This window comes from Coturnix japonica, chromosome 10, assembly GCF_054131305.1.
Source record: "Coturnix japonica strain WE chromosome 10, WE-NBRP24, whole genome shotgun sequence".
NCBI classification, from domain to species: Eukaryota; Metazoa; Chordata; class Aves; order Galliformes; family Phasianidae; genus Coturnix; species Coturnix japonica.
In genome coordinates, this window is record NC_140672.1 from 7097970 (window position 1) to 7169359 (window position 71390).

At 46.4% G+C, this 71390-nt stretch overlaps 2 protein-coding genes and 1 long non-coding RNA gene across 3 annotated transcripts; all 3 read right to left on the reverse strand.

Moving 5' to 3' along the window:
- Positions 1-2896: 2896 nt before the first annotated feature.
- On the reverse strand, positions 2897-20104 carry LOC146759203 (kinesin-like protein KIF20B). Its single transcript, XM_085510165.1, has 7 exons — positions 19893-20104; positions 19142-19264; positions 8859-9126; positions 8303-8364; positions 7980-8099; positions 6565-6760; positions 2897-4298 (listed from the first exon to the last, which is right to left on the reverse strand). The coding sequence occupies exons 3-7, from the start codon at positions 9049-9051 to the stop codon at positions 3544-3546; spliced, it is 1326 nt and encodes a 441-aa protein (XP_085366291.1). The 5' UTR covers positions 9052-9126; positions 19142-19264; positions 19893-20104; the 3' UTR covers positions 2897-3543.
- Positions 20105-24170: 4066 nt separating this feature from the next.
- LOC146759204 (obscurin-like) lies at positions 24171-28605 on the reverse strand. The gene is made up of 4 exons (XM_085510166.1): positions 28338-28605; positions 26318-26489; positions 25594-25698; positions 24171-24695 (listed from the first exon to the last, which is right to left on the reverse strand). The coding sequence occupies exons 2-4, from the start codon at positions 26328-26330 to the stop codon at positions 24544-24546; spliced, it is 270 nt and encodes an 89-aa protein (XP_085366292.1). The 5' UTR covers positions 26331-26489; positions 28338-28605; the 3' UTR covers positions 24171-24543.
- Positions 28606-29615: 1010 nt separating this feature from the next.
- On the reverse strand, positions 29616-32031 carry LOC146759205 (uncharacterized). Its single transcript, XR_014932237.1, has 3 exons — positions 31976-32031; positions 31280-31396; positions 29616-29879 (listed from the first exon to the last, which is right to left on the reverse strand). It is a non-coding gene; the product is annotated as an uncharacterized LOC146759205 (long non-coding RNA).
- Positions 32032-71390: the final 39359 nt, after the last annotated feature.

The window sequence follows — 71390 nt, forward strand, 5'->3', positions numbered from 1 at the left end:
TCAGCTCTCCTGCCATGGAGAATATCCAGCAGTGTTTCAGGGGCAGCAATATAGCAGTTTGAAGCAGTTATACCCTAAACTCCAGAGGCAGAGAGACTTATCTAGGCTTTCTCCTGCACAAACTCTGAAGGACAGCACAAATCTGTAGCGGATCTAAAAGGAACTGGAATAGGAACATTCTGATCTGGCTGAGTTCTTTCCATGTAGTAAGTTCTCAGTGCTGTGTTTTCTGCAGAGCAGTAAATTGGTGTCATGTCAGAGAGTGGCTTAGAAAAATAAAACTGATTACAGAATACAGTGTAACCCTTTCCCATCTGAAGGTAATGCTTTTCTAGCAGACCAGTGGAAAAATATAGAAATCTATACAAGGAAAGAAGAGCAGAAGCTGGATGGTGGCCTCTGTAGGTGAATGGAGGCAGGCATGATGGGTATGGAAAGAGAAGATATGGGGTGAGAAGAACCAGTAGGTTGTTAGGATTGTGAGAGTGTGTGTTCCTGACAGCTCCCTCAATAGGTTGTTTCTGTTTTCCTCTGCCCCAAACCAATCCTGATCACAGCTGTAATGGTTGGAGTGTGTTAGGCTGGTTGCCCCCCCACACCCTGTTCTCTGGTATGAAGGACAAACCTTGCACTGAGGATTGTCTCTATGTTGGAGGGATGCTATTCCATGTAACGTGTTGCTAGTTCCTGGAAGAATGGGAAGAAAGAGCAGCTCGCTGTGTCTGTCACAGCCCCTGCCAGGCCTCCATCTGAATCTGTAGGAACAGCAGCTGGGAAGTGGGTCGTTTTCCTTCATTTCAAGCTTTGGGCTGTTCATGTGTGCTGTATTTGTGTATGTTTGTGCCTTTGAGGGTTGTGTGGTCCTGTGTCTGCACAGCTGCGTGTGGGTGAACACCAGCACTTGTGAGTTGGTACACTGATGTGTTTTGGGGGGGATATGGGTGTAATCTCTCAATGTCTTCCTACATGTTTGTGAGTGCATTTGGTTACCTTCACCTGTGGATGTGCTTGGGTGTGTTTTATATGGTAGACTGTGTAAATACATATTTGCATAAGGCTGTAAATGCACCAAGGGTGCTTCCTTGTCACTTGAGAGAAGATGGTGCAAGAACTGCTGAGGGGTGTGTGTGTCTGCTGCCATCTGAGGAGGGGAATGGGTACAGTGCACACCTCCAAGTAGTATGAATAAAAGTGCATGCATTCGCTGTCTCTGATAGGGCTGCATGTTTGCATGACCTTCATTCTCTAATAGTTGTTGTTGTGTTTTTTGTTGGTTTTTTTTTTGTCTTGCTTTTTGTGCAATTGCTGCTCTGTTTTGGCTGTTACGTTTGTCGCTGCAGTCATCGCCAGTCATGGAGGAAAAGGTAAATCCTACTGCTATTTGTTAATCATAGTTCTGGAGGTTGCTGTTGGGTGGTCGTGGTGTGATGCTGAAAGGTTCTGTGCTGGCCTATTTGCCCTCTTTGTGTACTGACATCTGCATTAGATTCACTCACATGGCACACTTCCCTTGGCTGGTGCAGAGGGAGCCAGCAAGCTGCTACATCAGGAAGGAGCTCATGCACCCAAAGCAGAAGGGGCAGAGGCTGGATTCCAAACTGGGATCATCCCTGTGTGATTGGACATTTGCACTTCACCTTCCAGATTACTTTAAAAAGTTGTCTTTTCTCCTTTAAATTAGAATCATCAAATCACCAAGGTTGGAAAAGATCCCCAATGATCCAAGTGTCCATCTACCACCAATATTTCCCTTCTAAACCATGCCCTGCCTACTGCATCTACACGTTTCTTGAGCACTTCCTATATGAGCACAAAATACACCTCTTTTCTAAGCAGGGCAGGAAATGCGTGTCACCAGTAACTGTCAGAATGCACATCTGACTTTGGCTGAGGCAGTGAGTTCTGCACCCTCAGCCTACAAAGAGGGCTGTTGCCACCTTGCAATGATGGCAAACCTAGTAGTTCTGTTACATTTTCTAAGCTTTAAGGTCTTACAGGAGGAGCATTCTGATCCAGGTTTTGGCTACTGCAAGCCCTTATAGAGGCTTTTGCTGTTTTCCTCACAACATGAGGTGGAACTAACCAAGTGCTCAGAGTCCCCCTGGACCAGAAGGACGTGGGTGTATGAAAGTCACTCCAAAGGGCTGTAGTCAGCACTGAAAATTTATAGCAACCCTGAGGATATTCTGAACTACTCTGGGGACTGGTAACACCAACGTCAGGACTGTGAAACTGAAGTTATCTTTCCTGCAGTTTTTCCTTGATGGGGCACAGAAAGCAGCCATTCCAAGCAGGAGCCATGCTGGCACAGCGGTGCAGTGCGCCATGTCAGCTGGACAGTGCTCAGAATGGAAAGGCTGAGCATTGGTCTCTTCCGTTAGACATTTTGCTTTCACTTTGTAAATGAACTCTTTTCTGCCCCTGCCATGTCAGTGTGTTTGAGTCAGTCCTGGGGCAGCCTCAGATGCAGCTGCAGTTGTTTTTCACCCGTGGTCACAGATCACAGGATCACAGAACAGGTTGGGTTGAAGGGACTGCTGGAGGCTGCCGGTCCCACTGTGTGATGGTGGTAGCTGAGCTGAGTCTTGGTGAAATGATTGCTGTGTCCAGGAGCAGTGCTGTACTGGGCTGGCATGGAGCCTGATGGAGCAGGGAAGCAGATCGGTGTCTTGCAAGGAGGTGTTGACTGCTGCCCTGTTTCTGGAGTGTTCATGCTGACAAGCTACTTTCTTTTTTGAGTTTCCACCTCCACTGCTTGCTCTACATTTTCTCCCACTGGAACTTGGTCCCCAAATCTGTGCCAGCTTCCATATTGAGAATCAAATCCACAGCTTGCTGGTCACCTGCACTTGCCAGAAAGGAGAGTGATAAAGAAAAAGTAATACAGACATCTGGCTTTATGAGTGATGCATTTATTTATAAGTTTGTATAAATTCTGAATTTTGAGAAGACTGTAGTTGGATATGGAGGAGGAATCACAGAATGCAAGTATTACTTCTCTTGCTTAGTATTAGAAGTGATCCAAAACCCACTGATTTCTGCTGTTGGTGCAAACCAGGTTTGGGGTGGAATGTGCAGAAGTGGCGTGTAGGTGACTCACTTCAGCCTCTTTCTTCGTTCAATGATGCCCATTCTGTTGTGGGATTGTCTGCTGTGGCGTTTTCCCACGGTGCACCCATTTCTCAAAGGACACATTGGTTTGAATTTGCTCGGTTTCTTTGCACTTTTGCTTTTCCTTCAAACACTGCATGGGGGTGCTGATGTCAGTTGTGCCTGTCCTGGTCACTTGACCCCCTTTGACTTTCTAGGCAGATGGTTGGCTCTACCTGTAGACACTCTGGGTCTGAACAAACAGCACCATGGAGCTGTGGGTTTGGGAATCCACACAACTGCTAAGCTGGGGCAAGGAGTGCTGTTCAGTTTCTAATGACTAACATTTTGCATGAGCTAGTGTGCTGTTTCTTTTGTGTATGAAGCTCGTAAACAGCTAACAGATTGGCTTTCCCTCTCTCTCTGTTTCTCTGTTTAGCAGGAAGGAGCGTCCTAACTCTCTGAATGACGATTATGATTTTCAGCATTATTCAGTCCCGCCTTTAGGTTTTCATTGTCTTGAAGCAGTGCTTTGATGTGCTGACTTTTTTGTGAGGAAACATCAACAATACTTCTGCATACCTCCCAAATCCTTTCAAGACTATAGTTAAAGGAGAGGTCCTGCACAAGATCTGAGATGGAAGAAGTCTGTGACTGAGTGCATGCAGAACTAATTTGAGATGTCCCTGGCTCATCTTTTTCACAGTCTGAGGAATCCTTTACACTGACAAAGTCAGTACCGATGGCGTGAAACTCTAAGTGACATTTGTATAATTCATCTAATTTGGTCCGCATTTCTTTTACTTGTGACACTTTATCAATTATATATTCTTTGGCAACTTCTATGTTGTTAGTTAGTTGGGCATTTTTGTTTTCAAGTGTCATATTTATAGATTTCTGTTCATCCAGTTCAGAAGCAATTTCCCGATAGTCAGCTTGACCCTGCAGAATTTGTTCACGGAGGGCATCAGCTGTTTCTTCAGAAAAAGAAAGCTCAATACGCAGGCTTGTTACCTGCTTACTGAAATCTTCTTTTTTATTTTTTTCTCTTCTGCATTGTTCTTCAAGCACAGCTAAATGATGTTCCAAGATTTCAGTTCTTTCCCTCAGTGCTAGTACTTCCTTTCGGTACGTGGAGCACTTTTGTTTCATGTGTTCAATTTTCTTTTGCTCTACAGTGTTCTTTTTCTTTCTCTCATTTACAACTACTGTAAAACAAACAAACAAACAAACAAAAAAAAGGGAAAAGGAATGTAGCTCAGATTGATTAAAATCATTATTACATAGCAGTTCACAACACCAAGTAGCAACTTCTAAGTGAAAAACTGTCGTAATATGCAAGCCATGCCCTCACATCACATAGTATTTGATACTAGTGAAGGAATTAAAGTTCTCTGAACACGTAATCAGGTGCCTCAGATTTCTATACAGAATTAACAGCAAAAGGTTTTCAGTCTGGAAGAACACTTTTACCATGGCACTACTCAAACCTTCCACTCCACACCAGTAGAAAATCTAATTAGATTTAAGAAACATGGGAACGAGATAGATAATTCACAGCTATATTCTTCCTATCTTCCGTGCTTCAGCAATCCCTATAAGGCAGCCAGGAATCACTCCATCTACATCTAAATGGTAGATAAACAGTTCTCTAAGAAATTTCATTCCAACTCACAGTCCTCTTACTTTCAAAAGAAAGATAAAACCCTGGACAAGTTGATCACTTAAGTGTTGATATCTGTCTCTCTTATTCAGTTGATCTCTAAACAAAATATGAGGATTCCTACTTCTGTCCACACTTACTCTTTTGCATATAAAGTTCATTCATAAAGTTGTACAAATTTGCAGATTCAAGTTTCCATAAATATTCCATTAGCTTGGGGCTGTTTTTTTCTTTAACTGGTGAGCAATTAGCTAAAATCACATGCATTTTCTTTCTATCAAAAGCGACTTCTGCTGTAGCGCCCACGTGCAGCCTGCATTACATACAGATTCACATGTACTGCATGGAAACAGCCTCTTAACTCATCTAAGGAGTTTTATATATAGCCCTCAACTGATTTAAAAGTCATACTGAAGAAACAGCAGTGGCATATTCCACCCTAAACCAGGTTTGGGTTTTGATTGCTGCTCCCAGCATCACTAGTGAGGGGAATATGATTTATAAGTAATCTAAACACTTTATGCTGAAAACAACAAGCAAGCACTAAAGCAAGATAAATAAGACTAGGGAGAAGATGTGTAATGTTCAGTTTAGAAGCTCCTTACACAGGAAGTAGGGAAAAAGCATTATTACAGAGCATAGGAAACAAGACCTAAAAGCTCAGAGAATGGTGTAAATACCCTGAACTTGAAGCTGAGATAACCTAGCATCTCCTAAAACACTTTTGCTCGTGCTACTTATATAACTAATTCTACAAAAGAACCAGCACAACATACCTGTGCTCATTGTTCTACTGTGTATATTTAACATAGCTAAAGAATATATATTAAGCAGTTTTTGAAATTGGATGCTATTAATACTCACAAATAGAAGAAAATTTTAACATGATTGAATACTCAGTACTTCTTAACAGAAAACTTCATGATGGCATTGTGACTATCAGCTACCCATTTTAATTCCTATGTGGAGCATTGCTGTCATTAATTTTTAAATGAGAGCTTTGGTCATATGATTATAACAAACCCACTACTATTTGGAGTATGGAGGAGTCCACATCCCTCCCTCAGTCTCTGGTAAGATGCTTATATGTGATGCCATTCAGTGGTCACATTAGGATTCAATATTTATGCCAAATAAAGGCAGCAGGGACAAATCATCCAAGAACAGCATCTCATCCAAAGAAGGCCTTGACTTTCTCCCTTGCACATATTTTGCAAGAGGAATACAAGAAAGGAAGGGACTACAGCTAAGTTTTAGATTTTCCCTTCTACATTGTATATGCCTTCCGTAATTCTAGGAACACTGATGCTCAGCTGTGCCCAGAAGTGAAGTTAAATGCATCAGAGCTTATCCAAACCATTTTGCTCAAATATTGCCCATGAGCGAGCAATTAGCAGGTCGTCAACAATTTTGATAGTTGCTTCAGGAAAAACAAAACAAACAAACAAAAAAAAGCACTTGAACAGCTGACGCTACTCAGAAGATCAGCAACAGCAGTTGAAACAATCCTAAAGAAACTGCTTTAAAACTATTACCAAATCTGCAAGTGCATTAACAGATGAGGAAAAAGCAGCAAAAAGGAAAAAAATAGTGCAAAAAACTTTTATTCTTAAGCATTCAAAAATGAACAGCATAGGACCTTCTGAAAAAGGGATATTTACATAACAGTTACTTCTATTTACAGTTTAACACAGTGGCTTTTCTCCTTATACCATAAGGTACGCGCTTCACAGCCTTTTGCTTCCTATCCAGAATAGGAAGCAATTTATTGTTTTGGAAGACACCCTGTTCAACGATGGAAGAAACTGTACCTTTCTTTGGAGGTGGCTCTTCCACAGTAGGCTTATCTTCATCATTACTGTGCTTTCTTCCCACTTCCAACTCAGTTTTCTCTTGTTTCAGTGCTTTAACTGAAAGCACTGAAAATTGGCTGCTTTCAGTTCCTTTATTAGTGTTCTCTTCTGCCGGTTCTGCTTTAATGGTAGTTAAATGGTAGGTAGTCTTTTCCTGTATTGATATAAGATCAGTTACATTGAAGCTTAACAAAAGGAGCACTTAAGTCTCAGTAATCTTCTGTAGGCAAATATTTACACAAAACCATACAGCTAAAATATTTACCCGGTGACTCTATAGACATCAGTTACAAATCTCAATAGAAGACAGAACAAGTACACCTTCAGATAATGACAAGTGCAATACTCGGTAGAGTATACAAGGGAAAGCAAGAGCCTAGCAGGTTACAAAGTAAAAGACTTGCACACAATCAAGAGTTTACCAGTTTATCAAAGAATTTCCTGTTTCCGAGAAGTCAACAAAATTACGAACATGGTCAAAGAGCAAATGGTCAGCTCTCATACAAGTTCATCACATCACACTTCTGCTAAGCTGCTAAAATCACTTTCATCGTGACAGATATAATCCAACCTTAAAGCTTAGTCAGCTCTGTCACGCATATTTTAGATTGTGTCCTTGACCACAAGTGAAGCTTCCTTACTTACAAGATGACGATTGTTAAGCCATGCTGGCACTGCCAAGGACTGATTATTCACCTTTAGTAACTTATGAAAAGAAAAGCCTCAGAAGTGTTCAGGCCACACAATCTCACAGATAGAGTTGGAGCCTTGTTCTTGGAAGAAGTAATAGGTGAGGACATGACTACTCATCACAGTCAGCTTTAATACCATGGAAATACTAAGTTGCAGTGATGCAGACAGTCAAAGACTAAGAAGGGTCAAGTTGCTAAGCTTACAAGGTTAGAGATCTGAGTGACAGAATTAACTATAAATGTTTTCAGAGCTACTTCAGGCTACCAAACATCAAAAAATGAACAAAAACCACCAGAAGTGGTATGCACACATACTTAATCAAGCTAGTCTTCACATATTCAGTAGCTGGCAGTACATTAGTCAGGATAAAGTTTTATGGACTGCATAGAACGTGGAGATATCCTGACCATTCCTACTCGTACTTCCAACTCTACTCAACATACTTTTACTGTTGCTCTTCCTCTGATGTAGGAGTGTGAGGCAGGAGTTAGTGGAACACACTGATATTTTTGTTGTTTGTGTTAACAACAACTACCTTCAGATAAATTTGAATTGTTTACAATTTCAAGCGAGTACCAGCTACATACAGAAAATCACTTTTCCAAAAATGTGTTGATTACAAGCATAGAATTAGTGTTTTTCTTTTTTTGTATAAGGATACGGAGATGTGTAAAACTCACATAATCTTTTACTTTTTCTTCTAAATGAGATTTTAAGTCTTGTAGCTCTGTAATAATGTCATCTTTCTGCACCACGATGTCCATTAGCTCTTGAATCCTTTCATTTTGTGTATTCATTTTCTTGGAAATAAAAAATAAAAAAAAATCAGTCATCAGTTTCTAATGTAGTGTTAAGTAGCTGAATTACACAATGCATTAAAGGCAAATTCAGTTAATCTAAGCTCGGTAAGAAATCTATTAATGGAGCCTACTGGAATAGCATTTTAAGCTACCACAAGTTGGTATTAAAACAATTTTACACAACATCTTCTTGATAAAGTTACCTCAGTTGCTTCTTTAAGTTGCTCAACAGACTCATCCAATTTAATCACCTGCATTTCAAAGTCTGTAACACACAGAAAAGGTTGTATTACATAAGTAGCCAATAGATAGTTTATTAAGTAATCATTTTTTCCAGATATTCTAACGTTTAGGTAGCTTTTGAACAGATTAATTAATTTGCATGTGGTCTTCACTTATTGGGAGTGATTCAAAAGTTTTCTATATTTCTTGGAACGAAAACATTGCATCAACAAGACATAAAGAAGAGTAGAGATTACAATATAAAAGTAAAAATCAAGATATAGACATTTAACCCCATACTTACGAAAGCGTAAAGCTGCTCGTTGCAGTTTAAAGGAGAGGGGGAAAAAAGAAAAGAAATAACCAAAAACCGTGGAATTGCTGAACCTGAATATACACAAGGAACAAACTATCACTTATCTACAGGCTATGGTTCCAAAGGTAGAACATCTCCTCTAATTCCTACTCAAACTGGTTATTTCTCTTTTAGATTAATGAACTATTTCTGTCTTCTACCTTTCACATCGCATAACTCACCTTTGTTCTTCTGCATCAGCTCTTCTTCAGTTTTAAGTAGTTTGGTGTTTCTCTCTGTTAGCTCTTCTTTGGTCTCCATCAGTTCAAAGTTAGTTTTCTCCAGCTGCTTTTCAAACCAGCCAGTATCTTCCTTCGGGTCCCCCAGGGATACAATGGAACTATGTGCTGCCTCAGCTTGCTCTTTAATTTCCATGACATCATAATGCACAGAATCAAGAATGCCCTCAGGATCAACACAGGTGTCAGGCACTATGCTATGTTCTCCACCCTGAAACGTAATTTATAATCAGTTAAAACTGGTGAATAGCTGACTACATAATAGCTGTTATTTCTACAGATGGTCTGGATAGCCACTATGAAGACAGCCATACAAGAAGTTTTTAATTTCAGCTTCAAAACCCACCTCACAAATTTACATACAACATGACAGTGATTCGTATGGGGGGAAGATAAGTGGCATTCTAGTAGTAAAAGCTAATATATTTTATAGTATTTGATGACCACACTCCCCCTTTTTTTTTTTTTTTTTTTTTTTTTAAATATTACCCCAGATTGATCTCCTTCAAATTTAACGTACAAGTTCGGACTCCCCTTTTCTTTGTATACAGCGTAAATTTTCATTTTGTGTTGCAGAAACAAGGAAAACGCCCAAATTCCCAAAGCTTTCTGAAACTGTTCTTAAGGCTCAGCAACTATTCTAGCTAGATGAAGAATAGATGTATCTTGCTCATCATACAGCAACACAGCATGCACTTCTTTGTAAACAGCCTTGTGTTTCTACAAGATGTGCCCATAACATTTAAATAGTAAAAAGGAAAATATTTAAGAAAAAAAAAAGAAAAATACCAGGGTGTCATGGTTTAATAATTTCGTAATTTTGCTATCAGTATTCCACATCATAACGTCATATAAAGCATAAATACTTTTACTGCTCCCGAACACTTGCAGTATATTGTTGATATTGTCGTGTGGGGCCATACAGCAGCAGAGATTTTCAAGAAAAGAAAACAGATAATCCAAATTCTTTTGCAAGCTGGTTTTGCCATTAAGCGCAGCAAGGTGAAGGGGTCTGCCCAGGAAATCCAGTTCTTAGGTGTAAAATGGCAAGATGGGCATCGACACATCCCAGCAGATGTGACTGACAAAATCACTGCTATGTCTCCTCCCACCAACAAGACAGAGACCCAATCTTTTCTGGAAGTAGTGGGCTTTTGGAGAATGCATGTCCCAAACTACAGCCACATAGTGAGCCCCCTCTATCAGGTAACACGGAAGAAGAATAATTTCTCATGGGGTCCTGAGCAGCAGCAGGCTTTTGAGCAGAGAAAACAAGAGATAGCCCGTGCCGTGGCCTTGGGGCCAGTACGGACGGGACAGGATGTAAAGAACATCCTCTACACTTGTCACGGTTTGAACTAAAAATCCACCTGCGCCCGTGACAGGGGGCCGTGGGCCCCGGAGGGGCCCTAGGCCGAAAGGAAAAAGTTAATTAGGAAAAGAAAACAGCGGCAACGATCTAAGGAGGCACACTTATTTACTAAATACTATATCGAAATACAGGATAACACAATATAATAAAATATAATTGAAAATTGAGCTAACGAATCAAGCAAAATAGGAGAGAGAATGAGTCCCGTAACCGAGAGGCCTACTGTGAATCTAGGCGAACGGCTGAAGGCTCCCACACACTCCCCTGAACGCCAGAACTCGAAAGAACGTCAGTCTGTTCTGCGACAGAGTTAATATAGAGTCCAGGTCCCGTGACCTATCGTGTTGTTCCCTGGGAGATGTAGTCTTCTTCTGTAAGTTGCAGATTCAGTAAAATTATTCATGCTTTATATGATGTTATGATGTGGAATACTGATAGCAAAATTACAACATTATTAAACCATGACATTCCACCCCTTATTCTACATCATTACATTATGTTTATACATACATACACACTCATATGTATAATTGTGAATAATCAGCAACCTTATTTTTTCTCAACAATTTATATTTATTCCATACAAATCCCTAAGTTGAGAACAAAACTCTATAACCTAATCTACTATTTATTAATTTTGAGAAAATGGCAAAACTGCCAGAAAAAGGAAAACATGTCAGCGGTAGAGGGGAAAGGCAGCGCTAGTAGGGCGTCCCCCACATCAAGGTGCACTCATCCTTTCCCAGCCACCACGGCAGATTTCCTTTTGACTTATACTTCTTTCCATGTGTGCTCTACACATGCATGGCCAGTGCAGGATATAGAGTCCAGATGGAAAACTTGCTTACAGAATGCCTAATTAAGGTATATAGAGAAAAAGTGTTTCCTTAATATTAACCCACTCTATCTTAAGTCCTATACCTAATTGAACTATTCTGTATCTAATGGAAATATTTTCTGAGACTCTACCTATATATTTACAGGAAAATCATTGGCTGCACTCCCCCAACATCAAATTCCCTTGTGGTACACATTGAACATTCCCATTTTTGTCCATCACCCACCATGTGCACCCAGGTCCCTGGGCAAAAACAGTACCCTGGAGAGGTTTGCCCTTTCCAGACGCTGGAAGGACCCAAACCGTCTTTCCCAACACGCTCTTTATGTGTACTACAGGAACCTTATCTCCCTCCACGGTACGTAGGGAGCTGGATTGGTTAGGACCATTGCGATTACTAGATCCTCGAGTGTTGACCAACCAGGTGGCTTCTGCTAAATGGTTCTCCCAATTTTTATACGTTCCGCCACCCATTGCTTTCAACATAGTTTTCAACAACCCATTGAATCGTTCAATCTTACCAGAAGCTGGTGCATGATAGGGAATATGGTAAATCCACTCAATGCCATGATTTTTGGCCCAAGTGGTTACAAGGGAATTTTTAAAATGGGTCCCATTATCTGATTCAATTCTTTCTGGAGTGCCATGCCGCCACAAGATTTGCTTTTCCAACCCTAATATGGTGTTTCGGGCGGTAGCATGGGGTACTGCGTATGTTTCGAGCCACCCAGTGGTTGCCTCCACCATGGTGAGTACATAACGCTTACCATTGCGAGATCGTGGCAAGGTGATATAATCAACCTGCCATGCCTCTCCATATTTATACTTTTGCCATCGCCTTTCCCCCCAAAGAGGTTTCATCCTCTTGGCTTGTTTAATTATGGCGCATGTTTCACAATCATGAATAACCTGAGCAATAGCGTCCATAGTTAAGTCCACCCCTCGGTCTCTGGCCCACTTATATGTTGCATCCCTTCCTTGATGACCTGAAGTCTCATGGGCCCACCGAGCTAGGAATAATTCACCCTTGTTCTGCCAGTCCAAGTCTATTTGAGCCACCTCAATTTTGGCAGCTCGATCAACCTGATGGTTATTTTTATGTTCTTCAGTAGCCTTACTTTTAGGCACATGAGCATCTACATGGCGCACCTTTACAACAATGTTCCTTATTCGGGCAGCAATGTCTTTCCACAGTTCAGCAGCCCAAACAGGTTTACCCTTTCGTTGCCAATTATCATTTTCCCACTGTTGCAACCACCCCCATAAGGCATTTGCCACCATCCATGAATCAGTATAAAGATGAAGCATTGGCCACCTCTCCCGTTCAGCCACATCTAAAGCCAGCTGAACAGCCTTTACCTCTGCAAATTGACTTGATTCTCCTTTACCTTCAGTGGCCTCTGCAACTTGTCGTGTGGGGCTCCATACAGCAGCTTTCCATCTGCGATGCTTCCCTACAATACGACATGATCCGTCTGTGAATAGGGCAAATTTCTTTTCGTTTTCTGGTAGCTCATTGTATGGTGGTGCCTCTTTAGCACGTGATACCTCTTCTGTAGGTGGTGTTTCAATTTTTTTACTCTCAGGCCAGTCCATGATCACTTCTAGAATTCCAGGACGGCTGAGTTTTCCCATTCGAGCTCGTTGAGTAATTAATGAAATCCACTTACTCCAAGTGGCATCAGTAGCATGATGGGTGGAGGGAACCTGTCCTTTAAACATCCAGTTTATTACTGGCAAGCGAGGTGCTAGAAGAAGCTGAACCTCTGTCCCAACTACTTCAGAAGCAGCCCGAACCCCCTCATACACGGCTAAGATCTCCTTCTCAGTCGGAGTGTAGCGCTCCTCAGACCCTTTATATGCTCGACTCCAAAATCCTAGGGGTCGGCCTCGGGTCTCTCCTGAGGCTCTTTGCCACAAACTCCAGGTGGGACCTTTCTCTCCAGCAGCAGTGTAGAGGATGTTCTTCACATCCTGTCCCGTCCGTACTGGCCCCAAGGCCACGGCACGGGCTATTTCTTGTTTTATCTGCTCAAAAGCCTGCTGCTGCTCAGGACCCCATGAGAAATTATTCTTCTTCCGTGTTACCTGATAGAGAGGGCTCACTATGTGGCTGTAGTTTGGGACATGCATTCTCCAAAAGCCCACTACTCCCAGAAAAGATTGGGTCTCTGTTTTATTTGTGGGCGGAGACATAGCAGTGATTTTGTCAATCACATCTGCTGGGATGTGACGACGTCCATCTTGCCATTTTATGCCTAAGAACTGGATTTCCTGGGCAGGCCCCTTCACCTTGCTGCGCTTAATGGCAAAACCAGCTTTCAAAAGAATTTGGATTATCTGTTTCCCTTTCTTGGAAACCTCTGCTGCTGTATGGCCCCACACTACAATATCATCAATATACTGCAAGTGTTCAGGAGCATTACCCTGTTCCAAAACAGCTTGGATTAATCCATGGCAAATTGTTGGGCTGTGCTTCCACCCCTGGGGTAAACGGTTCCAGGTATACTGAATACCTCTCCAGGTAAAAGCAAACTGTGGCCTACATTTTGCAGCCAATGGGATGGAAAAGAAGGCATTAGCAATATCAATGGTGGCATACCACCTAGCTTCTTTTGACTCCAATTCATACTGGAGTTCTAGCATGTCTGGTACAGCAGCACTTAATGGAGGTGTGACTTCATTCAGGCCACGGTAATCTACCGTCAGCCTCCATTCCCCACTGGTTTTACGCACTGGCCATATAGGGCTGTTAAAAGGCGAGTGAGTTTTGCTAATCACTCCCTGATTTTCTAATTGGCGAATTAGCTTTTGAATGGGGAGCAATGAGTCCCTATTGGTGCGGTACTGCCGTCTGTGAACCACTTTGGTGGCAATTGGTACCTCTTGGTCTTTTACCTGGAGCAACCCCACAGCAGAAGGATCATCTGACAGACCAGGTAAAGTCGACAGCTGCTTAACACCATTTGTGTTTACAGCAGCTATCCCAAAGGCCCATCGATACCCCTTGGGATCCTTGAAATATCCCATCCTAAGGTAATCGATTCCCAGTATACATGGAGCCTCTGGACCAGTCACAATAGGGTGCCTTCGCCAGTTTTTACCAGTGAGGCTTATTTCGGCCTCCAACATAGTCAATTCTTGGGAACCCCCAGTCACTCCATGGATATATATTGGTTGTGTCCCTTGGTGACTTGAGGGCATTAGGGTGCATTGTGCACCGGTGTCCACCAAGGCTTTATATTTCTGTGGTTGAGATGTGCCAGGCCACTTAATCCACACAGTCCAGTATACTCTGTTGTCCCTTTCCCCCCCCTGGCTGGGGGCAGGGCCCCTCTATTGTTTACCTCGTTGACTTGCAGCAACTGGAACTCTCCCCTTCTTGGAAGAGTTCACCTTGGTAGTTGTTTCACCTTGTAATTCTTTCACTCGTGCCTGAAGTGCAGAAGTGGATGAATTACACCACTTCTTCATGTCCTCCCCATGACTACAGAGGAAAAGCAACAAGGCAAGACGTGTAGTCTCATTGTTGATTCGAGGTGACTTATCATCGTCATTTGCTTGAATACGAGGACGTCTCTTTTTAATGGTTGAGATTTTCGATGATACAGGTCGAGAGGAACTCATGTTGTTTAGCTTCCTCAATAGGCGATTGTGGAAATCCTGGTTTCCATCATCTTGTACCACCGTGGATTCATCTACATCAGGCACATTAGCCAATTTGTCAATAATATCATTTTGTGTTCCCTCCACTTCGTTTAACCTTTCCACAATTTTGACAATGGCTGAAGTATACAGATTAACTTCTGTGGCGCTTATAAATAATTCAAGTTCCTGAAGTCTGCCAATTAGTTCATTCACAAAGGGTTTCCTGTCCCCTTTGCCATATACTAATGCAAGTGCACTGGCATGCTTTTCTGGAGCTGCTTTTGTAAAGTCACGCCACATTTGTCGTGGAACGCGGACTGCTTCAGGATCATGTAATTGGTCTGGATCGTTACGATTGAACTCGCGGCTGTATAGCATTTCCACCAGAGCATTTTCTCTCAAAAATTGGATACCTTTCTCAATATCAGTCCATTTCTTTCTCTCAGGCTCCAAGTCCCTTTTAAAGGGGAATCTATCTCTTACCGCTATCAACATCCGCTTCCAGAGGGTGTAGGACCGATTTTGGCATGTGCCAATACCTCTGTCCACACGTGGGTCCCTGGAAATGCTACCCAGTTGGCGAGCTTCACTGCCATCGAGCCATGCACTGTTGGCACCATTGTCCCAGCAGCGAAGTAACCAAGTGACCATATTTTCTTTTGGCTGACGTGTGTAATCCTTTCTTAGATCTCGAATTTCACTCAGTTTAAAAGATCGATCAATAATGGTCGTAATACTTTGCTCACCTTTTGCTCTATCAAGAGTCCCAGGTGTTGATGGTGGCAACTGTGTTGATGAGGCTGCCCCATCTACAAGTTTGGACTTGAGAAATTCTCGTAAAGAAAAAGTAGCTTTTGGCTCCTCTTCTGACTCTGACCCTGACCCTGATGCTTGTGTTATTTCCTCCAGGTAACCCTCCTTCTTTTTCCTCTCTCCTAACTTTCTCTGCTCCTCTAACTTCTTCTGCTCCTCTATCATCTTCTGCTCCTCTATCATCTTCTGCTCCTCTATCATCTTCTTATACCCCTCTAACATCCTCTGCTCCTCCAACTTCTTCTGGTCTTCTGACTCCCCCTGCTCCCCTGAGTCTCCTGAGTCCTGCTCTCCTAACTCCCTCCGCTCTTCTAACTCCTTCTGCATTTTCTCTAACTGAGTTGAAACTTGTTTTGTCTTTCGCCCTCTTACAGGGGCAACCAACATTGTATCTGGTGTCCCAGATGGTTGGTCCAATTGGACTACCTGTGCCCCTGGTGGCTGGTCAGATTGGACTACATGTGCCCCCAATGGCTGGCCAAATTGGACTACATGTGCCCCTGGTAGTTGGTTAAATACATTCAACTCACCCTGGAGGGCACATAGCTGGTCTCGGAGAGCGTTCCGCTCAAACTGGACAGCACCAAGCTCAGTCTGGAGGCTGTTGTAGTTGGACTGGATAGTGTTGTACCTGAACCGGAGGACGTTATGCTCGGCCTGGAGGGCAGTGTGCTCAGTCTGGAGAGTGTTGAGCTTGGTCTGGAGGGCATTGTGCTCGGTCTGAAGAGCGTTATGCTCGGACTGGAGGGCATTATGCTCGGACTGAAGAGTGTTGTGCTCGGTCCGAAGGGTATTGTGCTCAGTCTGAAGAGCGTTATGCTCGGACCGGAGGGCATTATGCACAGACTGAAGAGTGTTGTGCTCGGACTGGAGGGTGTCACAGTTGGATTGGAAGGCATCATGCTTGGCCTGGAGGGTGCCGCACTCAGACTGGACGGCGTCATACTTGGACTGGAGAGTGCTGTGCTCGGTCTGGAGGGCATTGTGCTCGGTCCGGAGGGCATCGCGCTCAGTCTGGAGAGTGTTGTACTCGGACCGGAGGGCGCTGTGCTCGGACTGGAGAGTGTCGTGCTCGGACCGGAGGGCGCTGTGCTCGGACTGGAGAGTGTCGTGCTCGGACCGGAGGGCGCTGTGCTCGGACTGGAGAGTGTCGTGCTCGGACCGGAGGGCATCGCGCTCAGTCTGGAGAGTGTCATGCTCGGACTGGAGGGCGCCGTGCTCGGACTGGAGAGTGTCGTGCTCGGACTGGAGGGCGCCGTGCTCGGACTGGAGAGTGTCGTGCTCGGACCGGAGGGCGCTGTGCTCGGACTGGAGAGTGTTGAGTTGGGATTGCAGGGAGCTTTTCTCATCCCAAAGTTTTTCTGCGTCAGCTCTAAGATTCTCTTTCTCGTACCAGATTGAGTCTCGTTGGTACAGGAGATCTTTTCTCTCAGCTTCAAAAACTTTTTCTCTCTCTACCTTCTCATCCCAAAGTTTTTCTGCGTCAGCTCTAAGACTCTCTTTCTCGTACCAGATTGAGTCTCGTTGGTACAGGAGATCTTTTCTCTCAGCTTCAAAAGCTTTTTCTCTCTCTACCTTCTCAGTCCAAAGTTTTTCTGCCTCAGCTCTAAGACTCTCCTTCTCGGCCCTGAGACTCTCTCTCTCAGCTTCAAAAACTTCCCTCTCAGGAATGGTATTGACTAAGGCCCGATAAGCATTAGCTAGGCCCAAAATCATTTGTGCCTCCTGAGATCTGCCTGAGCCACAACATTCCTGCCTCAAATATGCAATCAAACTCTCAGGATTCTTCAAGTGTTCAGGAGTGAAGCTCCATAACACTGAAGATGTCTGTCCTTTGAGAATCTCTTCAATTCCCTGCCACTCAGTATTCTCTGGTTCTAGGGAAGACTTCCTCCGGATGTTATAAATCCAGATACTGAGTGAGATTATTACAATAATCAACAGTAAGATCAGGGAGATTAAGAGTGTGGCCCACTGATCATTCAAAAACTGCATAAAGGATTCATAGAAAGAAAGAGGAGCACGCTTAAAAATCACCATTTCTGTATAATTAGTTGCATTAGTTGCTCCCTCTGGAGCTGTATACAGATACGAAGTGAGCATTGCTAACCATGCTTTCAATCCATTATACAATTGTATAGCTCCATAAGAAAAAGTGGCCAGCTTAAACATGACCCAATATGTTCGGAGCGTCTCAAAAAAGGAACCAATGGCACACAGTCCCTGGTAAAACAAATTTAGTAGAGGAAACATTTTTTTTTTTTTTTTCCTCCAATAGAGAGAAAAAAGTAAAAGAAAACAAAGCTCAGCAGTGTTTATAAAATATACTGGAGTATTGGCAGTCCGCCTGGACTTTCAAGGTCAAGTTCGCAGGTGCAGAACCGCAAACACGAGATAGCTCCTTAACAGGGAAAAAAACTCGTAGCTCTGTTAAAAGCTAAAAGAGCAACAGAAGAAAACACAGAAAAACAGCAACTCAATTTGCCCGCATTCTCCACCAAAATCTGTCACGGTTTGAACTAAAAATCCACCTGCGCCCGTGACAGGGGGCCGTGGGCCCCGGAGGGGCCCTAGGCCGAAAGGAAAAAGTTAATTAGGAAAAGAAAACAGCGGCAACGATCTAAGGAGGCACACTTATTTACTAAATACTATATCGAAATACAGGATAACACAATATAATAAAATATAATTGAAAATTGAGCTAACGAATCAAGCAAAATAGGAGAGAGAATGAGTCCCGTAACCGAGAGGCCTACTGTGAATCTAGGCGAACGGCTGAAGGCTCCCACACACTCCCCTGAACGCCAGAACTCAAAAGAACGTCAGTCTGTTCTGCGACAGAGTTAATATAGAGTCCAGGTCCCGTGACCTATCGTGTTGTTCCCTGGGAGATGTAGTCTTCTTCTGTAAGTTGCAGATTCAGTAAAATTATTCATGCTTTATATGATGTTATGATGTGGAATACTGATAGCAAAATTACAACATTATTAAACCATGACAACACTGCTGCTGGAGAGAAAGGTCCCACTTGGAGTTTGTGGCAAAGAGCTTTAGGAGAAACCCAAGGCCAACCCCCGGGACTTTGGAGTCGAGCATATAAAGGGTCAGAGGAGTGCTACACTCCAACTGAGAAGGAGATCTTAGCCATGTACGAGGGGGTTTGGGCTGCTTCTGAAGTAGTTGGGACAGAGGTTCAGCTCCTTCTAGCACCTCGCTTGCCTGCGGCCCCCCTGTCACGGACACAGGTAGATTTTTGTCTAAACCGTGACAACTACCCAGAATGCAGCATAAGGGAATTTTTGCCTAGAACTCTGGAGGACTATTTGTAACTCAGAAAGGTCAGAGATAGAAAGTTCACACTGATTTCTGGGTCACCAGCCTCACCGTACATCAGCATTTTTGGTTTTTAAATGATACATAAAGTTCTCAATAGCACTGCTCTAGTCGGTAGTTCTTTCCCTTTCTGTGCAGCTTGCTCTGTGCATGGCTTGTGAACCGCTATTCAGGCCAGACAGCTGCAGCCCCAAAGACCTGCCATAAATGTACAAATTCTACCAGGATAATGTCTTGATAATATGACGAAGGATGCGGCTTTCTCGCTCTGACATGTAAAAAGTGCACTTCCACTTTCTTCAATTTTCACATCTGAAAGTTCCTTGATAAAGTAATTAGGTTTTTCTGGAAGGAAAAAAAAAAGGATGAGGGTGTAGGACAAAGGGATTTGTTACCCCAACAAGTCCCAAGCATACAGAGGTGTCCTGAATCTCCTTTGCCCTCATTTCAGAATATCACATAGAGATGCAAAGAGTCTAAGAAGACCACAGAGTCCACCCATTTACATAGGTTTGATAATTCCAGTAGATATCTGGAAAGTTCAATACCATTATACATGCGCTGGTAGGATCTCATCTGATAAACTGCATATAGTTTGGATTACACATATTCAATATAGACTAATTCAGATTGCCATCTTTTCTTGGCTCACTAACACCCAAGATCATAGAATCATAGAATGATCACAGAATCATAGAGTGGCCTGAGTAGAAAAGGACCTCAAAGATCATCTAGTTTCAAACCCCCTCCAAGGGGTCACCAACCACCAGACCAGGCTGCCCAGATCCACATCACACTGGAGAATCATTCAGTTTCCAGATTATTTTAAGGAAAAGATTTTAATCCATCATATTTTCTGAAAACTAAGAATTGATCCTGCTCAAGGAAACAGAAGAGAAAAACATCACCCACAGGCTGCAGATATTTACCTCGACTTCTCTACATGCCATCCCCAGTGTGCTTTTCAACTCACCTTGCACAGTGACCCTGGCTTTTGTTTCAGAGTCCTCTGTCTCACAGGGGTACTCCCCACTGTCCTTGGCAGTAGAGTCATGGATGATCAGAATGGCCACACTTCCCTCCTGCTGCAAGTCGTACTTCTGGCTTTTTCTGATTGCTTTGCCATCCTTGTACCACCTGATGTTCAAATCCGGTTTTGACAGCTCACAGCTCAGGCTGATGTCCTGCCCTGCTGCTGCTGTCTTATCCTCCAGCTGTTTTGAAACCTCAGTAGGTTTTCCTGGAAGAAAACATTGCTTTTTGAGTAACATACACTTAGGGTAGGATGCCTCTCTCAAAATACACGCATCTACATGCTGGAGATAAGTTAGAGAGGCACTTGCAACAGAGGCCATCCTACAGCCAGCAGTAATCTGCAAAGTACAGACAATAGAATTCCAGGCAGCATTTATTTTCTCTTAAATCTACCCAATTGAGGATGATGAACCATGTCTGAAAACTGCCTCTCTCTTCTCTCCACTCATCACACTGGGAGCCTCGGATGATGCTCTCAGATGCACATGCTCTAGATAGGAATTTGTTGTACAGCTAGATGATGTGAAGGCCATCCCTTCAGCTTATACTTAGAGGATATTTGGTCCCACAGTTCCCTCAACAGATCATTCCTGATTTACTGTTAATGGAACAAGCTGTAGTGAGATGCCCATTTCCAACACTACCCCAGTGCTTTGGGTAGTTCTCACATTTGTGTAAAATGTTTCCTCCTTTTACTTATTTTTAAGAGAAATTCTCAGTGCTTTGAGGTTCAAGTAGAAGGTTGCTATTCACTTTAACCATATTATGAGTTAGCTCTCACGACAATCTTATCAGAAGACAGTTGAAGGAATCAGGCCCCAGAATCTCTCCCATCTCATCACCTTTCACAGACAGAGAGGCTTTGGAGGTTAGACCACGGGCAGTAAAAACGACTTCCTCAGTGTCCGTAGGAGTCACACTTTTGATAATGAGAGTATATTTCCGACTCACGTTAGAAGCTTTAAATCGCCCATCACTTTCCACTCTGCTTCCAGTCAGTGTCCACTTGAACTCATCAATGCTTTCATGGGACAGAATGCATTCAAAAGTACAATCTTCTCCCTCCTGGATTTCAGTGTTTTTCAGCCATTTGGTAATGCCACTATTCAGCTCTGGAAGGTAAGAGATAGGTTAGTATGAGGTTTATATGGAGAAAAGGCATTTGTGACTGACATGAGTAGCAGTACTGGTGTTTTAACTCAGGATTTGCAGAACATGGCTGCATTCCTTACTGATGTATTCTCTAAGACATTCTCCACTCAGAATTACCAGAAAGCTATAAAAAAAAAGAGACGTAAATCTCTTGTCTTTGCTCTGGAAGAACTACAATTAGAGCAGCTCAGTCCATGGAGCAGAATGAAGATTCAATGAGCTACAGAGGGAACAACCTAACAGAGAGGACAACTCTAGGATGCTGCGTGAGAAAAAGGGTTTTGCCTATGACAAGAAATTAACTGTTTCTATTAGCTAATTTGTTACCATCCTACCCCTACTGGTGTTCAAACGATTTCTCCATTTTAGGGATGTTTAGAAAGGAAATATTTCCAGGACATTCTTGACATGTTTGGTGATTTTCATGGCAAAATGAGATACATTTACATCAAAAGCAATGGGAATTTTCCAGACATCACTGTGCTAAATTGCAGTAATACACTTCTATTGTAGAAACTAGTAAGGCTCGTGGGGGAATAGGTGTAAGACATAGTGACCATACTGAATGTGCTTTTAGCACTCCTTTACTTTCCACAGTACTTACCCTGAATGCCGACCTTTGATTTGGCAACATCACTGCCAATATCACAGGTATAGAAACCTGCATCTGACTTCTCAAGGTCATGGATAAGGGGACATAGGGTCTTCCCAGACTGTACCAGCTCATACTTGTTGCCAGAAGTGAGCACAACACCGTCCTTCTTCCACACTGGTTTGACCTTCTCTTTAGAGACTTCGCATTCCAATTTAATCACACCCTGCTCCTCACCAAAAACATCATCCAAGGACTTTACGAAGACAGCAGGCTTCTCTGCAATTAAAAGGGCAAAACAGAACAATGTGATACAGAAGTTGAGACATTTCCAGTTGCTTTCAGATTTTTAAAGAGGGATAAATAAATCTTTACCAGTACTGATGACATCAATATAGAACCTAAAGTGGTTTCATGTCTGTTGACTGAATGCACTTTATGGAATTCTGAACTAATCAGTAGGAGAATACAGGGAACAGGAGGGACAGCCTGCATTACTGTGGGTGGGACTGATATCATATGAAATTATTGGGATGCAGCTCTTCTAAAGCTGGAGAGCTGGCATTGCCCTCACGTGGAGCAGAGCTCATACAGCAGGCCACAGGATTAAGAGGATTAGCTGCTGAACACTTTTGATTTTCCTGTTTTATTGACTCCTTTTATCTATCTTCTATTTCACACATCAGATGTTTATACTGGGGAAAAAACTTCCACCAAATGCAAAAGAAAGGAGAAAGAGGAAATCCTTCAAACTCTGAGCGCATAGAGTAAAAGAGCTTAATTGCTGGGGAGAGCAGATTAGAATCACAGTACCCTTAGAATTGGAGGAGACCCTTAAAGGCCATCTAGCCCAGATCCCCTGCAATAAAAAGGGACATTCACAGCTAGATCAGGTTGCTCACAGCCTGGTCATTAGTCATCCCAGAGGCAAAACACACATTGAATGATCTCTCCTTCAGTCATAAATCCTTGGAGACAACAGCATTGACACTGCATGTTACTGAAGCAGTAAAAGAAACTGCTCTTGTAACTCTCCTTGTGCTAAATAAAATGATGATAAAAAGCAATGGAATGCTTTGGCAGGACACCAAAACCATCCTCCTTCCTTGATATCTGCTGCAATGGAACCTTCCACTGGAAGAAAGCCTCTGATGACTTGTCACCCCAGAGAGGTCAGCTTTAGAAGCAGGACTGCTGCACAATAGAATGAACTGGAGCTCCTTAGCATCTCTTACATCCAGGAGGGGTGTGATCAGACCCACCTATCACCTTCAGGCGCGCTTTCTGACACTTTGTCTGACTTCACTGTCACTGTGCCAGCATCCTCAGGCTTAACCTGCTTCATTGTCAGTGTGCAGCAATTGCCAACGTTCTTGATGTCATTGTAATTGTTGGTGTAAAGGAGGTTGCCATTCAGGAACCATTCCACGTCCTCGTCATCATGGGACAGCTCACAGGAGAAGACAGCAGAGCTCTCTTCTTCAATTTCCACATCCTGCAGGTGCTTCGTTACTTCTACATTGCGGGCTGTGGGGAAACAAGGTGAACTGTTACCACTGTTACTATAAATCATACTGGGATGTGGTAGAATGGTAGGACTAGATGATCTTTGTGTAATCTTCTCAGTGAACATTATACGTTTATAAATTTAGCAGGAGAGAATGGCAGAAATCAACCCCAAGAAGAGAAATCTGAGGTGAAATAGGACATGGAAGAGGTCACCCTCCCTGCTCATACCTTCAGCTGTCAGCGTGGCCTCAGTCTCTGCAATTCCTGCCTTGCACTTGTACACACCAGCATCATCGGGCTTCAGCTTCAGAATCTTGAGCTCTGCTGAATGCTTATCCCTCTTGATCTTGTACTTCTCAGAGGGCTTGATGAGTGTGTGGCCCTTGAACCATTTCACAATTTTTGGAGAAGGCCTGAAGTCACAGGACAGGATGACAGAATGACGTTCCAAAGCTGTCTTGTCCTCCAACTTCCTGGTGATTTCTATATGGTAATCTGCAAAGCAGGGGTGGAAGAGAAGAAAGGATGAGGACAATTGGAAGAAGAGGAAAGTCTCTTGCGTGTATTCCATTCCAATTAATGTCATGTTCACAATGGTTCTTTGAACCACTCTAAAGATAAAACAAACGATTGTCTATAGGGAATGCCATTGACTACATTTCTATAAAGTAATACTGTATATTATCTACCAAATGCAAGGTCCAGCTCTTGTTCTGTGCTCCCACAAAACAAATTGCTCCCAATTGTTGAGGCTTTTATTCAAATAAGAGTGAGTTGAGTTGAATAAGAGTGAGTTGAAAATATAACAAGTACTTTAGGATGTGAATGGAGACTCTTACGCTGGGGACAACAGCAGATAAAAAGCCTGCAAGTTTCTTTCAGATGAAATCAATGACAAACTGCTTCAAATTTAGGTGCTACCAAACTTAAACTTGTCTAGTTCAGAAATACAATTAATTTCACCTGATCTGACTTCTTTGGTATAGCCAAGGACAAAACCTCAGCTCTGTAGATCTGAATAGTAAGCACATCACAGCTATTCAAACAGATCTTTTACTGAGATGCAGCTGTCTCATTGATTGTCCAACGGCTTTGAACTGGAAATGGAGCAGACCCTCCAGACACACACACAATATTTCAAAGACCCCAGTGAAGGAAGGCTGTACGTTAATTAATTCTTCATCTTCATGATGTAAACCAAGCCTGGATATGTTACCTCTGACAAGCAGATTGGCTGTGGATTTTGATTTGCCAATTGAGAACTGAATGGTGCTTGTCATATCAGTGGTGGTTTTTGGTATGGTCAGCCGGTGGATGGTGCCTTCTTGCTGCATAATCAAGTTTCTGCCAGCCTGTAAGACTTCCCCACGTAGGAATACCACTTGGGAGGTTTCACAGAAGGAATGGATATCTCGCATTCAAATTTGGCTTCTTCAGGCTCAGTCACATCCTCATCACACAGCTCCTTCACTAGATTAATGGATTGCTCTTTAAGAAGGATGGAACAAGAGAAAGCAGAGATTTAGAAGGAATGTAAAAAACCCTTACATTATCACCCCACTTACTCACGTCAGCATTACTGCACATGAACACTACACCTATCAGCTCAGAATGCCTTAAAACATCATTAAAAAATAATAGAAAGAAAAGAATGTTGTTAAGAAGTCAGAGAATAAGACTGACAACCTGAAAAGAGCCCAGATCTTCTGATTCCCAGTCCAACATCCAAATCAAACCATGACCTTCCCATCCCGATATCAAACTCCTCGCATTACGAAATGGAAAAGAGGTTCAATGAAACACGGACATTGATAATTACTTTGGTTAAATACAGCAACTTAGCTCTGAACAACAAGTTTTCACCTAGTAAAGGTCTCTGTAGCTCAAATGTAATGACTCTACTTAGGAGAAATTCATTTTCCAGGAAGTTCTTGCCCTTATAATGTTAACAGTGGCAAAGGTGGGGACTGAACTCTTGAGTAGTGTGCTAACTCAAATGTCTCCGTTTTCTTTATCACACTTAACATCATATATATACCCTAACATTGTATATATTAAAAAAAAAAAAACCAACCCTGTGCTCTTTTCAAACAGCAAGAGAAAATGAAGAAAAAGTCAAGCTATGTTTTTTATCCCTCAACGTTCAAACACAAATCTGAAGTCTAAACGTAGAAAATCAACCTCCTAAGAAAATAATCTGTTTTACTTAGCGAAAGTAAATTGCAAAAGAGAAGCTGGATATTTTGTGGGCAGAAAGGTAGGTAGGTAGAAGTTTTTATTTCTGTGAAAGGTCCTGGTGGTGTTTAACTTCCTTGAAATTAAAGCAAAGGATGTTAGCTCATTTATAACATAATTTAATCAAAATTGTCATGAGAAGCATAATTACCTTTAACTGAAAGATGGGCACGAGATTCTGCCTTTTCTGCTAGAGATTTTATTTCTGCTGCATCCTTGACTTGGACACGTGTGTAAGTCAGCGAGTAGCTCTTTCCTGAAGCAGAGAACCACAGAGTCACTAAGGCTGGAAAAGACCACTAAGGTCATCTAGTCCAACCGCCAGCTCATCCCTACCAAACTGTGCTCTTGAGAGCAAACCCACAACTACACTTGGCTTCCTTGAGCAAAGAGCTCTGAGGCACGTGGCCAGGCTGAGCATCATCCATCTGGTTTCACAGCATCACTGCCTGTTCTCTCATGTCAATGAAACCACACATTCCTCCACGTCCACATCCCCACCAAAGCGTAATCTAAACATGGCTTCTACAAGGACTGACCAAATGTGGCCACCGTCACCTTCAAAGTACCTGATACAGAAGGATCACACTCACTGTCAGACAAAACCTCTTTGGAGAGGTGAACTGACTGCGCTGTTCACCCCCACTTTGGAAATAACTGCACTCATTTCCTACCTGCTCCCGGCAGTGTGGGATGGTGGGATAGCATCACACTTCCCACACTAAGCATCCCACCATGTCACTTGTTCCACCCTAACCTCAGTCCCAAAACAAAAGGGGAACTCCCTTCTGAACCTTCTTCATTTCAGATGTCTTATATGCTTGATCTCCAACCCACCCCCCACTCAGGAGAAAGATCCCCCTCTTACACCCTACCATCTTGCCGCATACTGATGTTGTCATCAGCCTTCAGCTTGTTGTCATCTTTGTACCACTGGCTCTGAACCTCATCGTGTGAAATCTCACAGACAAAAGATGCACTCCCATATTCATTCACTTCCACATCTTCCAGTGCTTTAACAATCTTGATATCTCCAGCTGTGAAACACTAGAGATATATTTGTCAGGGTATTTCCAGAACTGAGTGCAGCATCTTTTCCTTACACATATTTGCATAGAAAATAAGTAGGATTATGTTTTATTCTAAACCATCATCCATTCCTGAGTCATTTCTCTCTTCAACACAGTCAATGCATTATTGCCATTGAACTAAAAGATAGACTTACTAGCTACAATGGAGCTCCCTGCAAACAGTTTTCATGGAAACCAGAATCTCATTTATTCTAAAACCTTTCAAGCAAAATTAAGGGTAGAAAAACAATAGAACTGAATGAATCTTTAAGGTCATTTAGTTCCAGTCCCCCTGCTATAGGCAGGGACACCTCCCTCCAGACCAACTCTTCTCCTCAGGGTCAAGGCTTCTCTCAAATCATTCTCCTCTAAGCCTGTGCCTGTGCTTGGGATTGCCCTGACCCAGGTGCAGGGCCTTGTACTTGGCCACACTCAAGTTCATGAGGCTGCCAAGGGCCCACCTCTCCAGCCTGTCCAGGTCCCTCTGAGTAGCATCCCTTCCCTCTAGCACATCAACAGCAAGTGCCTCAGCTTGGTGTCATCTGCAAACTTGCTGAGGCTGCATTTGATTCCACTGTCCTTGTTGCCTACAAAAATGTTAAATAACACTGGTCCCAACACCACCCTCCACCTGGACACTGAACTATTGACTGCAGCTCTCTAAGTCTGACCATCCAGACAGTTCCCTATCCTGCAACTGGTCCATCCATCAAAACCATTTTTCTCCAGTTTGGTGACCAGGATGTCATGCAGGACAGGATCAAATGCTCTGCACAGGTCCAAGTAGATGATGTCAGTTGCTCTCCCATTATCCACTGATGCTGTTACTCCATCATGAAAGGCCACCAAGTTTGTCAGGCATGGCTTGACTTTGAGGAACCCATATTGGTTACCACCAATCTCCTCATCTTCATTTTCCAAACTATGCCAAGGAGAACTAGACAGAACTCTACAATGTCGTGTCACTACAAACCTGTCTGAATCATTGGCTTCTCTGCATGCTCATCACTAGTCTCTCCTTAGCTTGTGTGCCCACAGTGTATAGGGAATGTCAGCCACAAATCTTACCTAGGGGACATCTTTGCTTCAAAGTCCCTTGAACATCACACAATCCCTTTTAACTCTCCAGGTCTGCACTTATTTGTGTCAGAATCAGACCATATTTCTGTGCTGCTATTTCCCTTTCCTTCTGAAGGGCCTGGATACAACTTGGATTAACCAGAGGAGCAGAGTTCCTGCATAAAACAGCCTGTACTGAAACAGCAACCCAACCTGGTTGCAGACTGAGAGAGAAAATGAGAGTTCACCACCTGTGAATAATGAGACTTCTCTTATTTCCCTGGGAAGTAATGCCCACTTTTTTACTTTGACGGAGCTCCTTCCCATCATAGAAGGGAAAATATCAAGTCAAATCTACATTAGTCCTTCCATCTCTGCACTCAGCAAAGGGAGCCTTCAGATCTATGCTTAATTCACCCAATTCCCTAGAATTAATGGAACTGTACTTACTGGAACATATGCTGAAGCTTAAGCACAGTGCAGTGTTTTCAACATGTAGGAATGGCTATAGAACATGCATAAATTCTGGCTGACCTATGACAGCTTAAAGCACTGCGGAGGACTGTTAACAAGCCCGTTTGGACATCACCTTGAATAAATGACGTTATCCCCAAGTAAGGGAAGGAACAGCTGAGCACCGGGGAGGTACACAAAGGGCCAGAGCAAATTCTCACACTGTCAGGTGCAAAGAAAACTGAGATTTCACCCTAAAACCCAGTTCACAACAAGGCTACAAAATCCTGGCTGAGAATTTCTGAATGCTCACCAGTTGTTTCCAGCTCGAAGGTCATCTTCTGGCCAGCAGCCTCGCAGATGTATTCTCCAGCATCTTTCTTCTCCAGCTGCTCCACAACCAGACGCCGTGTTTTGCCCACACATTCCAGTTTGAACCTTCTGGAGGAGGCAAGCAGTCTTCCATCCTTGTACCATTTTACTTTGGTTGTATCCTGTGCTACTTCACAGCTGAGGGAGGCACTTGCTGCCAGGGCAGCACTCACCTCTTTCTGCACCTGCTCCTGGTTTATAAACACAGGTTTTGGCTCTGAGGGAAGAAAAGAAAAACAGAAGGACTGAAATGAGACCATCTTGCAGGTTTGTATGTACAGGTTGGAACAGGTTTAGGTTACCACTTGTGCCCAAACTAATAGCCTTCACTAGAGAATATCAGCTCTTCTGTTGAAACAAAGTGTCAAATCTAGGCAAGAAAGAACCTAGGAACTGAAGGAACCAAGAGGGTCCTTGAACACCATCCCATGGTTGCAAGTCACTATGCAAACATATTGAACCCAAAAGAACATCTGTCCTGCAGGCAACCAAAACCTGAGTTCCTTTTACTTAAGACCCACTGTGAAACATCAAAACACATAAACATGTGATAGTCAAACCACTGGCTGCCTTTTCATGACCCAGAACAGTACTCCTGGCTTCCTGAACAGACTCCTCATGGCCTCTACCACTGCCACAACTGTGACTGTCAAAGGCACAAAGGAAATATGCTCACCAACGCAGTCCTTTGTTCTTTGTGTGTGATTTGCAGATATCTATTTTACTTTGAGCTCTGGGAATAGTCAGCTCTACCAGGTCTCTTACTGTGAGTAGCAGACTCACCTATCCAGATGCAGCCTCCAACATAAAGGCATAGTAAAAAGGCAGTGTACTACTAGGAGAAGTTCCTGCTTCTCCTGCCATGAAAGGCTGCACGTAGAACATGCACTCCAGCCTCACTGCACATACTTATCTTAGTCAAATGTTTCGGTGAACAAGAATTACAGTTTGGGATCTCAGGCACAGGAGAGATTTGAATAATATCTTGAACACTGCTTCCATTGTACATATATCAGTAATTATTATTCTACAGACAGACTGAAACAGGTCTTTGTGCCATACTAAAACCAAATACTTGCTACAAACCCAGGCAATCAAGTATAGGGGAAAAACCTCAGCACAGACTACTGCACCTGGATCACTGTATAATAGAAACTAGATTTTACTTTACTGTTCTCTGCTGTATTTCAGACAACACCTGTCTTACCTGTGACACGAATCTTGAAGGTGAGTTTCTGGCCAGCAGCCTCGCAGCTGTACTCCCCTGCATCTTTCTTCTCCACCTGGCTCACCACCAGCCGACGCTGTTTGCCCTCTGACTCCACCCTGAACTTCTTGCACCAGGTGATCAGTTTCCCCTCCTTGTACCACTTCACCTCCGTCTTCTCCTGGGCCACCTCGCAGCTCAGCGTGGCATTTTCTGTTGGTGCAGCCTTCACCTCCTTCTGCACCTTCTCCTTGTTGATAAAAGCATCTTCTGCTTCTGGAATTTAAGGCAAACGGGCACATTTAAGACATGAATCTTTTCTACACAGCCTTCCCCAAATGCCCAAATTAGTCTTTGGACTGTACCGTTGAGGACAGCTTTCCCACTCACATTTCCTGACAGTGCTATGAACTGAATGCCAACATCTGAACTATATCAATTGCCAGTGAAGAACTTCCTCCCTGCCAGACCAAAACAGCTTAGATAGCCCTAAACTTGTTTTCATTTCCACCAGTATCATGTTCCAAAATCTTCAAAAATTAAAAAACACCCCTTTCCCCACTGTCCAGCAGCACACCAGCATACGCAGTCATTGAAAAGTCTGTTTCATACAAGGGGACAGGCATTAAATTGTCCAAACAAGCTGACAGCTGTAAGTTGCTTTGCCAGCAAAAGCCAGGTGAGGGTCAAGGTTAAATTCTGTTTGTAATTAAGTCATAGTGAGGAAATGTATTTTTCTCACCTACATATTTCTGAAAACAATTCTAATATCTCCTGAGTTTTCAGAGGCAGTAATAAAATGGTTTCCCCTATGGAATCATAGAACGATTTGGGTATAGAAGGAAGCTTTAAAGATCATCCAGTCCAACCTCTTGCCGTGGTCAGGGACATCATTCACTAAATGAGGCTGCCCAGGGTCCCCATCCAGCCTGGCCTTGGACACTCCAATGATGAGTCACCCACAACCTTCACCGGACAATCTGTTCCAGTGTATCACCACCCTCATCATAAAGAACTTTTCTCATGTCCAAACTGAGTCTACCCTCTTCACTTTTGAAACTATTGCCCTTTGTTATGTTGCTACAGACCCTGGTAAAAAGCCTTTTTCCACTTTCCTATCAGACTCTCCTAATAAATAGAACGCCTGTCTTCCTCCATTTTGGAAAGAAAAGCACCAGCTTGAAGCCTTTCTATTTTTAAGCATTTCTTTTGTACCTGCTATAGAGAAGAAAACAAAAGAAAATACAGGAAAACCTTTTTAGTTGCAGGTTTCTTTAATTTAATAGAAACCACCAGTGCCGCCTTCTAGCATTGTGACCAAATGCTGTCTCTGAGACTATTTAGGAAGAAGCATTTGCAGGGGTGTGCTTGTGCCCTGAAGATATCTTTAATATTCTTTAATTTCCCCTGAAATTATTGACTTCTCATTTTGCTATCATTGCATCTACTTGAGATCCCCAGGGAAATTCCCCAGTTATTTCCAGTCTGTCTTAAGCTGAGGCTACCCAAGTCCTAAGTGTTCATAGCTTCAGAAGGCAAACAAAACAGTGCATGAAATAAACAGAATTTAAGCACCGTCTACATCACTGAATGCTGGGGCTGAATGTGTCAAACCACTTAACTTTCCCCTCCTTCTTTGTTGGGGGATTCAATACAGTCGAAACAATTTCTCTCACCTGTGACATGAATCTTGGTGAGTCTTCTCCTGGGCAAGCTCAGCGTGGTATTTTGAGTCAGTACAGCCTTCACTTCCTTTTGTACCTTGTCCTTGCTTGTAAACACGTCTTCTTTCTCTGCAGGGACATCAGAACAGTCAAACCGTTTTGCTGTAGTCTGCTGTAGAGCTTACTCCAGTTCCCCGTTTTCACTATACTTGCCCTTCACAGGGAGCATCGTGATGCCTCATTAAGACAGGAAAACACTTTCCTCTCTATTTTGCCTTCATGCGGGGGGGGCACAGTGTAAGGCAGCGGCTTTGAGGGGGGTGTTGGGGCTGTTTGGCACTGGGGGGGGGTTATTGGGTTATTGGGTGCCCCACCCCCACACACAATGGGGTGTTAATGTGGGGGGGGGGCTTAAATCAGTTGCGTTCCCTATAGCGCCGCCCCCCCCCCCCATTAACCCCCCCCTTTATCCTCACGGCTGAGCCCCCCCCCCCTCAGCGCCCCATTCATCTTGATGGAGGGGGGGGGGGGTTTGGCACACGACCCCGGCGCGGCTTAAGGCACATCGTCGACAACACCACCCCACCAACCCCACCCGGGGGGGGGAGGGGGGCGATGTGGGGAGGGGGGGGGGTTGCGGGGTTGGGGGAGGGGGTGGGCAAAGCGCAATATGGGGGGGGGGGTCACAAATTGGGGCGTGGTCTTTACCTGGAGGGCAGCGGCTGCACAAAGAGCCCGCGGGGGTCGGAGAGCAGCACTTTGGCTGGGGGGGGGGGTCCACGGGGTCCGGGGGTAATGCTGCCCCACCCCCTCCCCTACCCCACCCCCCACTGCCGACCCCCCCCCGCGTTGCCCCCCCGCCCCAACGTCAGCTCCTGCGGCAGCTCCTCGTCGCTCTCCTCCTCCTCTTCCTCGTCTGGGGGGTCAATATGTGGGGGGGGGGGTCCCATCGGGCAGCGGCAGCTCCGCCGGCTCCGATTGGCTGAGCCGCAGTGCGCGGGAGCGGCTGTTGTGTGCCGGTCGGTGGAGGGGCGGCTCTTCATGGAGCTGCCCCGCAGCCAACAACAGCCTGAATGAGATCCTGGAGTCCCAGACGCTGGAGGATGAGCTGGGAAAGAGCAGAGGCTCCCCACAGAAGGGCAAATCACGTCTGATAACGTGAGTGTGGAGCACAGCCAGCCCCTTCCTCACATGTGTGGGGCTTCCACGTTCCTCTGTGCCCATTGCAGTGTGCCACCCCAATCCTGCTGCCCAGCCAGGAGTGGATGGGATGAGCAGGTTGGGATGCACAGAGCAGTGCTCAGACATTGCTGGGACATTTGTGCACTGCTGTTGAGCTTCCCTTTGTGCAGCAGGGGAGAGGATGGAGGTTTACAGGTGGATGGTTGTTCTTTCTATGGCATTGCACAGGTGGTAGAACCTTGTCCATTCCCAAACTTATTCCAGGGCATGCAGGAATTTGTGCAGTTGTAGTTCCTGAATTGTGCTATTTAAAACCCTCCTGTAAATGGGGATGTTTTGTAATGCCTGCTGGGGCTGCAGGCAGCATTGCCTTCCTCCTTAGGGGGCAGGTTTAATCACAAACCTCCCTATTTCCTATCACAAACGTCCTACAAACCATGTCTGGGCATTGCTGTCTCGGCCTGGATCTCAGCTCCTGAGACTGTCAGATGTGAAGCAGCAGCAGCTGGGACAGGGCTGGCTCTGTGTGCCCTCTGTGGGTCTGTGGGCACAGAGTGGGGCAGAGGGATGACTGTGAGAGGGAGGAATTGCCCAGCCACTAGAAAGAGGAAATCAGCTGAAAAGGGGAGATTTGAGAAGCACTGAGGCTGTGGCTGCTTTGACATTAAGAAGAAACCAAGCTGTCACTGTGCAGATGGGAACTCCAGTAGGAGAGCTGTGGTGGCTTTACAGATGGCAGACAGCAGCTGGAGTGTAGAGCCAAGGGTAGGGGGGGGATCTTCCTCTTAGCAATGCCATGCAAAGAATGATGCAGACTCCTGCAGGGTCGGCTTTGCTGTGTGACCCTGGGTGGAAGCAGCTGGAAGGTCTCAGCCCTTCTGCGTTATCCCAGGAGCTGGGGCAGTGCTCGGTCTCATCCCACCTCTGCTAATAGCAAATGCAGAATCCCTTATCTGAGTGCCCTTTTCTCTCATGTAGAGTCACCGACCCTGGGAAGTTCACAAAAAGTTTGGGTGTTGTGTTGAGGGATGTGATTTAACTGGGAAGTATTGGTGATGGTTGGACTGGATGATCATAAGATCATCCAGATCATAAGATCTGAGATCATAAGATCATAAGATCATCCAGGTCTTTTCCAACCTTGAAAATTCTATGGAGTTGTAGCAGATTGTGGGGGTGTAGGTGTGGTATATATATGTACACAGATGGGAATATCCGTATGGAAAAGATAGATCCATGTGTGTTCTGGGCTGCACTGAAAAAGGGGTGGCCAGCAGGAGAGGGAGGTGATTGTCCCCTCCTGCTCAGCTCTTGTGAGGCCCTATTTGCAGCACTGTGTCCAGGCCTGGGAAGGATGTGGAGCTGTTGGGGGGGGTCCAGAGGAGGGCCACTGTGATGATCAGAGGGCTGGAGCAGCTCTCCTATGAGGGAAGGTGGAGGGATCTGGGCTTGTTTAGCCTGGAGAATGGAAGGCTGTGGGGAGACCTCATTGTGGCCTTTGAGTACTTGATTGGAGCGTATAAACAGGAGGGGGAATGGCTGTTTATGAGGGTGGACAGTGATAGAACAAGGGGGAATGGTTTTAAACTGAGACAGGGGAGGTTTAGGTTGGATCGTAGGAAGATGTTTTTCGCTCAGAGGGTGGTGACGCACTGGAACAGGTTGCCCAAGGAGGCTGTGGATGCCCCATCCCTGCAGGCATTCAAGGCCAGGCTGGATGTGGCTCTGGGCAGCCTGGTCTGGTGGTTGGCATCCCTGCACATAGCAGGGGGTTGGAACTGGATGATTTTTGGGATCCTTGTCAACCCAGGCCATTCTATGACTGTACAGTTCCATAGTGGAACAAATATAATATGCTAACTATGTAAAACATGGAGTCAGACCTGTGTGATTTGTCCACACCAGGAGGTGATTAGAAAACAATTTGTAAGCTACAAAGCTGCTTGCTGGAAAGGAAAAGAAAATAAAACTACAAGAATAAGGGAAAACATTTCTTCCTGAAAATAGGAAGAATAATGGACCTGACATGAAATTTGGGTGAAGCTGCCTGATTTTATGAAGCTATTCCCATTGTTTTCTTGGTGCTGTGTTTCCCAGATGAGTGGTTTCTGGCTGTGCTGCAGCACCAGTCTGCATGTGAACATCAACTCTATTCACCATCTGGGAAGATTAGGACTTCCCTTCTCCCACCAGCACCACTGAATTACAGTTACTCAGTGGTTAAACAAAGGAATCCTTAAAGAAGGGTTTACAGCTGTCGTGTTATCTGAAGTGCTTGGGGCATTCTGATGCTATTAAGCTCTATGTATTAACAAGTTCAAAAAGAAAAGGTAGGCATCTGATTGTTGTGACAGTTTCTAAGTGATTTGGAAAGCTGTACCACCCAACCACTCCTTCTATTTGATGGAGGTGACAAAGCTCAGTTTAATTTCTGACTGCTGTTTAAATTCTGAAGCTGGAGCTGGTTCCTGGAGCAGAAAAAGCTCGGAAGCTGTCCCTCCTACAAGCAGGCACCTCTGAGCAAAATATGACATCTCGATTTCTGATGGTAAGGTCAGGAGATCTGATTCCAGCGTCTAGCTTTCGGCTTCATGCTGTGTTAGTGGGACCTTTGGCATCTAGCACTGACTAACAGCAACTGACAGGCTGGTAACAGTGCACCCCAAAGCAGTTATGTGTCTGTTTATGTTATGAGGGAAAATGGTATCGCATTGAGATTTCATGTTTTTACACTTTGCAGATCTAACTAGCTGCTGGAAGAATCCTGTACGCCATGTTCACACCATTTTCAATGAGCTGGATGAGTCTGTTGTTGGCATTTTAATGCCATTTACCAGGCAGGCACTATGTATGGAGTATTTGGCTCTCTCTACAGTCATGAATATTTGAGTATCTTCAACATGTGGCTCATTGCTTCCATTTCAGGCTGCCCAGAGAAGCTGTGGATGCCTGTCCTTGGTGTTGAAGGCGAGGTTGGATGGGTGATGGGCAGCCTGAGCTGGTTAGTGGGCAGCCAGCCCATGGCAGGGTGTTTAGAACTGAATGATCTTGATGTTTTCTTCCAACCCAAGCCCTCCTGTGATCCTATGATTCTGTGATTTCATTCAGGTTTATTGAGATGAGTTCTCCTAAATGCGCTGTTCTCCATATGATTATAATTGGAGTCTAGATGGCTGACTGAAACCAGACACCAAACTTTCTGATGGCCAAAATGAAATGAAATCAATCCTTGACTGTGTCAGTAGTCTGAAACTAGAGCCCATCAGGTAATTCCCAGCCTCCTGCCTGTATCAGTGGCTGCACACAGTGAAAAAGTCTGATGGGATTTTAACCTCTAAAATGTTCCAAAGCAACCAGAGGGTGAATATATTCACTATGCAAATACGTGCAGGAATAAGCTTGTCATGTATGTCCTCAGGTACCACAGTAGTTAATGGTGGGACTCAGTAGGTCATGCTGAAAGTTGAGTCTGCTGATCTTGAAGGTCTTTTCCAGCCTAAATGACCTTATGCTAATATTTCTGTATTTATTTCTGTTCAGCTCCCAGAAAACCTCCCACCCAGCCCCCAGCTGACCCCGTGGTGAAAAATAAAACAGAAAGCTCAGTGACGCTGGCATGGTCCCCTCCGAAGATGCACCTCCCCATTCCAATCCATGGCTACATTGTGGAACCCAATAAACTAACTGGCTTCACGTGGGTGAGTGCCACAAGTCTCATGTCCCCGTCCCAGAGTTCACGGTGAGCAATCTGTCTGAAGAGGCTGATGATCAGTTCCGAGTGTCTGCAGTCAATGCGCATGGACAGAGCCCGTCTCTGGAATTCCCAGGGAGCGTGCACCTTGGTAAGCACAAAAACCCCAATGGAAATGGGTCAGTGTGTGCTGAGCAGCTGTGTTGGTTCCCTAAAGATGCTTCCTTTGACTTTAAGGACAGTAGTGCATTAACACACCAAAGGATTTCCTTTATTCCCAGTTCTCCTATCTCCTATCAACCTCCAGATACCACTAAAGTGATACGAGTTATGTTTCTGTGACAGAGACATGAATATCCTTATCTTTTGATATGTCAGATGTGCAAGAGGCAGAACTTTCTGTAGCAGATCTTAAGCATAGAAGTGCTTCTTCAAGCACTCATGCAAAGGGAGAAGTAGAAATGTACCTATGATTTAATCTTCCATCTCTAAATGAGATACCAGACTTGCATCTAAAGAGCATTAAGACAAACGTTGTTCTTCCTCAGACCCAGTCCTGGCTGTGAAATCCCCCCTAACAACTGGTGAAGCTGTACCTGGAGGGGATGCCATGTTTACTATTGACCTTACAACAACGTGTTGCGGCACTTGATGCCTCAATGGTAAAGTCTTACAGGAAAGCGAGACCTGCATCATCAAGAGAACCCAAACTACTCCCAGCCTAATCATGGAGAACGTCCCCAAGAACGATGATGGAGCAGAAGTGAAATTTGTTGCCAAAAATGTTGATGTCAGCACCAAGATGAGAGTGAGAGGTATTTGCTTTGATCCTTCTCCTTTCCTCTTACAGTCAAGGCATAGTTGCTGTGATCTGATGATTAGAACTGGGGCTGCAGGCATTCACTGACTGTACCAAATACCTGAAATTGCATCACATGGACTGATGTGAGTCCTGGTAATGACCTAAACATGATAGCACTGAGTGTAGGGTAAGCCAATCTACCCAGCTGCTTGGTATCTGAACCAGATTGCTTCATGCCGGCTGATGAATGTCTGCAGTTCACAGCTCTTGGCCAGTGCATTCAGTCACCATGTTTACCACTGCATCACCATAGAGCAGTACTTTCAGCTCCAGGTTCAGACAGCCTTTCTGATTGCGCTGGAATAGTTTAGAAGTAGGGGAGCAATCATTCCAATAATATCTCTATCAATCAGCTTAGCATGACAAAGTAGAACAAATAAAGATTCATTATGGGAGGAGCTGTTTGTCATTGGGTGGAAACCTCTGCAGAAGCATGTTTAGAGCATTCTTAATCAGTAGAAGGAGATGTTTGGTTGATTTTTACTTAGTAAATCCTGTAAGAAGACCAAATGAAATATCTTGAATTGCTCAGCACTGACACAATGATGAGTGCAGGAACAAAAGGTGATACTTTTTCAGAGATGTTGCAGCAAACATTGACCACGTTAGCCTGATATCAATTGAAATAACGAGGCCTTTGCTCCTGACAGGTGCTGCAGTGAGATTTACCAATAAGAGCAAAGATGTAGAAAAGATCTGCGCTCGGCTGCGTGAGGAAGCCAAACTGCAGGCTGAGCTTTCAGACACAGGCGCTACTGTGGAGTGGATGAAGGATGGGAAGGAGCTCAAGGCCAGTGAAAATTATGAACTGCACATTGAGGGGAAGAAACACACCCTGAAAATTCACAGCGTCTCTATGGATGATGCTGGAAGTTGTCAGTGCATCTGTGAGGGGGATAAAATGCTCTATCAGCTTTCAGTGAAAGGTATGTGACAGTCTGGGCTGTCCTCTTCCTGCCCAGGGCCAGCAGACTGCATTCACCTGACTCCCCGACAGTCCAGCTGTTGTAAGACAGCATCTGGGGTGTTTTCAGTGGCTGTTTTGACTTGAACTGGCCAATCTGCTTTGTAGAGCCATTTGATTTCTGTGTTCTGTCCTGTGATTCGTCCCTAAGATATAGAGGAAGTCAAGGGAAAGAGAGGAAAAAGAGCATCCCAGCCTTCCTGCTCTTCTCTCAGGGTGGCCACGAGAGATGATGTAAAATGCTCTTTTTGTAGCAGTGATCCCAAATGTAGAAGAGACCTGTGAAGAATCACAGGGATGTTTACTTAGCTGTCATTCCATGGTGGGCTTTTTCTTGCACAGATGTAGAGAGAAACTGAACTTTCCCACGCAGGTCTCTGTTTTGCTGCAGGGTGTAGGTCTGATCTCTGAGATCCACATGCTGGGCCTTGATTGCAATAAATGAGAGCCCTTTGTTTGCTCCAGTGGAAGACTTTCCATTTCTGCAGTACCCTCTGCAGATGACACAGATGCAAATGCACCTTCTTCCCAGCAACAATTGCCTTTTTTTTTTTCACACTGAGTATGCATGAGGCTCTTCATCATCTTCTGCTGGCTTGTAACCCTTGTTGGTCCATGGAGAAACAACAAAGCCCTAGAGCAGTGTATGCACTTTGGCATTGGAGAGCTTACTTAATTGCTTCTTCTCAAAGAACGAACTGCAGAGAGGCATGGAGACAGCTCCAAACAGAATTGAATAATGGGACTAAATTTATGGAGAAAAGAACTTCCTGCCAAGGCTTGTCAGCTAGTCTTAATTTTGCTTTTCTTCTCTCTCTTTGTCATGTTAGCATAATATTTTGTACTGGCAGGTCTGCCCCCAGAATTAATTGAATTAGCTGATGGACTTTTCCATGTGCTTTGCACTGTAATGTGACTATCAAATGAGTAATCAATGCTGTTATTTTAAAACCTGTGTTGGCAAGCTGTAAGACAAACAACTGCTGTTGGTAGCTTGGTTACTGCAGAATCAGCTTTCGTGTATCTCATAGATAGGGAAGAGACCCTTAAGGGTCAGCTAGTTGGACTCCCCCCGCAATGAACAGGGGCACCGCAGCTCCATCAGGTGCTCTGAGCCCTGTCCAGCCTGACTTTGAACATCCTCAGGCTCACCAATCTTATACCCATGCCACACACTCGCAGTATTTCACCATTCAGCATCGCCACTTGTATCTTCTCTTGCTGTAAACCAGAGCTAGCTGGTAAATCGTCTGCTGTGCGGGTCAGCTGTGTCTCTCCCATGGGCATCACGTGGCTGCTGGGAGGCTCTGAAGAGCTGCAGCCAGAGGTGTGTCACCCGCTGGGCCTCGTGCCCAAAGGAGCCCACAGGAAAGTGTTGTTGCAGTTTGTCATGCACTGCACTGCCATGAGACTTGACGTGCCAGACATCCTCTGACACGTGACCTCCTGCATCCAGCCAGGACATCTGAGACGTCTCCTTCAGCCTGACGTGGCTGCAGTTTCACACTGGTTTTACTAAGGAAGGAGAAGGCACGTGGATGAAACTCTTTTCCTGCTCTTCCTGGCATTAGCTCATAGTACAAGTAAAGCACTGTCAGGTCAAGCCTGGAGGAGTAATGCTTGTCACTGACATGTTCCTGTTCAGGGTGGAGCTGGAGGGTAAAATAACACAAGAAATTGTCATTGAAATTCAATATCTGTGAAATTCAGCTGGCTGCATTCACAGAACCTGGCGTTAAGATCTGTTTTCTGGTTTCTATCTTGAGCCTATTTTCCATAACCCAGTCCTCAGTTATGAACTGAAGCTCTACTGAAAGCCTTTCGCTGTGTATGCTCATGCTGCAGTGCAGCGCTTGTGACCTTTAACAGCACATTCACGTTCCTCTGATCACAGGATCCTTAAGGTTGATTAAGACCCTCTAGTCCGACTGCTCACCCATCACCACCATGATGCTCACCATCAGCTAGCTAAAAACTCAGCAGAGATGATAGATCAAGCACAACACTGGATTTGGGATGGCTAGAGATTCCTAAGATATTGAAAGATTGCTTGCAGGTGATGTTGGCTCAGGTATTCATCCTGCATCCCACCTGCTGTTCTGTTTGGTTGAGAATCATGCATTCTGCAATTTCACTTTGTAATTCAAAGACTCTGGCTTTATCTGTTGAAAAACTGATCTAAAACAAGCCAAGAAGACTCCGTTGGAACTGGTTGATGCAGAACAAAGGCATCCCCAAAGGACAAGTTGCACTGTTTGATGAACATTATTGGATGAGAGCTAAGCTAAGATTTAAAAAGTTCTGGGGCTGTCTCTGAGCATCAAATACAGAGGAAGCCTGCATGATTCCCTGAGAATGGATACCTCCTACTTTGGTGTTGGGTTAAGGGAACACTAGCAGTAACTCCTATCACAAAATGTCACATGGCTCAGACAAAATGCCATCAAGAGGGCTTAATTAGGAGCACCAAATGGTCACAAGATGGTTTAGGGCAGGGAAGTAATCTATCTATGTGATATTGGTTGGTGCTATTAGTTCTTCACAGCTTGACTCTAGAGGGACTGTTCTTCTTTGGTCACCTAGTTTTAAAAGAATAGATGGCTCCTGTCTATTACAATTTTTAAGGCATTATTTGTTCACTGATGCCATAAATGTGCCTGGCATAGCAATTGGCCTTGGTGTATTCAGTGACTGAAAGCAACAGTTGTTGCTCTAAGAAATGCAGTACTAAGCTAGGTCTGCCTGTAGCTGACAGCCATCAGCTTGCTCCTCAGGCAGGTTCTGTGTGGATGGAATGAAGGGCATGAAATACTGATGTGCTCATCAAACTCTGCTTGTTAGCTTAGAGATAAAGTGTTGAATAGGTTTGTTCATGTATTGCAAACACGTTACTTAGCTGCCTTCATTTTAGCTTCAGAAGAACATGTGCAGAATACAGAATTGATTAAAAGAAATAAGAACTGTCTGCATAGAACTTACTCTTTCCTTACACAGGAGAATCAAACAGACGTTTGTATGTAAGTACCCCCAGAGGTGAAACTCGATCACCCAAATGTAATGAGCAGAGACATTACAATCAGTTCTAACTGTATCTTCTTGCTGTGCTGAATAAGCCTGAGTCAGGATGTAAACCACTTTCTCTTTTTTTCTTCAGATGAAGCCATTAATTCTGTCAACAAGCCCAAAACGACTCCAGAAATATCAGTCAGTCCTTCTGAAGACCTGGAGCTGGTGTGTGAGGTGTCAGCTGCAAGCGGAGCTGTCGTATGGAAGAAAGATCAAACAGAGGTGAAGCAGGACCAGAGGACAACCATCATCTCCCAGGGGATGCATCGCAAGCTCATGGTCAAAAATGTGACCCTGAAAGACCAAGGGAGCTACAGCTGTGAAACAAAAGATGACAAACCAAGATTCCAAGTGAAAGTCAGAGGTGAGAAAATGCTTGGAAACCCAGAGATAAAGGAACGCTTCATTTTGTGTGTCTTGCATTTGGAGGATCAACTGAATGCCTCTCTGATGCAAAACACTTTGGCTATAGGACTTTCTTTGTCATCTAGTGTCATAGCAACACTTTTCTACATGTGCTTTTCCATCCAGGAATGAATTACTGCAACAAACCATAGGCAAGGAGGGTAACTTGTGCAGCTCTTGTAGTCAGCTGGTGTCTGCAGGGTTACAGTGCAAGCGCACACCGGGCATGCAAGGAGTGAGAAAAGGGGAGGTGTTTGAAGAGATCTGGTTACAAAATTGGAAGGACACAATGAGGTGGAAAATGCCAATAATCAGACTCATAAATGGCCTGGGTTGCAAAGGCCCACGGTGCTCATCCAGTTCCAACCCCCTTCTTCCTATGTGCAGGGTTGCCAAGCAGCAGCCCAGGCTCCCAGAACCACATCCAGCCTGGCCTTGAATGCCTGCAGGGATGGAGCATCCACAGTCTCCTTGGGCAACCTGTTCTAGAGGGCCGTTCCCTTCCGATTTACTGGAAATGTAGAGAGACATCAGAAGAAAAAAAGAGAAGGGAGGAGGTTCAGCAGTGCATGCAGGTGTTCTAAATCTCATGTCCAAATCTGCTATCAGACTGCGAAATGTTTAGCTTTCTGATATGATATGATGTGATATGATAGGATATGATATGATATGAACTGATATGCCTATAATTTCCCAAGGCAAAATAGAGGGGAAAGTATTTTCCTGTCTTAATGAGGCATCACAATGCTCAATGTGAAGGGCAAGTATAGTGAAAACGGGGAACTGGACTTAGCTCTGCAGCAGACTACAGCAAAACGGTGTGACTGTTGTGATGTCCCTGCAGAGAAAGAAGACGTGTTTACAAACAAGGACAAGGTACAAAAGGAGGTGAAGGCTGTACTGACTCAAAATGCCACGCTGAGCTGCGAGGTGGCCCAGGAGAAGACGGAGGTGAAGTGGTACAAGGAGGGGAAACTGATCACCTCGAGCAAGAAGTTCAAGGTGGAGTCAGAGGGCAAACAGCGTCGGCTGGTGGTGAGCCAGGTGGAGAAGAAAGATGCAGGGGAGTACAGCTGCGAGGCTGCTGGCCAGAAACTCACCTTCAAGATTCATGTAACTGGTAGGAAACACATTTTGGTTGATATTCTTTGATTATTCCATAGTCTGGCTGTGGAAACGTCTGTGTGAACGTGTCCTCTTTATTCTGACATGAAACTGTTTTGGGGAGGATGAAAAGAAATGCTTACAAACATGCAGCTAAAATGATTATTTGTTTTTAACAGTGTTTCATCCAGCTCTTCCCCTAGGACTACTTTTATCATCAGCTGTCCATGGATGTCCAACTGTGATTTGTACAATGTGCAACACTGCTCTACCAGTTGATATTTCAACAGTAGTAGTTACAGATCTCTACTGTGGCTGCACTGAGAAGGTTTGGTTGTTGGTAAAAGTAAGAACTTTTAGTCAGAGGCATTGCACTTGCCTTTGGTTTGTTGAATCCCATGTTGACGACCATTCGTTCCATGTTCTGTAAATGTAATGACCAGTCATGAATCCATTGATACCTTTCTAATTGTACATTTCTCATTAGTCTGAGAGTTTAGCACGGAGGTAGATCTCTCACTCCAGCTGCAGTAGAGATTGCTCTGGTGTCAGTATATTTTGCACAAGATCCGGTAAATTTTAACTTAGACTCCAGATAGCCATGGGCACATCAGCTGCATTCGGAGTGACCATTAGTGAGCTGGCTGATGACGAGGGTTTGTCTTCTGTTTTATTTGTAGCTGCACTCTACAGGTTTTTGCTCATAAGTCAGCTTGTTCTCTGTTAACTTTACAGTTCTCGTCTTGTATTCTGAGCTGATTAGGACAGGGAATCTGTTTTCTCCTCTTCTTTCTTATGGCAGTGAACACATTGGAGCTTAATCCTGGTCAAGGTTTGGCATTTGATCAGCTATGTGGAGGAGCAACTGTACTGGGAGTCTACTGCCTTTCTGCTCACACAGACCTGGTGTCCTTGCAGGGCATAGCTTGCGTTCTGTTCCCTTGTAAAGGTTGCAGTCTTTGCTCTCTCCATCTTGGGGCATTCTGCTCCTTCAGTCCCTGGTGTGCAATATATCTCTGCTCCTGTAGTAGACAGTTTTGCTGCTGCCTGTGGTGTAGACTCTAAACCATCAGCTCTTACTATTCCCACACCACGTGGATGTGATTCTGGGGCCTTTGGATCTGTTCCGTGAGTTGTGTCGCTCATGCTTTTGGCTCAGGAAACTGGCAGTTTCAGCAAATAGTGGTTTACAGACAGGGTAGATTTGGGAGGTATCTGTCAGAGCAAATGAAACATGAACGTTGACAGAAAGACTATGGCAACAGCTGGAATCAACCAAGTTAATCCTCAGCAGCCAAAGCCAGCCCACGTCTTATTGCAGAGGTGTAGGGAGAAAACCCAGAAATGTAGTGCTTTTACACTTGAATTTTGCTAGCTGAGGGCTATTATTAGCTGTTTGCCTCAGAAACCAAAGGTTTTCTGTTCTCTTTCAGACCGGATGAGCTCATGGCTGCACAGGGTAATGTAATACCTCCTCCTCTGCCATACGTGGAGAGTGCTTGCTTAGCTACCGTTTCTCATGTGTACCACCGTAACATGACGTGCAAGTCCAGCCCTCACTGCAAAATGATGTGGTGTGAAAGTCAGGAGGGATTATGAGTACTCTTGGAGTGGTTGGCTCTTTCACTACAGAAATCCTCATCTTACTAGCTTCTCCCAAAGTGCAATGGCTTTCTGAGTCTTAATTTCTCCTCTAACCATTGCACTCAGAAAGCTTTTCAGGGTTCCTCTACCCCAGGGTTCCACTGGTAGCACAGAACAATCCCATTTTAAGGACATGTTGAATGTTAGGTGCTCAGTGTTGAGCATTATGGGACGCAGATTAGACCTTCTTGCTTAAAAGAAACAAGTGCTGCACACCTTGGAAGCCTATAGAAAACAAGAGTAAAAAGGGCTGATTCTGCCATCTCATTATCTCAGTATTTGTGGTGCATGCTGAAATCCTTATTTGAAGTGGGCCAAAGCTCCATTGCATTTGTGAGAAGTTTTGCATCACCTGGTTGGTCTAGGCCATGTTTGTTGTCTTGCTAATAAGCAACCCTTCTGATCTTCATCAAATCATTGTGGTTGGAAAAGACCACAAAGATCCCCACATCCAGCCTCAACCCATCCCACCATGCACACTGCCCACGTCCCTCAGTGCCACATCTCCATGGTTATTGAACACTTCCAGGGATGGTGACCCCACCACCTCCCTGCAAAGCTGTGCCACCACATCACCATTCCTCTTCAGAAGAAGTTTTTCTTAACATCCAACTTGAACCTTCTCTGAAAATCATCAGTCAAAACAGGGGCTGTTGAAGATGGGCGGAGAGAATGATGCTTCTACAGTCAGTACAAGCAGGGAGATCAAATGTAGAGTGTATCAACTACATTCTTGCATTGGCTTGCTGCCCTGCTCCCTCGCCTTCAGTGGACTGCAGTGCTGGTGGTAGAGCTGTGGTGTGAATCCTGGGATTGCACATACTGCAACGGTCAGCAGCACAGGAACTTGAGCTGAACTTACCCTCCTGGGCAGCTGCTGCCACTCAGAATTCAGACAGCATGCAGAGGAGAAAGTCATGAAGGAAGGGAAAGGGATGGCAGCAGAAGGCTTCACAGAGTGACAGCGGGGAGGAAGGAGATAGGGGACAGGTCATGGAAGGGTTTGCCATGACTGCTGGGGAGCAGGAGCCTTCCCGGTCACCTGAGCTGGGTATGCCTGAATATGCTTGCATGAATGATCTGAATGAGTGGTCTTCCATGTCTCCACTGCAAATAAAAGACAATGTCAATCCCCCTCACACCTGCTAGTCCTGCATTCATGCTTGGAGCCTCTGTCTTGGTATCAACATCAGGACCCTGGGATCTTTCCTGGGACCCAAACAAGCATAGGAAGCTTATTCAAAATTGCTCTGCTGTTAGAAGCTGGCTAGCACTAGAGAAGTCCATGATGTAAGTGCGTCAGAAATATTCTGCACTTCTACAGCCTTTTGTAGGGCAAACCATGGAATAGAAATGGAAGCCCATTTATTTAGGGTTTATCTGTTCTCCCACTCCTCAAATAGGAACTAGCATGAACGCTCTCAGCGACCAGTTGTTGGTAAAAGGAGAATCAGATAAAACAGTCATTAAAGTAATCAATAAAAGATTCAATGTATCAATCGATCCCACTTAGCAAAGTGATTAACTGAATCACCTTAACTGAAGTGTGTATGCCTAACTAATTACACTTGATATCTTTCTGATGCTAACTCCATTTGTTGACACAAAGGGTAAGGTGGGCTTTAAACACTTTCTTCTTTATGTGTTAGGTATTAAGAGGAGATGACCTCAGCCAGTTCTCTGAAGAATCAGGGGTTGCTGTGAGTACAAAACCATGATTTATGCATAAAACTGAGCTACAAAATCTAATGTAGGCCAAGTATTCACCATATTAAGGGCTATATCATTACCAAATGGTAGAGTCAAAAGATGGTTTTCTGCTCTTAAATTTCTATGGTTTCCTGATTTTGAGGTCTTCATAATTGAGCTGTACTTGGCTGATATCCAGTGCAGAGTGGAGCAATATCAAAAAGACAGACAGATGAAGATCTGTCATTGTCTTCATTAGAAGAAATCTGAAAATTAGGAGTCCCAGCTGATAGTAATGACTACCCAGAGGGATGGGATGACCATAGGGACTGTGCTGAGGATGCATTATAATGTGTGATAAACACTGTGAAGCAGAGTTGCTCCAGGAAATGGTCCAATACAACATAGAAGCAACTTTTAATGTCTTCCAGTCACAAGTTGCTCATATCTAATATATATTTTACCCAGTGTTTTCCAGTTCCAGAAGCAGAGGATGCCTTTATCAACAAGCAGAAGGTGCAGAAGGAGGTGAAGGCTGCACCAACAGAAAATGCCACGCTGAGCTGCGAGGTGACCCAGGAGAAGACTGAAGTGAAGTGGTACAAGGAGGGGAAACTGATCACCTCGAGCAAGAAGTTCAAGGTGGAGTCAGAGGGCAAACAGCGTCGGCTGGTGGTGAGCCAGGTGGAGAAGAAAGATGCAGGGGAGTACAGCTGCAAGGCTGCTGGCCAGAAACTCACCTTCAAGATTCATGTCACAGATGAGAGAAATTGTTTCGACTGTATTGAACCCCCCAACAAAGAAGGAGGGGAAAGTTAAGTGGTTTGACACATTCAACCCCAGCATTCAGCGATGTAGACGGTGCTTAAATTCTGTTTCATTCATGTGCTTTTCTGTTTGCCTTCCGAAGCTATGAACACTTAGGACTTGGGTAGCCTCAGCTTAAGACAGGCTGGAAATAATTTGGGAATTTCCCTGGGGATCTCAAGTAGATGCAATGATAGCAAAATGAGAAGTCAATAATTTCAGGGGAAATTAAAGAATATTAAAGATATCTTCAGGGCACAAGCACACCCCTGCAAATGCTTCTTCCTAAATAGTCTCAGAGACAGCATTTGGTAACAATGCTAGACGGCGGCATTGGTGGTTTCTATTAAATTAAAGAAACCTGCAACTAAAAAGGTTTTCCAGTATTTTCTTTTGTTTTCTTCTCTATAGCAGGTACAAAAGAAATGCTTAAAAATAGAAAGGCTTCAAGCTGGTGCTTTTCATTCCAAAATGGAGGAAGACAGGCATTCTATTTATTAGGAGAGTCTGATAAGAAAGTGGAAAAAGGCTTTTTACCAGGCTTTACCAGGATCTGTAGCAACATAAGAAGGGGCAATGGTTTCAAAAGTGAAGAGGGTAGACTCAGTTTGGACATGAGAAAAGTTCTTTATGATGAGGGTGGTGATACACTGGAACAGATTGTCCAGTGAAGGTTGTGGGTGACTCATCATTGGAGTGTCCAAGGCCAGGCTGGATGGGGACCCTGGGCAGCCTCATTTAGTGAATGATGTCCCTGACCACGGCAAGAGGTTGGACTGGATGATCTTTAAAGCTTCCTTCTATACCCAAACCGTTCTATGATTCCATAGGGGAAACCATTTTATTACTGCCTCTGAAAACTCAGGAGATATTAGAATTGTTTTCAGAAATAAGTAGGTGAGAAAAATACATTTCCTCACTATGACTTAATCACAAACAGAATTTAACCTTGACCCCTCACCTGGCTTTTGCTGGCAAAGCAACTTACAGCTGTCAGCTTGTTTGGACAATTTAATGCCTGTCCCCTTGTATGAAACAGACTTTTCAATGACTGCGTATGCTGGTGTGCTGCTGGACAGTGGGGAAAGGAGTGTTTTTTAATTTTTGAAGATTTTGGAACATGATACTGGTGGAAATGAAAACAAGTTTAGGGCTATCTAAGCTGTTTTGGTCTGGCAGGGAGGAAGTTCTTCACTGGCAATTGATACAGTTCAGATGTTGGCATTCAGTTCATAGCACTGTCAGGAAATGTGAGTGGGAAAGCTGTCCTCAACGGTACAGTCCAAAGTCTAATTTGGGCATTTGGGGAAGGCTCTGTAGAAAAGATTCATGTCTTAAATGTGCCCATTTGCCTTCAATTCCAGAAGCAGAAGATGCTTTTATCAACAAGGAGAAGGTGCAGAAGGAGGTGAAGGCTGCACCAACAGAAAATGTCACGCTGAGCTGCGAGGTGGCCCAGGTGAAGACGGAGGTGAAGTGGTACAAGGAGGGGAAACTGATCACCTCGAGCAAGAAGTTCAAGGCTGAGTCAGAGGGCAAACAGCGTCGGCTGGTGGTGAGCCAGGTGGAGAAGAAAGGTGCAGGGGAGTACAGCTGCGAGGCTGCTGGCCAGAAACTCACCTTCAAGATTCATGTCACAGGTAAGACAGGTGTTGTCTGAAATACGGCAGAGAACAGTAAAGTAAAATCTAGTTTCCATTATACAGTGATCCAGGTGCAGTAGTCTGTGCTGAGGTTTTTTCCCTATACTTGATTGCCTGGGTTTGTAGAAAGTATTTGGTTTCAGTATGACATAAAGACCTGTTTCAGTCTGTCTGTAGAACAATAATTAGTAATATATGTACAGTGGAAGCAATATTCAAGATATTATTCAAATCTCTCCTGTGCCTGAGATCCCAAACTGTAATTCTTGTTCACCGAAACATTTGACTAAGATAAGTATGTGCAGTGAGGCTGGAGTGCATGTTCTACGTGCAGCCTTTCGTGGCAGGAGAAGCAGGAACTTCTCCTAGTAGTACACTGCCTTTTTACTATGCCTTTATGTTGGAGGCTGCATCTGGATAGGTGAGTCTGCTACTCACAGTAAGAGACCTGGTAGAGCTGACTATTCCCAGAGCACAAAGTAAGATAGATATCTGCAAATCACACACAAAGAACAAAGGACTGCGTTGGTGAGCATATTTCCTTTGTGCCTTTGACAGTCACAGTTGTGGCAATGGTAGAGGCCATGAGGAGTCTGTTCAGGAAGCCAGGAGTACTGTTCTGGGTCATGAAAAGGCAGACAGTGGTTTGACTATCGCATGTTTATGTGTTTTGATGTTGCACAGTGGGTCTTAAGCAAAAGGAACTCAGATTTTGGTTGCCTGAAGGTCAGATGTTCTTTTGGGTTCAATATGTTTGCATAGTGACTTGCAACCATGGGACTGGTGTTCAAGGACCCTCTTGGTTCCTTCAGTTCCTAGGAAAGAAGAAAAACCTAGTTCCTAGGTTCTTTCTTGCCTAGATTTGACACTTTCTTTCAACAGAAGAGCTGATATTCTCTATAGCTGATATACCAGTTCAAACTGGAATCTGTGGACAAAACACGGCGTCTGGTTGTGGAGCAGCTGCAGAAGAAAGATGCTGGAGAATACATCTGCGAGGCTGCTGGCCAGAAGATGACCTTCAAGTTGGAAACAACTGGTGAGCATTCGCTTTGGGAGCACTAAGCAGCTGTTTATGTGGCTTAGAGGAAGACTGGCTGTCTTCTACTCTGTGGGCATGGAACAGCCACAGTTCCCCCTGGAACAATATCAATGACCCACACCACTAATTGGATTCTCCTTTTTAATGTAGTGGTAGCGAGCTGAAAACCTGGCTGTGGAATATTTTTGACTAAAGAACTTCTACTTTAATTTCTAGATGCACTGAATTACCCTCTAGAGTGTCTTTCTGAATATATAAGCAACCACTGGTGACTATGATCCTGGTTTATATCTAGGTTCAGGCTTACTTTTTCAGTTAGGTTAGATCAATAGCTCCAGAGAAGATAGGGAAATACAGCAGTTCACTGATACCACGTGTCAGAAGAATGCAGCTCAGTGCTGTGCAGTTTGCTGCTTCATTCCCTCTTACAAGTTGCACCCAAGGCTGGAAAAGACCACTGAGATAGCTGAGTCCAACCCCTGCCCACCCTCACTGGACTTACTAACCACGTCCCCAGTGCCACATACCCGTGGCTCTTGAGCACCTCTGTTATGGTTTTGCAATTTGGTTGGTGTTGGTATTCCACATCAGAACACCATGCTTCATAATGGGAGTAAAGGGGACAAGGTTTTTTTTTTTTTTCTGTGGACTGCCTTAATGGGCATGTGGGGAGGGGCACCGGAAGGGAAGTGAGGAAGGGGACGGGGTTGCTGGCCGGCTCCCTGCGAGGAGACAACGTGGTCAGAGCTTCCTGCCTTCCACAGCTCCATAGGTGAGATTGGGGTCTTGGTACTCTCTTTGTTGAAACTCTCTTGTTGTTGTTTAGTGTTATTAGGTTATTAAACTGCCATTCGTTCTCAGATCACCTTTTTTCTCCCTTATTTTTTGTTAGACCTAATCGCAATCTCCCTTCCCTTCCCCGTCTCCCTAAACGCACGTGGCCGGGCCGCGCCGGGCCGCGCCGTACCGTGCCGTGAGAGAAAAGGGGGGGGGGGCTTTTGCTCTTGCTGCCCCGGGTTTGTGCCCACTGTCCCGGAGTGAGCTCTAGAGAGAACTCCGTGACATTTTTGGTGGAGAATGCGGGCAGAACTCAGGGCAATGTTTTGGGCAGTAATTAGGTGGTTTTTTTCAGCAGCCCTGTATGTAGGACTGATAGTCCGTAGGTTCCTGTGGTCCTGGCTTAAGGACTTCCTGATGTTGGGGGTAGGGGTAGATTTATTAAGCCGATGGCTGGCAGGGATAGAGATATCTGCCTGGCTCCCTTCCAGACTAACGAACATCACAGGCACCATGCTTGAACTGGCTCACGAATGCTCTGAATTCCTTAAGTATGACTGGGGTGTCAATTGGAATACTGTGTTGTTAGTCTCTCTGATTGTAGTAGTTTACTATAAATTGCAGAGAGACTTGCAAAGAATAGTGCAGAGAGACTCAGGAAAAGGGCCAGAAGCATCGGGACCCCCAGTATCAGGTAATCTCACCCCTGAACACCAGAGGGACCTTGGGAAATTAATAGAACCCCTGAGTGAGTGTGGGAGATCAGGGGGATCTCAGAACGAATGGCTTATGAAAAAGATAGAGAGTCTCGAGAATGAGATCCAAATCCTAAGGGGAAGGCAACAAGTTAATCCCAGCCGACCACAGGAAGCACCAGCATCAGTGTCAGTCGCCCCAGTGGAAGGCCAGAGTTGGGACGTGTGTCCTCACGTCTGGAACGGATGGAGGAAGTAGAGGAAGATCCGGGCGAGGGACCCTCCCCAAAACCACCAAGGAAGGCAACTCAGAAGACTAACAGACATGGAGAAGATAGTGACGATGAAGGCCAGAGATGGGAGCGTGTGCCCTCACGTCTGGAACGGATGGAGGAAGTAGAGGAAGATCCTGGTGAGGGACCCTCCCCAAAACCACTGAGAAAGGCAACCCAGAAGACTAACAGACGCGGAGAAGATAGTGATGATGAGGGAAAAGTCACTGCTTCCTCTACTCGTAAACCTCTGAAAATTACTGAAATCCAAAGTGCGAGAAAGGAGTTTGCCCGACTCCCAGGTGAACGCCTTGTCACTTGGCTGCTCCGGTGTTGGGACAATGGGGCCTCCTGCATGTCTCTAAGCTGCGATGAGGCTCGTCAATTAGGAAACATTGCTCGAGACTCATCTATTGATAGAGGGATCAGCAGATGTCTCGATGGAGTCGCCAATCTCTGGGAGAGGATTCTATCAGCTGTAAAGGCAACCTGTCTTCTCAAAAGTGATTTGGAGCCTGTACTGGAAAAATGGAGTACAGCTGAGGAAGGTATCCAGTACCTGAGAGAAATGGCTGTGGCAGAAATGCTGTTCGATCCCACGTTTGTCCCTGGGGACCCAGAGGATTACCATGACCCAGAAAAGGTGAGCGGTACTCCAGAAATATGCAAGAAACTCATACGGTCAGCACCAGTGAAGTATTCCAGTATACTTTTAACGAACTCTAACAGGTATGATGAGCTGGATAGGAGACCTGAAATTTTTGAGCTCATCCTTTCACTGCAAAATATCGAATACTCACTACTGCCACACCGTACCACCATCGCAGCCATCTGTAAAATGGTGGATAGAATGGACCGAATGGAGAAAAGACAGGACAACATGCAGAAGAGCTGGTCTGCGGCAAGGAACCACAGTGAACCTGTGGCAGTCTCAGCTGTCAGACGCAAACGCACACCTGTCCGAGTGAAGGTCCGCAGTGAGCCTATGTCACGTGGTGCCATGTGGAACTACCTGCGTGACCATGGAGAGGATATGAAGAAGTGGCATGACGAACCCAATTTTGTACTGCGAGCACGGGTAAGAAAATTACAAAAGAGGTCAGCCACTACTGAGGTTGCCTCTACCGCCTCAGACAACCAATAGAGGGGCCCTGCCCTCAGCCGGGGGGGGAAAGGGATAATAGAGTGTATTGGACGGTGTGGATTCGGTGGCCTGGCACATCAGAACCACAAAAATATAAAGCACTGGTGGATACCGGTGCACAGTGCACTCTGATACCCTCAGGTTTCGAAGGGACAGAACGGATACATATACATGGGGTGACTGGGGGTTCACAGGAACTGTCTGTATTGGAGGCCGAGATAAGCCTCACTGGTAGAGACTGGCAGAAACATCGCATAGTGACTGGCCAGGGGGCTCCTTGCATACTTGGAATAGATTACCTAAGAAGGGGACATTTCAAGGACCCCAAAGGACACAGATGGGCTTTTGGAATAGCTGCTATAGAAACAGACAATATTAAGCAGCTGTCTGATTTGCCTGGCCTATCAGGGGACCCGTCTGCTGTGGGGCTACTACGGGTGGAAGAACAACGGGTACCAATTGCCACGAGAACAGTACACAGACGACAGTACCGTACTAATAGGGATTCCTTGCTCCCTATCCATAAGCTCATTCAACAACTAGAAAGTCAGGGAGTAATTAGTAAGACCCATTCACCCTTCAATAGCCCCATATGGCCAGTGCGCAAAGCCAGTGGAGAATGGAGGCTGACAGTAGACTATCGTGGCCTTAATGAGGTCACACCCCCATTGAGTGCTGCAGTGCCAGACATGTTGGAACTCCAGTATGAACTGGAATCAAAAGAGGCAAAATGGTATGCCACCATTGATATTGCCAATGCATTCTTCTCTGTCCCTTTGGCCACAGAGTGTAGGCCACAGTTTGCTTTTACTTGGAGGGGTGTTCAGTACACTTGGAATCGTTTGCCCCAGGGGTGGAAACACAGCCCGACCATCTGGCATGGGCTGATCCAAGCCACGTTGGAACAGGGCGGTGCTCCAGAGCACCTGCAGTATATAGATGATATCGTTGTGTGGGGTGATACAGCGACGGAGGTTTTTAAAAAAGGAGAACGGATAATCCAGATCCTCCTGTCTGCTGGTTTCGCTATTAAGCGAGACAAAGTGAAGGGCCCTGCCCAAGAAATCCAGTTTCTTGGGGTGAAATGGCAAGATGGGCGTCGCCACATCCCAATAGACGTGATCAATAAAATTACTGCAATGTCTGCGCCCACTGACAAAAAAGAGACACAGTCCTTCCTGGGTGTGGTAGGCTTCTGGAGGATGCACATCCCAAATTATAGCCTCATTGTGAGCCCCCTCTATCAGGTGACCCGAAAGAAGAATAGCTTCGCGTGGGGCCCTGAACAGCAGCAGGCCTTTGAGCAAATCAAGCAAGAGATAGCCCGTGCTGTGGCCCTGGGGCCAGTACGGATGGGACAGGATGTGAAGAACATCCTTTACACGGCTGCTGGGGAGAAAGGTCCCACTTGGAGCTTGTGGCAGAGAACCTCAGATGAGACCCGAGGCCGACCCCTAGGATTCTGGAGTAGAGCATATAGGGGGTCGGAAGAGGGCTACACTCCAACTGAGAAGGAGATCCTAGCCGCATATGAAGGGGTCCGGGCTGCCTCTGAGGTAATTGGCACCGAAACGCAGCTTCTCCTGGCACCTCGACTTCCAGTGCTGAATTGGATGTTTAAAGGGCAGGTTCCCTCCACTCACCATGCCACAGATGCCACATGGAGTAAGTGGGTTGCACTAATCACACAGCGGGCCCGGATGGGGAACCTCAGCCGTCCAGGGATCCTAGAAGTGATCATGGACTGGCCCGAAGGTAAAAAGTTTGAAGCACCACCAGCAGAAGAGGTGTCACGTGCCAAAGAGGCCCCACCATACAATGAACTCCCGGAAAATGAAAAGAAGTTCGCCCTGTTCACTGATGGATCGTGCCGCATTGTTGGGAAACATCGCAGATGGAAGGCTGCAGTGTGGAGCCCCACACGACAAGTTGCAGAGGCCACGGAAGGAAGAGGAGAATCGAGTCAATTTGCGGAGGTAAAGGCTGTCCAGCTGGCCCTAGACATTGCTGAGCGGGAGAAATGGCCAGTGCTTTACCTCTATACTGACTCATGGATGGTGGCCAATGCCTTGTGGGGGTGGTTGCAGCAATGGGAACAAAACAACTGGCAGCGGAAAGGTAAACCTATTTGGGCCGCTGAACTATGGAAGAACATTGCTGCCCGAATAAAGAACATGGTCCTAAAGGTGCGTCACGTAGATGCCCACGTGCCCAAGAGTCGAGCAACAGAGGAGCAACAAAATAACCACCAGGTAGATCGAGCTGCCAGAATTGAGGTGGCTGAGATAGACCTGGATTGGCAGAATAAGGGAGAGTTATTCCTAGCTCGGTGGGCCCATGAGACCTCAGGCCATCAAGGCAGAGATGGAACACATAAGTGGGCTAGAGACCGAGGGGTGGACATAACTATGTAATAAACCAAAATAAAACAAAACAAAAACAACAATCCAACATGACATTGACAGAGAAACTTGAACAACAACAACAAAAAACTTCAAGGGAAAAAACAGGCATTCAACTTTCAAGTCAGCTAATCGTGTGTTCTCATGGAAATGATCTTATAGGAGTTCTTGTTGAGAAACTCAGCAGGAAGAGCAACCTCAAAAATAAAGCATGAGACATGGTTTTGCAGCACTGGGAACCAGATACAAGCACTCAGTTTGCCAGTCCCATGCTATGCAATTAAAGAGGCCTTTACTGAGGTTTCCCATTAGCCACTGAATTAGCCATTTGACAAATCACCTTTTGCATTATTCAGCCTGCTCAGGACAAACATTATCTGTAGAGTGATTTAACCCACAAGAACATGAGAACTGCTACACTGGCTTAGGCCAGCAGAACAGCTCCAGCCCCAAGCCACAGGCAGCAGGCAGCCAGCAAGGCAGGCATGGGGGAATGGAGCCCTGTGGCCAGCGCTGCCACCCTCCTCTGCACCAGGCACTACGTCAATGTGCACTCAGACACAGACCTTCCCCTAGGTCTTACTCCCTTTAGGCATCACAGACTTCACTACACCCTTCTAAATGACAGGACTATTTGGCAGCTAGGACAGCTGTCACTGAAATCCATGACCCCAGTTCATGGCAGGGCAATGGACTCCTCTGACTAACAGTCTGGATCTCAGATTGTCCACCTATGATTGTAGTAAGGGCACTGCACAGGGTGTTCAGAGAAGCTATGGATGCCCCATCCCTGGAGTTGTTCAAGGCCAGGCTGGATGGGGCTTTGGGTAACCTGATCTAGAGAAAGATGTAAGCATTAGAACTAGATGATGACTAAGAGCTTTTCCAACCCATACCATCCTATGATTCAAGGAGCTGAAGATGGCACAGTACCTGTCCCTGAGCATCAGGGGACCAAATACCAGACTTGAGACCTTTTCTGAGAACCATACATTTAACTTCTCTGTGGCCTGTCTCAACATCCTACAGATACCAATTGCTCTCAATTCCTCTACAGGTTTTCTTACTTCAAGAACCATAAGCAAGAGATGCCACAGAAAATTACTATTATTACCATTCCATCATAGTCTGAAGGCCAGTCAGACACAGAATCACCAACGCAACCACTTTTGCAGCAGGGTTAACTGGGAACATTTATGAAAGCTTGGAACTAGAGTATCATCTTTTACCCCTGGATCTGTACTGCCAGTTCCAAAACACTACCTGGACAGCAATTACTATTGCACCACAGCATGCAGTGAGATCAGCCCCTCCACCTGCAATTACTTCCTGGTGTGTCCCTTTGGGGCAGCATACAGCACAGCTCCCACTCACCCAGAGCTCAGGAGCTGACAGATCAGTTAACCTGGTCAGGAGAACCTCATGCTCCTCTCTGTCAGCTCCCCTGCTGCCAAGCACAGGTGGGTACCCACATTAGCGCTGTTGTGGATGAGGGGTGGCCCCAGCAGGAGCACCACTGAAGAACATTGGCTGGCTGCCTGGGCCTCATGCACACCTACAACAGACAAGAAGGTGCTTCTTCCAGGATTTGTTTCCAAAATGATGTCTCAAACTTCACAGTATTCAGCATGCAGGAACCATGTAGTCAGAAGGTATATCTGACTAATCAGAAGCAAATCTTCCCATTGTATCACAAAGTAAACAATTATTTTATATATATTTATGGAGGGAATGGCTCACTTTTAAGCAACAAAAGCCTGTAGTTGTTTGGATTTGGCCTTAGAGGCTTGAGTATGTCTCCAGTACTGCTTCAATTCAACCGTATTTCTTTTTGCTCTCCATCTGCACCATAACACGCTTTCACTTCCAAAGCATTTCAGGTAACAACTTGAAGAACAATTTTTATTTTAAACATACACACACATCTCTTAGCATAAAACTCATCAAGTAGTGTCAGCAAGCACATTTTAATACCATAATATCGAAAAGTAATTTTACTACTATCTAAGAGTCTGAAGTCTGCAGAGGATATATTTAGATGCATATAAATAGACAACAGTCGGTGATGTCTGGTCAAAGGAGTACAAATCTTTCCTAATGCATGGAATTTGCCTGGCCCCAAACACTGCAACAGCACTTAGACAAGCCTTTTCTACTTGGCTCAAATTCTGCCAGGCCTGTTAATAACAAAGCTATTAGCATGATTTTCTGGATGGGTTGCTTGCTTAGAGAATATTCAAAGATTGTTCTAATAAACTAAACCCGTTACCACATCTGAAAGCATAGGAAATATTGATCAACAATGGAAAGCCATTATCCTTTCAGCATTTAACATATCCCCATGCGCCCCAACAGACCGACAAGCTCTCCAGGTACCTTCGGACGCTCCATCTCCCCACTGCTTGCAGGCACCTTTGCTTGCCCAGACCACACCAGCGGGAACACCATCCCCATCTTCTGAAATTTTTGGAAAAAAATGTACACCAAGGCAGCTGCGTGGGGAGCTCAGTTACAGATTGGCCTGGGGAAGCTCCGTTTCCCTCTTTCTGTGCTGTTCTGACACATTTGTTTTTGGGTTCCCACCTGTTTTGCCCCACATACCTCATCAGTCCCATTCTTAGGTTGGACAACACCTTACCTTCTTCCTCTACCTCATGGTCAACATCTACCAATGTTCATAATGATGCAGCCAAATACAGATCTCTTCAGGCAAAATATTTGTACAAGAAAATTCAAAGACAGCACCCAAGAAACCATCTGAATAACACTGCACCTCCTTGAGCATAAACCAAAGATGAGATTGATGAGTGCAAGGAGTCCATTCCTGGACTTGTGTAGGTTTTAGTAAGCCACAAAACTGGTAGACCAGCTCAGCTTCTAACTCATGCGAGACTCTTCAAATAGCCAGGATTTATTTCCACTGACTGCATTGCCATGAGAAAACTGGTAACTGCTTTTTCTGAAAGAAGAAATGCAAGCTAATATACCATGGGAAGCTTCTTAGTAAGCTTTGTGACTGGAGGCCTAGCTGGCAAGCTTGGGTGTGCATTTTGATACAGCCTTAATGCATTAAAATGCATTTATTATGCATTTAAACAAATGCATAATCCCTTGAGAACAGCTTATATTTAGAAATGTAGATCAGAAAGGTGTTTGGGCACTGAGAGCATTCAGTTTCTGGTATGGTTCTTCCTGCAGAATTGAACCTGACTCTCAGACCAACAGAGAGGAATCGCTGCTCCACGTTTTGGAGCACAGCGGCTCCACCCCACCAGGACAGATTCCAGCAGTAAAACACAGCAGTGGGCTGACACCAAGGGGAGACCCACACACAGCCCACGGCTCCAGGGGATGACTCCAAGCTAATGGAACCAGGCAGAGGCCCCACCACACCACGAGGCACACACTGCCCCAACAGCCCTGGGCACTCTGCTCCTGCCGATGGCTGCAGGTAGGATGGGTGCTGCCAGAACCAGCCCAGCCCTCCCAAGGAAGTAGAAACCCTTTGACATACAGTTATCACCAAAAGGCTCCAACAACCCAGGGAGGATCCATCCATCCCACTGCTTTGTTGTCTGTCGACCTTCACTTGAAAAGGGCTGGACATGCAGCATTCAGACAAGGATTCTCAGAAGGAATGAGCAGACACCACCTTACTCTGGGGACATGTAAACGTGAATGGGAAAGATCAGTAACCAGCAACATGACGAGAAAGGCATAGGTATCCTGGGCTGTCAAGCTCTGTAGGAGACAGCCAGAGACCGTGCAGGGACAGCCCCAGCTAAAGGCTCCCAGCTTTCCCCTCCTTGGTTTGGGGGCTGGTCAGATGATGTTCACACCAGCAGCTAAGGCCAACACACCCTCCTGTTCCAGTTGCTCAATGCAATGAAAATTGCCTGCCCTGGAGACATGACAGACCAGGCTAGAGAGAGAAGACAACAGCACAGGAGAGGAAATACTGCTGCCCTGTATCACAGAAGAAAATGACAGAGGGCAGTGGCCGTGATCTGCAGATGCCATGCTGATGCCAAGCCAGCGCCTGGCAAGCAGCAACAGCAGGAAGGGCTGTGACAGCTCCTCGCCCACCTCTGCCCGTGCTCCCCAGGTGTGGCAGCACTGAACTGCCCCTCCGTGTAGCCGCCCTCCGTGGCCCCCTCCTCAGCTGCAGCCGATCCCTGCAGGGAGGTTTGTTTGTTCCTGACATCAACATGGCTGCAAGGTTTCGGCTGGCTCCTCAACAACTGCCGTGCTGTCTCCCCTAACGGGAACCTTCCATCAGAAAAAAAAATAAAAAAATAAAAAAAAGGTTGATTGTGTCCTACATTTGCTTTCCCGCAGACGAGGAGCGCTCACTACACACAAAAAGGAGGGGAGGGGAAGGGACGGCACTTAACACAAATCCTGGGATCCCGGGGACAAGCGACAGCCTCCCAGGACAGAGGTGCAATGAGAGGCGTGTGCCGGGCGAGGGCAGCGGGACGGCGCGGCTGACGGGAGCCTCCCGCGGTGAGGGCAGGCGGCAGGAGGGAGCCGGGAGCCGCATCTCCGCACACCCGGTGCGTTCCCTGCGGAGGAGCTCAGGAACCCCCCGCAGCCGGAGGAGCCGAGCCGTGCCCCCGAGCGAGCGCCCGGCAGGACCGCGGGCACGGCCGCGACCCCGGCAGCGCAGGGCTCGGGCGGCACCGCGCAGCCCCGGCCCGGCCCGGCGGTGCCGGCGCTCCCCAGGCGGCGGCAGCACCGCGCCGAGGAGCGGAGGGGGCGGCGGCCGCCGCGGTATCCGCGGCCCTGCAGCACCCCCAGCCGCGGGCGGCCGCCGTCGCCGTCCCGCGGGCAGCGATGGGAGCGCGGCCCGGCCCGGCCCGGCTCGTGGCGCCCACCCCACCCTCGCCCCGCGCGGCCCCGCGGCCGCCGCCCCCCCGGGAGGGGAGTCCCAGGCGCCGGCGGACACCCCGTCCCGTCCCGTCCCGGTGCGATGCGGGGCGAGCCCTGCACGGAGCCGGGCGGGACCCCGCCGCTGGCGCCCTCCCGCGCCCCTTCCCCCATGAATAAGTAACGGCGGCTGCAATGCGGCGGGAGCCGGGCGACGGCCGCCAGCTCCGCGATTACCTGGTGCCTCTCGGGGAAAGACGGCGTCCGGAGCGCTTCCCCTGCAGCGGCGGCCGCGGCCGGGCTCCGGCGGGGCTTCAGACTCTCGCAGCAGGCAGGCTGGCCGCCTCTCTGCCCTGTGCCATGGCTCAGCAGCCGCATCCTAGACCGGCTCCGCGGTGGCGGCTGCCGGCGGCCGCGGAGGGAAGGGCAGCCCGCACGGACGGCCCCATGGAGCGCGGCGGCTCGGCTCCGGCTCCGGCTCCGGCTCCGGCGCGGGCAGCGGCAGCGCACATGCACACACGCACACACCGCGCCGGGCGGGCGGGAGGCGGGGGGACGGCGCGGGCGCGGGGCACGCAGCGGCGCAGCCCTCCGAGCCCGCTCGCATCGCCCCGCCGCGGGCAGCCCGCGCCGCTCCGCTCCGCGCCCGCCGACCTCGCGGTGGAGCCGAGCCGGGTGAATCCTCGCCGAGCGCTGCGTGTCCGCGCTTCGCTGCGGAACGACGGAGCTTGGAGGGGGGGGGGGGGGGGCCGCGGAGCCTCCCCGGGGGCACCTACGGCGCGGCGGGCGGCAGGGCCATGCGGCTCCGCGCTCAGGCGGAGCAGCCGCGGCGCCGCGCGGTGCGGTGGGGCAGGGCGGGGTGCTCGGCCCGGCCCTTCGCTGCGCCCATCCTCCGCACCCAGCGCTGCCGCCCGGCCCCGGCCCCCGCCAGCGGCGCCGCGCGATGCAGCACGGAGGCGGCCGCCGCCTCCCCCGCGCCGCGCCGCCGCGCCGGGGCGGGCACGGGATGCGGGCGCTCCCCGCCCCGCACGCACGGCTGAGCCGCAGCCGCCCGACCGCGCGCAGACGTGTCGCGGGCCGGGCAGCCGCGCACCGGGCGGGGCAGCGCCGACAGGGAGCACGGAGCCACGAGTCTGACCAACGCTCGGGTCGGGATGCGGGAGGGACGCGGGACCCCGGGCCCCGTGGGGAGGCGGGTGCGTGAGGAGCGGAGAGGAGAGGAGAGGAGAGGAGAGGAGAGGAGAGGAGAGGAGAGGAGAGGAGAGGAGAGGAGAGGAGAGGAGAGGAGAGGAGAGGAGCGGAGAGGAGAGGAGAGGAGAGGAGAGGAATGCTGCTGCCACCGCTCAGGAGCGTTTTCGGCTTTCGAGCGGCTTTTCCGCTGAGGGAACCGGCAGAAACGGCTGCGGCGCCAGGAGGAGCCACGCACGGATTCGAGGCGGCGTTGGAAGCCGAACGCGGAGCTGCGCGGAGCGGAACCGTCTCCTGCCGGCCCGGCCCCGGCCCCGACACGCGGCTGGGTGGAGGAGATGAGCCCGGCGCGGAAATGAGAGGTTACGTTGTCTCCGGGGTCAATAAATTCTGTAGGCGTCAGGGTTTTAGAGGTTGTTACCTGTCTCCAGGACTCCTAGCAGTGTGCAGCTCTGACATTTTGAAACCTTGGTCCGGTTTTCTCAGAAAATGACAGCGATGTTACAGCACGGCGAGCAGAGCACCGCGACAAACACTGCCTGCCCGGAGAGGAGCCGCCGTACCTTGCCAACATGCAGCAACCCTGCGCCTGGAAAGAGGCCCCCACCACTGGCCATGAACCCTGGCCCCTCGGCCACCCTCCCATGGGGACAGCAGTGGTGCCGCTTGGCTGGGGCTGTCCCCACTCTCATGCTGCCTGCAGCTGGAGGAGCGTGGGGCCAGGGTTACTGTGGAGCATGTGGGTACAGCCCATCGTTGTGCCGGGATGGATGCAATGCTTCTGGATACCTTGTGCTGGGCGTTGTGCTGGGTGCGCACGTGGGGGGGCACAGCCCCAGAAGAAGAAGAAAGCTGCAGCGCTGCACCTCACACCTTCCTCCTGGAAACCTTCCTGCCCTGGGATCCAGCGCCTGGGGTCAGTGTGAGCAAGGAAAGGGAATGCGGCTTTGCTCCCAGACCCATCTCTGTGCAGCCTGAGGACACAGTTCTTGCAACCTCTAAGGGGGAAAAGGAGCATTGTTTTGAGATCAGCACCACAGCTTGTGCCTGTGGACCATCAAAACTGCCCTTCCCAGAGCAGTGGCCACCTCTGCCCTATCAGCAACTGCTGCCTGGGGCTGGGAACTGAGGATTGGCACTGAGGGCAGCTCTCCTCTATCCATTTTCAAGCCCACTGCTCCATGGATCAGGATCAGGCTGTTACAAGGGCAGAGAGGCCCAAGTGATGAAGGAAGGGAGCGACTGATTCCTCTGCTCCCCTAAGAGAAAAGCCACGTCAGAAAGTTGGCTTTGCCGGGGTTTTCTTGTGCATCCCTAATTTTCAGTTCTATCACTGCTGTCTTTTAGAACTGGAGGGAGTGTGTTTGGTGTTCCTCAGTCCCATGCTTGGCCCTGCTCAGCATTAGCAGTGTGCTCCCTGGAGGGAGCAGACAGACAGGAAGGCGCTCTGTGGTAATGCATCTGCAGTCTTGGCTGACCTCTGCCACATGGAGCAGCCTCCTCAGGCCTCTCATTCCCAGCATTTGCTGCCTTGGCACTCCGTTCTGGCCCAGGAGCAGCAGGGCGGGCACAGCAGCGGTGCCAGCTGTGTTCTGGTGCGAGGAAAGGAAGCAGATGTTTGGGTATGACTTTCTTGGTGACAGGAGAAGCTTGTTCCAAGTCAGGCTCATAGTGGAGGCTGCACTGCTTTGCTACCATCCAACACAAACACCGGGACTGGGTCAGAATCACTCTGAACAGGTACTGTGACAGCACCTCCCAGCAGCTGCCTCCTCACAGGCAGGTTCAGGAACATCCTGCACCCTCTGCTCTCAGGGCTGTGCAGGGGCTACTGCCAGCTCAAAATTCATGCTGGGCATGGGCCTGAAATGGCCCTGCTGCTTTGGTAACATCCCCAGGGAAAAATGCTCTTTTCCAGAGGGTCTGGGAGCGCTGAGAGGCAGGTGGCCATGGGGAGCACCCGCTGTGCCACAGCTCAGCCACTGTACCTGCACTTCCACCCTTCCCCACGAGCCCTTGAGGGAGCTTTGTCTTACTGCAGCCTTCAGGAACAGGATAAATGCCTTATTTCTGACAGAAGACCACTTGTTACCCTATATTCTCCTTTCGTAGGTATCATTCAAGAATTATTTGATAGAATCACTGAGTGGCTTGAGTTGAAAGGAACCATTGAAAGTCATCCTATCCACCTCCCCTACAATGCACAGAGACACCCACAGCTCCGTCAGAAGCTCAGAACCCATTTCCTGACCTTGAAGGCCTGCAGGGATGGGGCACCACCACCTCTTTGGGCAAATTGTGCAGTGCCAACACCACCCTTATTGTGAAAACTTATGTCCAATTTAAATATCCCATCTTTCAGTTTGAAACCATTTAACCATTTTCCTCTGGATGAACACACCATCAGGTCTGTGTCTCCCCTGAACTGAGGACTCCACATATGGAGCAGTGCTCCAGGTGAGGTCTCGCAGAGCAGAGCAGAGGGGTGGGATCACCTCCCTCAGTCTCTGACCACACTGTTTTTTGTGCAGCCCAGGGTACAGTTGGACTCAATGATCTCTAGAGGTCCCTTCCAACCCCTACAGTTCTGTGATTCTGTGATACAGTTGTCTTTCTGGGCTGTGAGGGCACATTGCTGGCTCACGGACATCACTTTGGTCTCTTTTGGCTGAAATAAAGATGGAAGGCTGCAGCTACGTGCTGTACCTGTCATGCTGCCCAAGTGCTTCCTGCCCCCCAGAGCCATGTGCCCCACTCAGCCCTAGGCACAGTGGCTGCTTGTCCCCACCTGCTTCACACCATAACCCCTTGCTGGCCTTGCAGCTGGGGAAGATGCCATCAGTTAGAAGTGCTGCCCAGCAGCTGGGCACGCAGGCGTTTTTCTTGGGGAAAGGAAGGAGAAATACTTTCCTAAGGTGTTGTGTGCAAACCTGGGGAAGTGACAGATTAGGGAGACAGTCTGGATTGAGCAAAATGCTTAAAAACAAACCAAAACCACCTCTGAGTGCTAATGCAGTGTGCTATGTACACACCCTAAAGGAGACCAACAGCAGTGCAGGGAGGTAGAACAGCAATGGATGGGTGGCTGCAAGGTTTAGCATCCCTGTTGGAACTCTGAAGCAAGAGGGAGTAAATGCTTCTTTTTATGGTAGTCTGTTGTGGCTAATCAAGAAGCGTTTGGGAACTTTGGTTTTTACTCATTTTTACAAGAAGCTCAATGCCTCAGTGACGGAAATGTCGGGGCAGCGCTGCATGCAGTGTGTCCTCCCCTGAGGGCCGGGCAATGGGAGCACTGCGGTTATCGGGCACAGGGGACGCTCTGTCCGGAGGCAGCAGCGCGGTACGTCAGGTTCATCGCTGTTGGTTTCCCACGGTTTAAATTATTTTAGTTTCAGTTCTGCGGTCTGTAAGATGGGGGAGCTGTTGCATTGCACAAGAACCGCGCAGGCTGCTCCTCCCGGTTCCACGCGGTGAGAGCCTCCCGGGCCGGGCTCACCTGATCCATCATCAGCGATGGCTCCGTGGGAGCCTGGCCCACGGAAGGGATTGCTGGATAAGCCTCTTCCTTACTTTAATAGCTCTAACGCTATGTAAAGTGGACTGGCGTTGCATTGAAGCCCACAGTGCACGTGTTCGCGAGCAGCAGCACAGACTCATTTATTGCCCCTGGATGTGCTTCACTGCTGGGTGATGGTGAAGCAGGCTGGTCCTCAGGTCAGCTTGGTTCCCTGGCTGAAACTAAGCCAGGTGAAATAGATGCTTGGTTGCTGATGTGCACCTTGGGATTCTTAGTTTATAGGTTTGTTGGTTTGTTTGATTGTGGGTTGTTTTGGGCTTTTTTGTTGTTGTTTTGTTTTGTTTTTTAATCTTTTACAAATCTTTTCAGCCTAGATTTACATTCATGATTACAGTATTATACTGTTTGTTCTCTAACAGCCTCGCTTTCTGAGAAAGAAGTAAAACAAAGCACTGTCACCTTTTGGGTTGATTTCTAAATCTCGTCTGCGATAAAATGATTTCTACCAATTGGCACCTGACTTTCAAAATGGTGGTTTATATCTCTCTTTTATCTTACAAATGCCACCCAGCAGATCAGTACCAGCACAAGGCCTGTTGGACAGCAGCGTGGCCCCAGCACCAGACTGCATGGGGGACGGGGAGGATGGGGAGGAACACAGAGCACCACTCCAAGGGCCTCCGTCAGCACTGTCCACCTTTCCAGCCTGCTCACCACAGGGTCAGTGCACTCCCACTGCATTCAGGCAGGCAGAGCTGCTGGGTGAGGAGTGCATGGGATGGGACGGGCTGCACCCAGCTGTAGTGAAGTGCCTCTGTCCCACACACTGCAGCCACCCCTGTGCTCATGAAATAAAACCAAGCATCTGGGTTAAGGATGTGCTCCATTGCCCATCTCCTTTTCCCTTCTTCTGGCAGTACTTAGGTGTGCCCTTGGCAGTTATTAATGAGCTCCCTTAACACTTGCACTCTTTTCATGTTGCTGTTTGCTTGGTTGTTTTTATTTTTTTAATGCTTTCTTATTCACATTATTCCTTATGTGACTTATCCTTGTGGAGATGACATCTCTATAGGAAGTAGCAAAGTCAGCATCATCAGCCTGCATGAATTGCCTGAGCATCCTTGCTGCTTCTGAAGCAGCCAGGTGAAGGGCTGGTTTACAGCATGAACTGAAAATGGTTTGCTTGTCTCCCAGCTGCTGATTCAAGTATTTACCTTAGGCCAAGACTTAAGTGGAGAAGAGTAATTTGAGCCGCTTGCTCCATCTTCCTTCTGCATGTCCTATCTATTATACCCACCCAATCAGCTGAAGGCTCTCAATTAGCTGATGAGTGGGAGGATGAAGAACCATTTATGCACACAAGTTTAAAAAAAATAAATAATAATCACTCAGTTTACAGTCTTTGTGGTCACAGCTTAAAGCAGAATTTCATTACAGAATTTCATCACTGGCATAACCACACTTCAGTGACAAAGTTGCATCAAAGCAAATCAATTGTTACTCCAAAATTTTACTCACAGGTACTGGCAGGGTCTAATTCTGTCTGATGATTTTCTGACCAGAGAAGGAATATTCCACTGGGCAGGAAAAGGAGTTAGATAGAATGACTTAGGCAGAAACATCCCAAACAAGTAGAAATGGAAAGATGCTGGGGTAACTAATATTGTCAGGAATTTGCCAATGGGGAAAAAAAAATAATGCAGAGGCACATGGGCAAAAGAAGTCTTGTAATAATTCTTCAAAAGAGAGGGAGCTGGAATCTGGCATGGATCCCCATAGCTTCCAAGCTTGTTCAATTAAAATCAACACTGAGTGGGTTTTCTTTCACTTCCATTACTCAAGCTGCATTCTTCAAAGGGATAGCAAATGAGTTATATGCATATGAAAGAACCATGGAGTATGAAATTACAAAATGATACAAGGTTTGGATATTTGCACTTTGAGATATTAAATCTTCTGAAGAAAAATATTTGAGCAAATTCTGAATAAAGGACCCTACAGAGGAGGAAGGAAGAGCTGTGAGATAAATCTAATAAAGATGATACTATGCAATTTCTGAACACTCTTGAATTACTGAGTTTAGCTGTGGCAGTGTTTCCAATGGAGGATTCACTCCCACGTAGTCAGGCAGCAAGCACATTTTAAAGCCCATTTGGAACTATTTTCTACTCATGGTGCCATGGGGCAGTCTATGGGGAATACGTATGTCACAAAATCAGAACCACAGGGGTGGAAAGGGACGTGTGAAGCTCCCTCAGCCCACCCTCTTGCTAAAACCCAGGTGACTTTATTATTTTTATTGTTAAAAGTGGACATCAGAAATTCACTTTTTTCTGCTGTAGCAGCACCGGCCCTTTGGTGCTGACCTGAAACATGTTCCCTAGCCCTCTTCCACTCCTGCTTTGCTGTTCCACTTCTCTCATAGTACTTCACATACTCCATCAAAACCTCTTCTTACTTTTCTTTTAGAAACCTTTGTTTCCTCTGTGATTTTCATTGAATCCTGGACGCATTTCCCTATGGTCAATAAGCTTTTTTCCCCAGTTCTTGCAAGTTTTCTCATTTCTTATGGCCTCTTTAAAACATTCATCCATTTGAGGCACCATCACTCAAATTTTCCCTTTTGTGGAGGAGCCTAAATGCGCTGCACACAGCTACATGTTAGTAGGAAGGGATTTTTTTAAAATCAAAGTGGGGCTGTCTATGTACAGTAAAGAAATAAGTACTACTGTCTCCATTTAGTCCATTCTCTTATGACTCCGCTCTCAGATTTCAGGCTGGATAGCAAAAGGGTGTGCTGCCAGAAAAGCTTTTCACCTCCTGGAGAAGTGCAGATACTCATGGACAAGATGTTCTCAGTCAGCACACCCAAAAATGTGTGTCCTGTGTAGTTGGTTCAGAGCCCATCCCCAAGGCTCTGTGCGTGTGGGCCCCACTCACTGCAGGCAAAGCCCTTCCTGCTCCCCGCTGCAGAGCCACACATCACCCAGGGACTGATCCACACAGCTGTTTGCTTTCTCAAAAACAAACAACAACAAGAGAAGAAAGAAGTATCTTTAACCACATTCCGAGAGATTTTATTAGCTCTATCTGATTTTAGAATCATTTTTAAAAAAATAAATTTACCATTGCAACTCAGTAAGTCTGTGTATATTTCCAGCAGAAAAGCAGAGGAGAGTTTTGACATTCCTGGTTTTATCTTCAAACATGATGGGCACCAAAACACACAAAAGAGAACCCACACAAAACACCTGGTCTCATTTCTGATATAGTTCCATACCACACATGGATTTCACACAAAACATGTACAGGTGCCCTGCTGGGAGACATGCGGCTGCCCCATCCTGCTGTGCAGCACAGACTGTGCGTGAGTGGGCTGAGAAAGAGGAGGGTGAGGAAGGATTCTTAGTTCAGCACGGATCCACTTCATCTTGACTTCACCTGCAGAGTCCGCTGGGATGCTGAGCCGTGCTCTTCCGCAGCTCTGGTGTTATTACAAGCCTGCATTATGTTGAAAGCCAGTAATTAGATGTGTTCTTTAAATTGCTCAAGTGTTTGTATAGTAAGCAATTACCAAATTCTACATCACAATTCTACAATTAGCAATTCTACATTGTTAATAATGAATTTAAGGCTTGTGCAATAGCTCTCAAGCGCTTGGATTCCTCCTGGAAGGATCATGTCTGCTCTCTAAGCACAGGCTGCACACCAGCCTGCGATCAGCAACCAGGTTGTTTGGACAGCGTTGGTCCCTCTGCCCAGCCCAAGGGCCAAGCAGGTAAAGGCCAGGAAACAGCAGCTCCAGCTGCAGCTGTGAAAGTGGGGGCAAAGGGGAAGCTGTGTGAGTCTCTGGTACCTGAGTACGGCCAGGAGGATAGAATGTCCTTCTGTAGGGGAGGGATGTGGGGAGATGCTGCAGAAAACAAGCAGCCTCAGGAGTTTCCTATCCTCCCTGCTCTCCATCTGACTCATATGAGGGGAATGTGCCCCTTTCCACAGTCCCCAGCACCCAATTCCCAGACAGAGCTGGCACTGCTTGCTGAGTGTGGCACCCACATTCTGGGAGGTGGTGAGAACACCTGAAGTCATTTTCTGGTTGTTTTCTCAGATACAGTTTGAAAAATCTTCAAGGTTGAAAAATCCAGTCACAAGTGGCATCCCTCAGGGGTCAGTCCTGGGACTGGTGCTCTTCAACACCTCAATGACAGACGGTGGCATCAAGTGCAACCTCAGCAAGTTTGCAGATGATACCAAGCTGAGTGGTGCCATCGATACATTGAAAGGAAAGGAAGCCATCCAGAAGGACCTGGACAGGCTGGAGAAGTGGGCCTGTGTAAAATTAATGAGGTTCAATAAGGCCAAGTGCAGGGTGCTGCACTTGGGTCAGGGCAGCCCCAGGTATTTATACAAACTGAGGTAAGATCTCCTTGAGAGCAGCCCTGCGGAGAGGGACCTGGGGGTCCCACCAGGAGGTGGATGAGAAGCTGGATATGAGCCATCAGTGTGCACTTGCAGCCCAGAAGGCCAACTGTATTTTGGGCTGCATTAAAAAAGGGGTGGCCAGAAGGGAGAGGGAGGTGATTGTCCCCCCTCTGCTTGGCACTTGTGAGGCCCCATCTGGAGTGCTGAGTCCAGGCCTGGGGCCCTCAATACAGGAAGGACATGGAGCTCTTGGAGCAGGTCCAGAGGAGGCCACTAAGATAGTCAAAGGGCTGGAGCACCTCTTCTATGAGAAAAGGCTGGGGGAACTGGGCTTGTTTAGCTTAGAGAAGAGAAGGCTCCAGGGAGACCTCATTGCAGTCTTCCAGTACTAGAAGGGAGCACTTAGGAGGGGGAATGCCTGTTTATGAGGATGAATAGGGATAGGACAAGAGGGAATGTTTTTAAACTAAGACAGGGGAGGTTTAGATTAGAGATTAGGAGAAAGTTTTTCACCCAGAGGGTGGTGATGCACTGGAACAGGTTGCCCATGGAGGTCGTGGATGCCCCATCCCTGGATGTGGCTCTGGGCAGCCTGGTTTAGAGGCTGGCGGCTCTGCATGTGGTGGGGGGATTGAAACTAGATAATCATTATGGTCCTTTCAAACCCAGGCCTTTCTGTGACTTTGTTATTCTACGATTCAGACTCAGCTCACAGTGGATAGATGTTAGTGGGCTTTTGATTAGAACCAATTGCATCATCTGCTGCATCTCGCAACACATAAAATGTGATTAGTTTTTCATGTTGCAGAAGTAAAGCAATGGCAGCCCTCATCTAAACACTAAAGATGGTAAAGGATGTGTTGAGAGATTTTATTTCTTAATAGAACCACTGATACGGTTGGTGAAGTTTCAGATCTGAAGAGCTTTTGTTTCTGAAACATTGCCAGTGTTCTTCCAGTGCATTAGGCAGCAAAGCACAGGATCCTGCCTCTGCTGTGAACATTCAGTGCTGCTGTCCTGATAGCACCACAGCCCCAGTGCTGTGCTTCACATGGGCAGCGGTGCTTCTGTCCTGAGGAAGGGCACAGCCAGTGGGGAATCCCAGTCAGTGGTTTCTACAACTGCCTCACAAAGCTGACTCTTCTGCAAGTGTCAATTTGATTAAAAAATATAATAATAATAAAAATCCTTTGTAAGACAGAAACATTTGTGTTCTCTTGCTTTAGAATTGCAAAACAATGAATCCAGGAAGAAGTTCCTTTCACCCTGAGCTGAGCTGCTGATAATGCATCTAAGCCTTAAACATGTAAGGGATTGCTCTGGCTAATTACGTGCTTCATTTTAATTGCAAGCCAGAATGAAAAGTAAAAAGGCCAAAAATACAAAATGTTCCTGTGATTTTCAGAACAGCTCCATAAGCAGAGCTTTGCTGTGCTCTAACATAGGGTGTGCCAAATGAAAACAGCAGCACATTGCACACAGAATGGCAGAGTGGCTGTGGGTGAAGCTCAGGGAGCATCATGGCCCAGGAACCAACACTTACTGCTGCACAGGTGTTAATTCAAGCTTTCGGTTGTGGGTACAGTTAATAATGCATCAAAGAAGATCTGATGTATTACAGACATCGCATAAACTATTACTGAAAACTTGTCCTCCATATTTTCCCAAGGCTCACAATCCACTTTATGAGCCTCCAAGTTGTGTGTTTTTCCCATTCGGGTGTCCCCTTTGTGCTTTATTTATTTTCCCAATTTGTATGCATTTATTCAGTCTGCACTGTATAGCAGTTACTATTTATCACTGCTCCACATGCCATGAACTCTGCTTGGCAGCACTGAGCAGTCTGGAGGCCCCATTTGTCTCATGGTTGCCTTGAAAGTCCTAAGCCACCACGGCCACTCAGAAATACACACTATTTTTTTTCCTGCAGGATAAATAAATAACTTTTTTTGGAAAATGTTTCAGTTCTAATCCCCTTCTCATCTGCAATTTCAGGTCACCATTTCCTGCTTCGCCCAGTTCATTTCCATCTTTCCATAATGGAAAAGGGATGAAAAGAAAATGGAAGGAACAGAACACAGAACAAAAATATTGATTGATTTAAGCTTTCTTTTACTAGAAGTGGAAACTCACTGAGGAATCCCTTCCTCCAACTTTCTCCTCTCTTCTCTTCTCTTCTCTTCTCTTCTCTTCTCTTCTCTTCTCTTCTCTTCTCTTCTCTTCTCTTCTCTTCTCTTCTCTTCTCTTCTCTTCTCTTCTCTTCTCTTCTCTTCTCTCTCTCTTTTTCTTTTCTTAGTATTTATCGTAGGAATGTGGTGTAGTGGGCATGGTGTGATGGGTTGACAGTTGACTTGATGACCTTAAAGGTCTTTTCCAACCTTAATGATTCTGTGCGTCTATTTTTTATACAACATAATGTCCTGATGATGGCTATCTCAAGCTGGTTCTGCCACTGCCGTCCACCTGGACGAACCCCTGTGTGCTGATGCCCCTTCCCATCATCACCCAATCCCCTGGACCATAACCCATTTCCTCTCTCCCTGACCTCACAGAAGTTACACTAGCTTCACCGAGTGTCACCATCTCTCCATTTCTGCCTTTTTTAGGACAGAAGGGTCTGGCCCAAAGATAGCATGGGTGTCTGTTTTACAGTGTAACTGCCCTGAGTAAAACTGAAAAGAATTATTTCCTTTCATTATGCTGCATTGTCAGGTGGGAATCATCATCTGTTGATTGTC

What these genes read in the sequence shown, in the direction of transcription:
- LOC146759203 (XM_085510165.1), bottom strand. Translation starts at nt 9,051, where the DNA reads ATGGAAATTAAAGAGCAAGCTGAGGCAGCACATAGTTCCATTGTATCC. An exon ending in GCTGATGCAGAAGAACAAAG is followed by an intron (nt 8,365 to 8,858) that starts GTGAGTTATGCG and finishes TGTGTGTTACAG; the next exon opens with ACTTTGAAATGCAGGTGATT. An exon ending in AACTTAAAGAAGCAACTGAG is followed by an intron (nt 8,100 to 8,302) that starts GTAACTTTATCA and finishes TTTATTTCCAAG; the next exon opens with AAAATGAATACACAAAATGA.
- LOC146759204 (XM_085510166.1), bottom strand. An exon ending in TGCCCATCTTTCAGTTAAAG is followed by an intron (nt 24,696 to 25,593) that starts GTAATTATGCTT and finishes TCCTTCTTAAAG; the next exon opens with AGCAATCCATTAATCTAGTG.